Raw genomic sequence first — 66,924 nt, 5'->3', positions numbered from 1 at the left:
TTGAAAAGAGTTTTAAATTTTATTCAAAGAATTATTGACTATGGTGTTGAGAACAAACATGATTTGACATAGTGGACAATGCATTATTTGTTTTTTCCATATTTGGCCACCATTGTAGCTGAAAAAATAGGGTTGGCTTATTTTTGGTCTTGAAACCCAATTTTCAATCCATTATTTTTTACTCAAAACACCCCAAAAACACTCTAGACACCTTAATAAACCCTTGAATGACCTTAAAAAAAACCTAAAAACCCACATTAAAAACTAAAACCAAATCAAAACCAAAACTCTTCCCGAACTTAGATTTGGTTTTTTAGGCAGCTTGAATGTTTAAAAACACCTAAAAGGAACTTCTATCATGAAATGCAATCTATTAACAACAAAATCGACCATTATAATAGTCAGAATCGGTGTCAACACTGATTTTCTCTTTCTATCATTGAAATCTAGCGACTCTCTCTCCTCTCTAAAACCAGGAACTTAAAAATAAAAAAAATAAAGTTTTGGACTAAAATTGATTTTTTTTTTTGCATTCTAAAATATGGAGGGATACAATATCTATAATTTGAAAATTATGAGGACTGCAATGTACATTTTGCCCAAAGTTAAAAAAAAAAAACCATTAATTTCCTCAGTGTTTTTTACTTTAATCTTCAATCTTTCAATCTCACCCTCTCCTAGCAAATTAGTCTAAATTGACGTACAATTTGGTCTTAAATCAAATGAAAATGGACGGAAAAAAAAACATTATGAATAGTAAGTCCACGGTGTTTTATGAGGGGATTCACAATACATTTTGCACAATGAATTACTTACAACATTTAGATTTTTCTACTAACTATTTGACTCATGCTACACCATGAATTAGATATATTTTTTTTCAATAAAGAAAATTGTATATGCATGTTTTTTCAACACATATTTGTTTATAAAAAAATTATAAGCGCAAATCAAAAACTTTATACATAAATATAATCAAGTAAATCAAGAAATGTGTGTGTTAAAAAATGAAAAAAAAAGATCATTAACAATAAATGAAGATGAAAAAAAAATAAAATTGATAGGCATATAAAGATCAAGATATTTTACATAGCAATACGGGCTTTTGACTTCATTGTGTTGAATGATTTTGTTTAATGTGTTGTTTAACAAGAAGAAAAACTATAAGATGATTAATCTAATGTGACCTAGTCAGCTTGAAAAATTTAAAGACAACTCGGATGACCAATAAAAATATAATTTGACTAAAAAATTCAAGATAATATTTAAAAGATATATTGAAACACCAATAAATTAGATCAACTTAGATAAACTAAGGTTAACTTGTCAAATCTACTGTCCAGATCATGAGATTATAACAACCCTATAAAAAACAAATAAAAAACAAATAAATTCAATTATCAATCAATCCAATATTGAAGGATAAAATTGAAAAAAAAATTCAACTAAAAAAGGATATAAATCCTTATTCAACCAACCTAACCCACAACTTGGGTCATAAGATCGTGATATCCCTATAAAAAAATAATTAAAAGAAAATCATGAAACTCAATTCTCAATCAATCCAATCTTAAATGATTAAATTGAAAAAATCAAATAAAAAAAATAACCAAAAAACTAACTCGAATAAACTCGTGTTAACTTTTAAAACCTGGGTTAGGAAACCAAGATAGATAGAAAGCAAATAAAAAAATTATAAATTTTAATTCTCAATCAATCTAATATTGAAAGATAAAATTAAAAAAAATCAGTTGAGAAAAAGAAATAAGTCAACCTGGCTAACATGCAAAACTCGCGACTCGGGTCATGAGACTTTGATAACCTCATAGAAAACAAATTAAAGAAATAATTATGAAGTTCAATTCTCAATCAATCCAATATTGAAGGATGAAGTAAAAAAAAACTAATTAAGAAAAATAACAAGAAAATAATCCGAGTCAACACATCTAACTCACAAAACTGCGACTTAGGTCATGAGATCAGGATAACTTTATAAAAAAAAATTTAACAAATTATAAAGTATAATATCCAATAAACTCAATATTAAATGATAAAATTAAAAAAAATATATTAAAAAATTTTAAAAATATTAAAAAAATTAAATATCAAATTGAAAAATGCATTGACATTTCACTTCTAATAGTTACTTTGAAATGTCAAGGTCGTATATGTTAATTAATAACAATAATAATTCAAAGAGGCACCATCAATTTTTTTTTCCTGGCTGGTCAACCAAGATTAATGTATAAGAAGGTTTTTTCTAGGCATTTCTTCGTATAGATATAATAAAGTTGATAAAAATAGTTTTTTTATTTGTTTCCATGAAATATTTAAGTTTTTAATTAAGAATCATATTTTTATTAAAGAAAATAATTAATTATTAATTATCAACAAAAACTAAAAGAGGTGTTACTTGTATTCATTATAATAGTTTCGTTTTACATCTATGTTTTTCCTCTAATTTTGTTATAACCCAATTTTTGACCCTTTTTATTTTATTATTATTATTACTATTATTTTATTTACTGAAAAATGATAATAAAAAAATGAAAAAATGATGATGAAAAAACAAATAAAAAATGAAGAATAAATTAAAATTTGGGTTAAGAGCAACATAATTGGAAGTTTTGGGGTTTAATTAATCAAATCAAGGATTTAATTGGAGAATTGATAAGTTTTGAGACTTAATTGAGCTTGGAATTAATTTAATTAATGAAATCAGGGACTTAGTTCAAGAAATATTAAAGTTTAGGGTCGATTGGGAGCAAAATTGCAACAGATTAGAGTCCAAGGACTAGCTTGAAAATGGTGCGGAAATACTGGGGGCCAATTACAGTTTAAACCAGGGGCTTAATTACAAAACTTTCAAAACTTCACCGGTCAAAACGCAAATGGCCACCTCATATCCCAAAACAGCGTTGTTTGAAAGAACGTTGTTCATCTTCTTCTTTTTTAACCAGAGACCGTTTCCAGCAGTAAAGGGTAGTTATCATCCGCTCACCTCAATTATTGTCCCTTTGCATGTCGTTCGTTATCACCGATCGGACTCTATAAAACAGAGGAACAATGGAGGAAAAAAGGGGGAAAAAAACCCAGGAGGGAGACGGAGAGAAAAAGAGAGGAAGAGGAAGGACAAAAAAAAAAGCCATGAATGACAGAGAACAAAAAACACAAACGAAAAAAGAAAACAGAGAAAGGGAGAGCGTAAGGAAAGAAAAGGGAGAAGGGAGAGTAAAAGAAAAACAAAACAGAGGAGAGAAGGCAGTGGCAGTGTTGGTGGGACAACCTTTCTACACTGTCATCGTCGTCTGCAACTGTAAGCAACAGGTTCCAGAAACCAGAGCGCGTTTCTTTCTTTCTTTGAGAACAGAGGCAGAGAGGAGGACAGGGAAATAAGAAACCCACAGATGAAAACACAGCATCACCATTGACTTCCTCTTCTCCAGCACCAGCTTCCAAAACCAGAGGAAGAAGCTAAAAAAAGAGAGAGAGAGGAACGAGCAGCTGACAGCAAGAACACATAACACGAAGGAACGAACAACAAAAGGGAGACCTGGAAACGCAAATAGAGGTGAACGAACAAAAGCAAACCAGGAGAAAAAGAGCAAAACCAGAGGAGTAGACAAAAAGCAGTAACTGAGAGGAGTACGCTGGTCAGTTGCCATCCTCGTCTTCAAGTGCAGCAACAGGTAAGTTGCGTTTTCCCTCCCTGCATTTGAATTGCATGTTTCTGTGCGGGTAAAACTGCGACCAGTCCATATGGGCTGAGCTGAACCAGCCTCAAAAAAATAAAAAAATATATATAAAAAAATAAAAAAAATAATGCATATATTTAAATTTATTTTTATTTGTTTATTTAAAGAGCTAAAGTCAACAGCACCTTTCATTTTTGTTGTGCGTTACATAATACTTGTCAACGCCAGAGTTGAAAGTATCCATAGTCGAATATTCACTAGTGTTAGAGTTAGGAATATTATAAACAAATCATCATAGTATAAACGAATAAATGTTTAGTAATTTAAGACAAAACCAGCAATGCAGTCTGCCTCAGGCAGAACGTTTAAGGTGTGATAATATCTTTCCTTTTACGTAACCAGTCTCGTACCATAGAATCTCTGTTGACCAGTTAGGGTTCCTAGTAACCATAATACTAGGTGGCGACTTCTTAAACGAGACCTTTTCCCTAAAAGAACAAGATGCCATATATCTTTTTTTTTTCATTTAATCGAGATTATTTTTAGGGCCGCTGCGATGTCCGGGTGTGACAGAATGGAGACTCTACTGGGGATTTTTTAGGATTAAGCTTTGCCTTTTGTCTTATTATTGCTATCTTGTTTGTTGCGTTTATTTGTTTATTTTTCTTGCATTTACTACTTTAGCATGCATCCTTGTTTATATTTTTTTATTTTTTCTGCATTTACTACTTTAGCATGCATCCTTGTTTATATTATCATGCATCACTCACTTTGAGAGCACACACTTTACACTTGAGAGCACACACTTTGCTATCTTGTTGGTTGCATTTATTTCCCTATAGAAAGCAAATTGAAATAAATTATGAAACTTAATTATCAATTAACTTATTGTTGAATAATGAAATTAGAAAATATTTAATTTAAAATAGTAAAACAAACTGAGTCTACCCTGGTTAATTTACAAAACCTATGACCCAAGTCATGAGACCAAGATAACCTCATAGAAAGTAAATCAAAATAAATTAGAAAACCTAATTCCTAATCAACCAAATATTGAAGGATGAAATTAAAAAAATACTAATTAAAAAAACTTGAGTTAACTGGGTTAACCTGTCAAACCCGCGACATGGATAATGAGACTAGAATAATCACATGAAAAGCAAACCATAATAAATCATAAAATCCAATCTCCATTAAACAAAATGTAAATGGTGAAATTTGTCACACCCGGACATCGCGGCGGCCCTAAAAATAATCTCGATTAAATGAAAAAAAAACAAGATATCTGACATTTTGTTCTTTTAGAGAAAAAGTCTTGTTTAAAGAGTCGTCACCTAGTATTATGGTCACTAAGAACCCTAACTGGTCAACAGAGATTCTATGATATGGAACTGATTAATACAATTACCACTGGAAACGATCTCTGGTTAAAGAAGAAGAAGATGAACAATGTTATTTCAAACAACACCGTTTTGGGATATGAGGTGGCCATATGCATGCATATCATCTAAACTTTGAGACATTGGACAATGAGTTTTGCAAATTTCATAAGAGAAAATTCTAGTGGAATCCATCAAGTGGAAGACCAACTTAAAATGGCCAAAGATTGAAATTGCTTTTGAAAATTTTTCATTTTTGAGAATTTTTCAACCTGGGCAGGCCGCCCATGAGAATTAGGCCACCTGAAAAATCTCTGTGTTTTTCCACCTCCTTTGAATGCGCATTCGAGCCTTTGATCATCATTTTTAGGGCGCATTTGAGCCCTCATTTCCTTTCAAGTGTGCCTTCGAGCCCTTGACGATCCAAGGTAGTGCATTTCCTAACCCTACCTCCCTTTTCGAAAGCGCTTTCAAGCCCTTATCTCCTTTCAAGTGTGCCTTTGAGCCTTTATCTCCTTTTGAGTGCGCCTTTAAGCACTTGACCATTCAAGGTAGTGCGTTTTCTAACCCTACCTCCTTTTCGAGAGCATCTTCAAGCCTCTATCTCCTTTAGAGTGCACCTTTGACTCATTGATCATGTAAGGTAGTGCGTTTCCTAGCCCTATCTCTCTTTTTAGTGTGTTTCCTAACCCTACCTCCCTTTTCGAGTGTGCCTCCGAGCCCTCACCTCTTTTTTAGGATTAAGCTTTGCCTTTTGTCTTATTATTGCTATCTTGTTTGTTGCGTTTATTTGTTTATTTTTCTTGCATTTACTACTTTAGCATGCATCCTTGTTTATATTTTTTTATTTTTTCTGCATTTACTACTTTAGCATGCATCCTTGTTTATATTATCATGCATCACTCACTTTGAGAGCACACACTTTACACTTGAGAGCACACACTTTGCTATCTTGTTGGTTGCATTTATTTCCCTATAGAAAGCAAATTGAAATAAATTATGAAACTTAATTATCAATTAACTTATTGTTGAATAATGAAATTAGAAAATATTTAATTTAAAATAGTAAAACAAACTGAGTCTACCCTGGTTAATTTACAAAACCTATGACCCAAGTCATGAGACCAAGATAACCTCATAGAAAGTAAATCAAAATAAATTAGAAAACCTAATTCCTAATCAACCAAATATTGAAGGATGAAATTAAAAAAATACTAATTAAAAAAACTTGAGTTAACTGGGTTAACCTGTCAAACCCGCGACATGGATAATGAGACTAGAATAATCACATGAAAAGCAAACCATAATAAATCATAAAATCCAATCTCCATTAAACAAAATGTAAATGGTGAAATTTGTCACACCCGGACATCGCGGCGGCCCTAAAAATAATCTCGATTAAATGAAAAAAAAACAAGATATCTGACATTTTGTTCTTTTAGAGAAAAAGTCTTGTTTAAAGAGTCGTCACCTAGTATTATGGTCACTAAGAACCCTAACTGGTCAACAGAGATTCTATGATATGGAACTGGTTATGTAAAAGGAAAGATATTATCACCCCTTAAACGTTTTGCCTGAGGTTGCTAAGCATTTACTTGTTTATGCTATGATGATTTGTTTATAATATTCCTGACTTTAGCGCCAGTGAATATTCGACTACGGATACTTTCAACTCTAGCACTGGTAAGTATTACGTAACCCACCACAAAAATAAATGGTGTTGTTGACTCTAGCTCTTTAAATAAACCAATAAAAATAAATTTAAATATATGCATGCATATTTTTTTATATATAGTTTTTCATTTTTTTGGGACTGGGCCCAGCTCAGCCCACATGGATTGGGCTTGACCCAACCAGCCCGGCCAGGTCACTGGCCCAAGCTAGTGACCGGGCAGTTTTACCCGCAGGCGTGCATGAACTGCTCATACACGCCTGTTACAAAAACATGCAATTAAAATGCAGGGAGAGAAAACGCAACTTACCTGTCGCTGCACTTGAAGAGGATGATGACACTAACCAGCAGTACTCCTCTCTATTACTGCTTTTTATCTACTCCTCTGGTTTTGCTCTTTTTCTCTTGATTTACTTCTGTTTGTTCACCTCTATTTGCATTTCCAGGTCTCCCTTTTATTGTTTGTTCCTTCGTGTTGTATGTTCTTGCTGTCAGCTGCTCGTTCCTCTCCTCTCTTTTCTTTTTAGCTTCTTCCTCTTGTTTTGGAAGCTGGTGTTGGAGAAGAGGAAGTTAGTGGTGATGCTGGTGTTTTCATCTGTGGGTTTCTTATTTCCCTGTCCTCCTCTCTACCTCTGTTCTTAAAGAAAGAAAGAAACGCTCTGGTTCCTGGAACATGTTGCTTGCAGTTGCAGACGACGATGACAGTGTAGAAGGGCTGTCACATCAACACTGCCACTGCCTTCTCTCATCTGTTTTGTTTTTTTTTTACTTTCTCTTTTCCCTTTTCTTCCCTTATACTCTCCCTTTCTTTATTTTCTTTTTTTGTCTCTGTGTTTTTTGTTCTCTGCCATTCATGGCTTTTTTTTTTGTCCTTCTCCTTCCTCCATTTTTCTCTCCATCTCCCTCCTGGGTTTTTTTCCCGCCTTTTTTCCTCCATTGTTCCTTTGTTTTATAGAGTTCGATCGGTGGTAACGGACGGCATACAAAGGGACGATAACATTAAAACGTCCATAACTGAGGTGAGCGGATGATTAATACAATTACCACTGGAAACGATCTCTGGTTAAAGAAGAAGAAGATGAACAATGTTATTTCAAACAACACCGTTTTGGGATATGAGGTGGCCATATGCATGCATATCATCTAAACTTTGAGACATTGGACAATGAGTTTTGCAAATTTCATAAGAGAAAATTCTAGTGGAATCCATCAAGTGGAAGACCAACTTAAAATGGCCAAAGATTGAAATTGCTTTTGAAAATTTTTCATTTTTGAGAATTTTTCAACCTGGGCAGGCCGCCCATGAGAATTAGGCCACCTGAAAAATCTCTGTGTTTTTCCACCTCCTTTGAATGCGCATTCGAGCCTTTGATCATCATTTTTAGGGCGCATTTGAGCCCTCATTTCCTTTCAAGTGTGCCTTCGAGCCCTTGACGATCCAAGGTAGTGCATTTCCTAACCCTACCTCCCTTTTCGAAAGCGCTTTCAAGCCCTTATCTCCTTTCAAGTGTGCCTTTGAGCCTTTATCTCCTTTTGAGTGCGCCTTTAAGCACTTGACCATTCAAGGTAGTGCGTTTTCTAACCCTACCTCCTTTTCGAGAGCATCTTCAAGCCTCTATCTCCTTTAGAGTGCACCTTTGACTCATTGATCATGTAAGGTAGTGCGTTTCCTAGCCCTATCTCTCTTTTTAGTGTGTTTCCTAACCCTACCTCCCTTTTCGAGTGTGCCTCCGAGCCCTCACCTCTTTTTAAGTGCGCCTTCGAGCCCTTATTTCCTTTCAAGTGCGCCTTCGAGCCGTTGACCATCAAAGGTAGTGCGTTTTCTAACCCTACCTCCCTTTTCGAGAGCGCCTTTAAGCCTTTAAAGCCTTTTCAAGTGCATCTTTGAGCCTTCATCTCCTTTCGAGTGTACCTTTAAGCACTTGACCATCTAAGGTAGTGCGTTTCCTAACCCTACCTCCCTTTCGAGAGCATCTTCAAGCCTCTACCTCTTTTCAAGCGCGCCTTTGAGCCCTCGACCATTCTTTTGAGTGCGCTTTCAAGCCCTCACCTCCTTTTAAGTGCGCCTTTGAGCCCTCGTTTCTTTTCAAGTGCACCTTTGAGCCCTCGCTTCCTTTACGAGTGCGCCTTTGAGCCCTCGCCTCTTTTCGAGCGCGCCTTCGAGCCTTCGAGCCCTTGACCATTCTTTTGATTGTGCCTTCGAGCCCTCACCTCCTTTTGAGTGCGCCTTTGAGCCCTCAAGCCCTCATTTTCCTTTCTTTTTTTACTTAGGTAGGTCACCCATTACAATGAGACCCTTTCTTTGTATTTTCCCACTTGGATAGATCACTCATTACAATGAGACCACTTCTAAGAAACAAAAATCTCTCTCTGTATTTTTACCATCAGGCAGGTTGCCTGGAACAATTAGACTACTCGTGAAATCCTTCGCATTTCTTCTTCCTATCGGGCCGGTCGCCTGGAATAATTAGACCATTCGCGAAACCCTTCTCGCGTTTTATTCTTCATCAGGCAAGTCGCTTGGAACAATTAGACCACTCGCGAAATTCTTCGCGTTCTTTTATCATCGGACAGGTTGCCCAAATTTGATCAATTTAAAAAAAAACAAAACAAAACAAAACAAAAAAAAACAAAAACAAAAAACAAAAAACAAAACAAAAAAATATGGGTCGTCTTCCAAATGACTTGTTTCTTGATTTCTACATCTCCCTATAAAAGTCATATGTCAATCTACTGTTTTCAAAGTTTTTAAGACTCTAAAAAAACAAAAAAAAAAGAGCAAAAGTTCTTTTAGTATCTACTTTTCTTTATAAATTTACTACACAAAGCTAAAAGAAAATGAAATTTTCCAATATCTTTGCATAGTAAATATTATAAAGAGGGGGGCAACTATCATAACCCAAATTTTGACCCTTTTTATTTTATTATTATTATTATTTTATTTACTGAAAAATGATGATGAAAAAATGATGATGAAAAAACAAATTAAAATGAAGAATAAATTAAAATTTGAGTTAAGAGCAACATGATTGGAAGTTTTGGGGTTTAATTAAACTTTGGAATTAATTTAATTAATCAAATCAAGGGTTTAATTAGAGAATTGATAAGTTTTGAGACTTAATTGAGCTTGGAATTAATTTAATTAATGAAATCAGGGACTTAATTGAAGAAATATCAAAGTTTGGGGTCAATTGGGGGCAAAATTGCAACAGATTAGAGTCCAAGGACTAGCTTGAAAATGGCGCGGAAATACTGGGGGCCAATTACAGTTTAAACCAGGGGATTAATTACAAAACTTTCAAAACTTCACGGGTCAAAACGCAAATGGCCACCTCATATCCCGAAACGGCGTTGTTTGAAAGAACGTTGTTCATCTTCTTCTTCTTTAACCAGAGACCGTTTCCAGCAGTAAAGGGCAGTAATCATCCGCTCACCTCAGTTATGGACGTTTTAATGTTATCGTCCCTTTGCATGACGTCCGTTACCACCGATCGGACTCTATAAAATAGAGGAACAATGGAGGAAAAAAGGCGGGAAAAAAACCCAGGAAGGAGACGGAGAGAAAAATGAAGGAAGGAGAAGGACAAAAAAAAAGCCATGAATGGCAGAGAACAAAAAACACAGAGATGGAAAAAGAAAACAGAGAGAGGGAGAGCGTAAGGAAAGAAAAGGGAGAAAGGAGAGTAAAAGAAAAACAAAAGAGATGAGAGAAGGCAGTGGCAGTGTTGATGAGACATCCCTTCTACACTGTCATCGTCGTCTGCAACTGCAAGCAACAGGTTCCAGGAACCAGAGCGTGTTTCTTTCTTTCTTTGAGAACAGAGGTAAAGAGGAGGACAGGGAAATAAGAAACCTACAGACGAAAACACCAGCATCACTACTGACCTCCTCTTCTCCAGCACCAACTTCCAAAACCAGAGGAAGAAGCTAAAAAGAAAAGGAGAGCAGAGGAACGAGCAGCTGACAGTAAGAACACAGAACAGGAAGGAACAAACAATAAAAGGGAGACTTGGAAATGCAAATAGAGCTGAACAAACAGAAGCAAACCAGGAGAAAAAGAGCAAAACCAGAGGAGTAGATAAAAAGCAGTAATGGAGAGGAGTAACGCTGGTTAGTGTCATCCTAGTCTTCAAGTGCAGCGACAGGTACGTTGCGTTTTCCCTCCCTGCATTTTAATTGCATGTTTTTATAACAGGCGTGTGTGAGTAGTTCACGCATGCCTGCGAGTAAAACTACCCGGTCACTGGCTTGGGCCAGTGACCTGGCCGGGCTGGTTGGGTCAAGCCCAATCCATGTGGGCTGAGCTGGGCCGAGTCCCAAAAAAATGAAAAACTATATATAAAAAAATATGCATGCATATATTTAAATTTATTTTTATTGGTTTATTTAAAGAGCTAGAGTCAGCAACACCATTTATTTTTGTGGTGGGTTACGTAATACTTACCAGTGCTAGAGTTGAAAGTATCCGTAGTCGAATATTCACTGGCGCCAGAGTCAGGAATATTATAAACAAATCATCATAGCATAAACAAGTAAATGTTTAGCAATTTAAGACAAAACCAGCAATGCAGTCTGCCTCAGGTAAAACATTTAAGGGGTGATAATATCTTCTCTTTTACATAACCAGTCCTGTACCATAGAATCTCTATTGACTAGTTAGGGTTCCTAGTGACCATAATACTAGATGACGACTCTTTAAATGAGACATTTTCCCTAAAAGAACAAGATGTCAAATATCTTGTTTTTTTTCATTTAATCGAGATTATTTTTAGGGCCGCCGCGATGTCCGGGTGTGACAAATTTCACCATTTACATTTTGTTTAATGGAGATTGGATTTTATGATTTATTATTGTTTGCTTTTCATGTGATTATTCTAGTCTCATTATCCATGTCGCGGGTTTGACAGGTTAACCCAGTTAACTCAAGTTTTTTTTAATTTCATCCTTCAATATTTGGTTAATTAGGAATTAGGTTTTCTAATTTATTTTGATTTACTTTCTATGAGGTTATCTTGGTCCCATGACTTGGGTCATAGGTTTTGTAAATTAACCAGGGTAGACTCAGTTTGTTTTACTATTTTAAATTAAATATTTTCTAATTTCATTATTCAACAATGAGTTAATTGATAATTAAGTTTCATAATTTATTTCAATTTGTTTTCTATAGGGTTATCTTGGTTTCAAGACCTTGGTTGCGGCTTTGGCAGATTAATAAGGGTTGGCTGGAGTTTTTTTTCAGTTTATTTTGTATGAGATTATCTTAGTCTCATGACGTAGATCATGGGTATGGCCCGGTTGACTCGATTCTTTTTTATTGATGTTTTTTTTTTCAATTTCATCATTTAATATTGAATTGATTGAAAATTAGGCTTTATAATTTATTTTGATTTACTTTCTATAGTGTTACTTGGTCTCATGACGCGGGTCGTAAGTTTGACAAATTAACTTGGGTAATTTTTTGTTGTTTTCTATTGATTTTTTTTTATCAATTTCATCATTTAATATTGATTTGATTGAGAGTTGAGCTTCATAATTTGTTTTGATTTGTTTTAAATAAAGTTATCATAGTTTTATGACCTAAGTTGTGGATTTAGCAGGTTAATATTGGTTGATTCAAGTTGATCCAATATATTGTCGTCTCAATATTAAAAAGAAGAAGATGTTTTCTTGATTTTTTGAACCAAACTATATTTTTACTAATTGTCTAGGTTGTCTTTAGATCTGCTAAGTCAATCGGGTCATGTTAAAATAACTCTGATATGGTTTAAATTTTTTTCTTACTAGAAAAACATTAGCAACATCTATTTAAAAAATGATTTGACCAATAGAATAGCACAAACCAATAATCTAGTTCAAACTAAACCACTCTAGTATTTATCAATAAGCTATATGAAAACTCCTGTAATATTTTTCAAAGAGAAAAAGAAAAAGAAAAAGAAAAACTAGTTTAGACTCGAGTCTTGATGATAAGTGTTTCATCGAGGTATTCTTTCACCTTCAAATTGCTTGAAAAAATAGATGTGACCTTGAGAAGTTTTTGAATTTGAGGTTGATTTTTCTTGGATCGTTTTTTTGGTTATTTAAAGTCATAAACAAGTTTATTTAGGTCTCTAAGGAGTTTTTTTAGATTCTTTGGATAAAAAAAATAGTTGAAAATAGATTTTTGCGTTTGAAACACTCCTGGCCTGACTTTCCAGTGACATTTAATCGCTAAAATCTAGGTGGAGCAGTGACACGTCACTTGCTATTTTTTTTCAAAAACATCAAGGTCGCACGATGATGTACTCATATTACTCTATATTTTTAATACTTTATTATTAGTGTTTTATACATGTTTTTATGTCTTACAATAACTTACTTATTTGTACTTAACGATATTGTGGAGACACAAAATGTAAAAGGAAGTTAAATGAAGCATTTTTAGCATAATTTCAAGAAAAATGACTAGAAATAGCACATATGTATCAATAATTGAACTAAGAAAATTCTAATTGCATTAGAAATGCAACTTGAACATCAAATCCTAATAGGATTAGGATTAGTCAAAGCAGATTATCAAGCTAGACCAACATGTACTCTTTGGATCATATCTAAAAATACAGATGTAATTTGTCTACAATTCAAGTTGTGATGAAAATTAGACATCTCAAATTTCATACCTATATACGGTAGACCCAATACCTTATCCAGGTGAGAGATAATGACATCTTTGAAATGAGATATAAAATCTGTCAGCAAACTATCGTGGGTCCAACCTAATCTTTTTCATCTTGGGATGATGACATAACTCATTAATGATGTGGCAAGAGTCTTATATGACCAAAAAACCTTTCTAGAAGGTCAAAGTCAATACACAAGTTATTAGAATCAAATTAGTATAAGAAAACCTTAAAGTAATCTTATTAGGAATTAGTTATTAATTAGGAGACTTATCCACCTCCTGAATTAGTTATTAGGAATTAGTTATTAAAAAGAAGGGATTTTATTGTTTTCAGAACTATTATTTTTTATCTTTTTCTTCCTTGAATTTGTGACAAGCTTAGTTTTTAATTTTGAGAGGTTAGTACTCTTGAGTTTAAAATTATCATAAGGATTTTTGCTTAAGATTATTTCATATTTGATTGTGATATATGGATATCTGTTTTTTTCTATGATTAAATTTAATGATTTATAACTTAAATTTTACATAATGCACAACATATGTTTTTGGTTTTAAATCTATTGATGGTGATTAGTTTATGACGGATTTATGACTAATTAACTAAAATAGCAAAAATATCTAATTTTCAAACCCATGTTTGATTATTTTTACTTAAAAAACATAAGTCTTGATTAAATTAACTTCTCATATGTGTTTAATTATCATGAATCAATTGCACTAATCTTGATTTTAATGTTTTCATGTAATTAAATCTTGCATGCATAATAAAGGTTATTATATGATTAAGGTTAATTGATGCACAAGTGTTAGATTAACAAAAAAGTAAAGATAGGTAGAAAAGCTTGTTATTTTTCATAGTTGATTTATTTATTATCATAAATAAAATTAGAAAATATATTTAAATTCAATTATTGATATTTAATTATCATTGATGAATACTTCTTATTAAAAAAGTTTTCTTTCTATTTTTTATATTATGTTGATTTGCCTTTTTTTTTCATAATTTATTTATTTTGTTTGCTTAGCTTTCTAAGTTGTTTTTAGTTAGTTTAAATCATAATTACTTATAGTTTAAATTGTATATTAGTTGAGTCCATCATATTTGCATAATAATTAGTGTATCTTTATTTGGTTTGCTTCAATCTAAACTTAAATAGTTTGAGTAATTAAGTTCTAATACATGTATTCATGTAGGGTGAAACCCTTACTTTCTATGCTACAAATCATTAATTTTAAGGGTTTAAATTTGCTCGAATTCAACACTCATCACACGAGAAGTCATCCACCCTATAATAATAAAGAAAAAAAAATTCAAAGTAGGGCTCAAGTTCATGGGTTGCCCATGGCTCGTGTGCCTGAGCCTTTTTTTTTCTTTTTTCATTGATTTTTTTCCAATTTGATCATTCACAATTGAATATTTATTGATTTTTCTTGTTATTTTTTTAATTTTATCCTTTAATATTTTATTGATTTTTAATTAGACAACGTAATTTGTGTCGGTTTGATAGTTGTAAGTTTATCACTATCTCAAACAAATATCTTAATATTTAATTGGTTCTCAATTTTGCGAGTATCTATTTTTGTCATCATATAATCAAATAAAAAGTTTTAATTTTTTTAACCTGATTGAATTCATAACCCGGGTCACATGTTTGGTTGGTTAACTTTGGTTGATTAGGAATCAAGCTTTATAATGTATTTCGATTTGCTTTCTATGAAATTATCAAAGTTTTATACAAATATCCCGACATAGAGTTGATGGTCAATTTTACGAGGTAATATTTTTTTATCATGTGATTAAATTAAAAATATTCTCAGAAATTTAAATGTAGAGTTCATGATCCAATTCGCAGGTTCAATGGGTTAAACCACAAAATCCGAAACAATCTAATAGGTTGTAGTGGCAATATTTTTTTTTTAAAAAAATATATCATATTAAAATTTATATTTAATCTCAAACCATGTTTTTGCCTATCATCGACTTGTTTTTGAAATTACTAAGTTGAAAACAATTTAATTTGAAATATGGACCAGGCAAGGAGACAAGTTAGGAAGTTTTGTTATTTAAACCATTTCACATAGACCAACTTTTTTTTTAAGTGTAATTTTTTAAAAATACAACATGTGGCATAGCACAAGCCACATAACTATTTTTATTTTAATATTAGTAAGTGTTTTTTTTTAAAGTAACCTTGCATTATATTTTTCATTTTATTGTTTTTGTATTCTTAAATAAAAAATTAATTATAAGAAACAAAGTAACTAAACACAATAAACATGTAATTAAAGGCATAAGAATATATTTTTTTAGAGCGGCCATGAAGGAGTTGAATAAATTTTTTTTATTCATATATTTGTAAAATACTTTTTAAAATTTATTTTTTAAAAAACACAAAGTTAAATAAAAATACCAATTGAAATTTTTTATTTATTAATTATTTATCAATTATTATTATTATAAATTATAGACTACACAAAAAAACATATAAGTTTTTTATTGAAAGTTTTTTAATTATAATAAATATATTTGATAATATTATAATTATGAATCAGCGCTAGATAAGTAATAAATACTAAAGGTATGATGAAGATAATATCTCATGATAGAAAAAAAAAGTTGTGTTGGTGATTAAAAACTTAGAGACTGAACAAAATGATTTGTAGCAATCCACAGTGTTTTGTGAAGAAAGATACAGTGCTTTCACCATATTATTTATCTTTTCTGTTAATAAAAAGCAAAAAATATTACAAAGCTAAATTCACTACCAATTTAATATTAAAAAACCAACAAAGATAATTTTGGAAGGAAAAAAACCCATGAGGTAAAACGTTGTAGCAATTGATAATGTTTTGTGAGGAAAACTACAGTGTTTTCTTCAATAAAATCGACAAATATAATTTTAGAAAAAATCATAAAAAAATCATTTAGACAAATATTGTAGCAATTCACAGCGTTTTGTGAGAAAAGATAGAATGCTTTCCCCATATGATTTACTTTATTGTAATTATAATTTTTAATTAACTCAATATTAAAAAAAAATCGACAAAGATAATTTTAGAAAAAATCATATGGGAAAACACTGCAACAATTCACAATGTTTTAAAGAAAAAAAATTATAAAGCTAAATTCTCAACAAGCTCAATATTAAAAAAATAAAATCGACAGAGACAATTTAAAAAAAAATAACAAAAAAATACAAAAAAGGAAAAAAAAACCATGTTGGAAACACTGTAGCAATTCACAGTGTTTTGTGATGAAAGCTACAGTGCTTCCCCACATGATTTAGCCTTATTTGTAATGACTTGTAATTGTAATTCTCAACCAGCTCAATATTAAAAAAATAAAATTGATAAAGATAATTTTTTAAAAATCATAAGAAGAAAAAACCATGTTGAGAGACACTCTAGCAATCCATAGTGTTTTGTGAGGAAATTTACAATGTTTTCCTGACCTGATTAAGCTTTATTACAAACTTAAATTCTAACCAGCTTAATATTAAAAAAATAAAATCGACAAAGATAATTTTGAAAACAAATATTACAAAAAAAGAAAACACAAAAGAAATTGGAAAAAAATCATGTGGGAGAAAACACTATGGCAATTCACGGTAATTTGCGAGGAAATTTATAGTGCTTTTCTCACATATTGTAACTGTAATTTTTAACTAGCTCAATATTAAAAAATAAAATTGAAAAAGAGAATTTCAGAGAAAATCATAAAAAAAAACTATATGGAGAAATACTGTAGCAATCAACAATGTTTTTTTAAAAAATTACAAAACTAAATTCTCAATCAGCTCAATATTAAAAAAATAAAATTAACAAAAATAATTTTGAAAAATAAAAAAATAAAATAGAAAAACCATGTGAGAAAACACCGCAGTAATCCATAGTATTTTAAAGGAAAAAAATTACAAAGCAAAATTTTGAACCAACTCAATATTAAAAAAGTAAAATTGACAAAGATAATTTTTTAAAAAAATAAACAAAAAAAAGAGGAAAAGTTGGAAAAAAAGAAAAGTAATTTTAGAAAAAAAAATAAAAAATAAACAAAAAGAAGGGGGAAAGTTGGAAAAAAAATGAAAAAATAAAAAAAGTTAAAAAAAAATGCAATGTGGATTACTGTTGTAAATATACAGTGCATTGGGTGTGGGTGAACAGTGAATCACCCATACCCTTTAGCTTATTACTTAATTATATGTAATAACATTTAATATTTTACAAGTTATATTTTTTTTAGATTTAAGCGGTTGGATATATTGGGTTAAATTAATTTTTTTTAAATATTATAGATAGTCATAAGTTATATGTATATTATTAATTTTCACATGTCCACGTAGATATTTATGAATATAATTGAATCGAGTTTGAACCTATAATTATATCTAACTCATTTTATGATATTATAAAAATTATAAATTCAATCCATTTATTTTTTTATGAATTAAAGTAAGTTGAATATATAATGGAGGACTAAATTTTTTTTTGTTGAAATTATAGATATCTCGAGCTAGATGTATATTACTAATTTTTTTAAGTTTGTATTTATAGGTGAATCTACAACATGAATAGTAAATGCCATGACACCTCGAATATCATATTTATTTTTCATACATGCTCCACCATTCAATTCTAGCAATCTCTCCATCCCTTCTAGTGAAGAAATATTTTTTATTATTATGTTAAAGAAATCTAATAATAAACAAACTAACAAGAACTTTAGAGTCTAAACATTTTTAAATAATATAAAAATAAATATTTAATCTATAAATTATTAGATATAAAGATAAAAAAAATATTGGATATACAAATTGAGTCTCATTAATTAAGTTTCAAAATTCTGTCATGTTACCAACCTGTGATATTTATTTTTAGATTTTTTGACTAACTATTATCTATAATATTTATATTATTAATTTTTTACAGATCGAATGAAGTAAAATAATACAAATATTATAAATGAAACTATTTTTTAACACTAGAGTGTAAATATAATTTTTTGAAATTATTAAAGCATTTTAGATTAGGTTCGGATATAACTAACCATATCAATCTAAAACTTTTTGACTTTAGTTTTGTCGGAATCCGATCAAATAAAATTTTTTTCTAGCCATTCCGATGCTGAACTGATTTGGGCAGAAATTACCATCCCTAAAACCCATAGTCTCAAGCGTCAAGAGTTACCAAGTTTTGTTGACAGGTCTGGTATCCATCTCTGTCTCTCTCACACGCACACATTTGGTGTTGGTACGTGTGGTAGGTCTAGGACTGCCATCTTTCCACTGCAGTATATATTTATTTAATTGTATACATAAACACAGACAACCAAACCCAAACTCCAAAACAAAAGAAAATCACATTTCTTCCCTCCAAAAAGAATCAAACTTTTTTGAATACGATGAAGGGAAAGAGGAAGGCAACTGCAAATCCTGTGTTGACTGATGCTGCAGAGGGCAGTAGTAGCAACTTATTTGAGACCCAAGTGAGGGAAGGGAATGTTGATGAAGAGGAGGAGAGAATTTGGGCTTATAATGGGGAGAATCGAGAGCAAACCGAAGGAGAAGAAGAAGAAGATGATGATGACGAAGAAGAAGAAGAGGAAGAGGACTCCAAAGGAGAACAAGAGAGAGACAATTTATTTGATGAAGAAAGGACAAAACTTGATGAGGGTTTCTTCGAAATCGAGGCTATTCGTCGAAAACGAGTTCGTAAGGTCTGATTCACATTTTTTTATAGGAAATTTCTGTGCCCCCATTTTTTAGAATCTTGTATTTAATTCTTTTGCCGGGACTTTTTGCTTCTTGGTGGGGAGGTTTAGAATACGGGACCAAGGAATACAACAAGGGGTTTATTTGGTGAATTGAAGTGAATTGTGTTTTTTCTTTGTTGTTAATGATTTTTTCCTGATTATTTGAGTGTGTTTGTCCTGCTAATTGTGGCTGATGATGATGGCAAATGACTCCCCAATTGTTGCAAAAATAGGGCCAGTTGCAGTATCTTATTAAATGGTAAGTGTATCTCTTATATCCTGTCAAGGCTTTACATTTTTCTGCTTCCGAATTGGTATTCAATTAGTTCTTATCTTATATGTCATTATGGTAGGGCTAATGTAAGGAGCTATTAATCCACTTTATTGATTCCAGGTAATTTCTTGACTGATATGCTCTATTTGTTTTAAAGGCGAGGATGGCCTGAAACAGCCAACACCTGGGAGCCTCTGGAGAATTTGCAGTCATGTGCTGATGTCATTGATGCATTTGAAGAGAGGTAGATTTCTATTCTTCTTCTTATTTACACAAGCTTCTTTGGTTGCTGACGACATCAATGCCAAAGAAAATTATGTTTTCAAACTTTCAGTTAGAGTTTTCTCAAGGTAACCCGAGTGATAAATGAGTTGTTTGCTTGGTTAGCTTCTTCTTTTTTTTGGTAGCAAATAAGAAGCAGAAAGAATAAATTTACAAACTTGATTTTCAAGTTAATTTATTTTCAGTATTCTTTTTTTTTGGCAATCAAAATGAAGTTTAAAGTATATATTAACTCAATGGAGTTATCTATTTACTAACAATCACTGAATTTTCTTTCTTCTGTCCCTCTTTTCTCTTGTTTTCTGTCGAGTTTCAAGCTTGCAATCTGGCAAATCTTTCCGAAAACGGAAACGCAAGCATGGGGGTCCTCATACTCAGTCAAAGAAGAAGCAATCACGTTCCTCTACTTCCTACAATGTATTGGATGTTGAAATAAGTATTGCGGATAAACATCTCCCTTCTGCTCCTCTTAGTAGCTCATTGCTTGGTGATCTACCTTCACCCCTTCAATTCATCAGATCAGATCCTGGAGGAGAGAGTAATGGAGAAGCGAACAATGTCAAAACTTTCAAGCAAATCGATGAGAATGGATCCATGAATGGTTCAAAGCATATTTTTCCAAGGAAAGAGGATAATGAATATGATCCAAAGCTTAGCGAACTTAGAGGAACAATTCCTAACATTGATGTAAACATGAATAATCTCGCAATACATTTCCAAGAAGAAAAGACTTTAGAAGGTAATGGTCTGGCAAATGGGCTTCCCAAGGTTGATTATGATCCTGTTCAGAACAGTCAACGCACCGGTGCTAGGAAAAGAAAGTCTGGTTCTGTGAAGAGGTTCAAAAAGGACTCTGTCAAGCCAGCTTTTTTACATAATTCATCTGCAAATTTCTCAGTTGGCTCTACTGGTGGAGTTGCACAACTAGGGATTGAAAATCCTAGCTTAACTTGGGGTAATTCAAGTCACATGCCCACGGCAGAAAATACCATTAATGCATTAGCTATCACCAAGATCCTCAAGCCTACAGGCTTTTCAGCTTCTGTGTTTGACAATGTCCAGGATGTGCTTATAACCTTTCGCGCATTAAGGTTTGTTTATCTTTTAACTTCAATTTCTTGCATCTATCTTGTATGATATTTAATGATTTCTATTTCTTGCATGCTTCTGTTTGTGGAACCAACATGTTGAGAGTAGCTGGATTTCATCGTGTATTCTAACCATCATTCACAAAGAATACACATCTTCCAAGATGTACCAAGCCATTTATCTATAGTAATATTTCTTCATGTTAAGTAATACCCTAGTTTTCATGTTGAGTAATTCCCTAGTTTTATTTTGGCTAGTTTGCATGGAATGGATTTGAAAGGAGAGGAGTGAAGTAGCTTGTTGAGACACTATTACATGTTTAACAAATAATGTTGGGCAACTTTGGATTTTGTCCCACAAAGGGTACATGTGAGCTAGGTTTAGAGAATTAGGGATTATAGAATAGAAATAAGCTGAGGGGCGTTTGGTATTAGGACATTCAGGATTACCTGGGGAAAGCAATTCAGATGTCAAGCATGCTTGCATTTGGTATGTCAATAAATCTTGAACTCTTAGGAATCTTGAATGTCCTATGATATTAGATTGCTCATAAATATGGGAATGCGATTCGTTTCTAAAATAAGGGGAATTGGAGATGCCAAGACATTCAATATTTTTTTTGACTTGAATACCTCCATTTTATAATTAGATTGACTGGCATATCTTTTACTAATAACAACACAAATACTGTAGGTAACTAGTTTATACATATTTGCTAGGTATTGAATTTGGACACCTAATATATATTTTGTTGAGTTTAATCTAATAACAAAATTATTAATATAATATACATGTTATATAAGTTTTTACTAGATCGATAAATTTATTTGATAGCTATAGCCACCAAAAGCTCTTCTATTTCTAAACTAAGAAGGAAACAAAAAATCTAACAGAAAAATCCTAATTAATGTTCTAGTTCCTAAATAAGGTAAGATTTCTAAATAGTATTAATATTACTTAGACTAATTTTACATATAACATCAAAATATATAAAATTAAAGATTAAATAATTGTACTTTCTAAACTTGTCTCTCGTTGATGCATTACAAAGTCTCTGTTTGGACTGCAACAAGAGGGCTTTTGAGAAAAAAAATGTTTTCTTGGCCATCCATGACCTTTATGTTGTCAGTCTTTAATTTGTGTATTTGGAATGGTTATATGGTTTAAACTTTTTTTTTTCTTTTGGTTCCATGGTCAACTTGTACAGTATCTAGGGTTGGCTACCAATGCTTTTATTTTATTTACCTACTATAAGAAATTATTTAACAATAGGGATGCATTTGTGCTAGAGATTAGTGAAATGAATTATTGTAAACAAGAAGAGAGGAAATTAATAAAACAGATGGAACGGGGTTAAAAAAGAGAGCAAAGAGCAGATGAAAAAGGAGCAGCCAATGTCAATGGGACTTTAGGTAATGTTGAAGAGTAAAGAGTTTTATTGGTGTGATGCAGCCAATCAAGGAGAATTTTAGCTCGTTACTTTAGTTATAATGTTAGTTGCAGTTAATTAAGGTTATCTGTCATTCTTTATCTAAATAAGGTTTGTATGCTAACAGAGCACCAATTCTGTCTACAGCTGGGGCTTTGATAATAGAATATGAGTATTGCATGTTCTCATCATCAAACCTATATAAACCTATCTCTGTATTTTTCAACTCTTTCTCCCCTAATTAAATCAGTTACGCAGACCATTGAATTCATTCTTAACTCACTGTCCAAATATTGCTGGATTCCTGACTTTGCAAAGATTATTTTTCTCTCAAACTATATTCCCAACTAGATTCTAACTGCTTTGAGAATTCTTCTTCTTTCTAGAGGTGAAGTTTCGTACCTCTAGAATTGGCTCTTTTTTTTTTATTTGTTCTTTTCCCATTTTGTGCTTTATATTTCTATCTTAGTTAATACTTCATTAAAGGGTATCACTTTCTTCGTAAAAAATAGTAATAATAACCTTCCATTAAAAAGACATAAAAACCTTTCTGTTCAAAATTGCCCCTCTCTCTCACACACTCAGACACGTGTATGTGTGCTCTTCCTCCTCTTGCCAACCTCACTACTACCCATCACCCATTTCATCTCCATTGCCTTCTTTTAATTTCTCCTACAATGTCTTAACCCACTCAAATACCAGGCACAATATCATCTATTTGGTCTTTGATTCTGTCCACAAACTAATCGAAGACTCAAACTGGTGAAGTTTGGGAAATTGGTGCTTGTTAGAATGAATTGATTTCAAATGAGTTCATGATTTATTTTATGTTTAATTCAAAGGTGATGTTATTCATACTCTACCAATTCTTAATTCTATGTGACATCATTAATGAGTGACTAAACTAGCCTCACTCCATAGTTTTTTTATTCACAATTGAAATTCAATAACATCAAATATAAAAATGCTCTTAAACCTAATGCAAAATGCTGTAAAAGAAGGTAAATCTTGAAATTTAAAATTTATAAATAAAATTTTGATATTGTAGAATATTATGAAAATTAAATTGTTATATTATGACAAATACATTTTACATCCCCAAATTTGATTTTAAAATTAACCCGTGGTTTTAGCAATAATTTTCTAGCAATGAGGTGCTATATTTTAGTTGGATAAAAAAGATGCTAACCCAACATAGTATTGTAAAAATGATGACAAAGTGAGCAAGCAGAATTCTTATGAATTGGTCCAAATGATGCATCCAAGGAAAAAGGAATTAGGAGCTGTTTTTTTGTCCAATTCTTAATTTTGACAATTTTCCAATGATGGGTAAATTTGATGTTCAATTGAGGCACTCTTTGTGTCATGTGATTTGTCAAGTTTAGCTCTTCAATTTAAGATATTTAAGTTTATTAACTTTTGACAATCAGTCCATCTCTTGCTGTTTATTAGACATTTTAAGATATTTTAGACTTTTGATTACAGAATTCCTAAATGCATACCACATAAACCCCATTCATTCCCCTGCAATAGCATCTTAAGTTGAGAAATCCCTTGGGTCACTGTTTACAGCATTCAAACAGCCTTCTATTTCCTCCTTTTCTCATTAACAATGTTGCTGCCAAAGCGCTAATAAATTTTCAAACCTCTGCCTTTTCTCTAAATGATTAAATAATAGTCTAAAATTCTAAATACTGTCCTTAGCTGCCTTTGAAATCATCCTCGTACAGCTTTACCAAACAAATCTTGCTTCAGCATGTCTTTATGCTTTCTCTCGTATAAATAGAGTTTAGAAGTCTGGAGCACGAGTTCTCTTATTATGTATGGATTGTGTTTCATGCAATTTCAGATTTATGTATGTCTTCTGGTTGTGAAGTGTCATCTTTTTAAGTGGTTTCCCACATTGCAGGTCTGATGGACAAGAAGTAACAGTGGATAACAGGTTTCTCAAGGCTAATAATCCACATCTGGTAACTGATTATTATGTTGCTGATTATGTTTAGAGTTTATTCCCCATCCACACTGCACTGTCTTCAGCCTTCAAACTGCTCATGATTTTTTCAAAATATCTTTCATGATTTTTATTATTGTGTTGACTGTCTTTTCTTTTTCCTTCCATTTCAGTTAATCAACTTTTATGAGCAACATCTCAAATACAGTACATGATTGGATGGCAGTTTGTATATGGGGGATCTGCACCATTGTATGCTTGTCTGTGTACAGTGCTGTAATTCTGTAGTTGCAGGAGATAGTGCAGGACAATTAGTGTTGTCTTAGTTCTGAAATGCAAAACTGATTGATATAGCTTTAGTGCATCGGTATTTCAAACTTTTCCCCACATATGATTAGGTTTTTGGTATTTCATCTAACTACGGTTATCTAAATATTTTACATGACAAAGACTAGAACTATAGAAGTTCACTTAGTTTGTAATCGTGCTGTCATCTCTCTTTCTCTATCTACATGTCTGTTCCTTCCACAACAAACTCTCTCTGTTGCTTTTGGATATGATTCTGTTGAATGATGTTTCTGAACCTCAAATTACTCCCTTTCTTACCATTATCAGTTTACTTGATCTCATTGGAAGCATCGAAGATAACCAATTGTCATTTTCAAAAGCCATTTTATTTATGGTCAATGAAGTAAACAAATGGTCCATAATTTGTTTTCATGTGGGATGACACTATGATGTCCTTGAAGAAGTTTAATTAATTTGTATTGGGATTATTAGTTGGTTTGGTCGACCTTGGATAGAATCACTGTTAAACCAAAAAGTACAAAAAAATAAAATAAAAAATTCAGAGGTATATTTACGCAAGGAAGTTGCCATAGTTCAACTAATCATACTGGACCAAAGAAAAGAATCAGATTGTCATCTCTAACTACAACAAAACCTCCAAGACGGAAGTCCTTGTGTATCCACTGAAACAGGAGAATCCAAAAGATTAGAGAGGAATGGAGATTCGAGGACCGTGCCAATAGTACCTTCTCCAATGATGGGAGTTCCGGGACTGATCATCCTTGGCCCTTCGATATTGTCACTTGCAGACTATGTACTGCCACTATTTCAAGCAGGTGATGAAGATGTTGCGTTCAACTACTGGGAGCTTCCTCTTTTACCGTTACTGCTTGTACACTTGCTTTCTTCATGCTTTCCCTCCCGTGACAACAGGTATTTTGGTACAAAACAGGGAAGTAGTAGCTCTAGCTATGATGCTGATGGATACGGTTTGAGATCCTTACCTTTTCTTGTGCTCTTTTTTGTTCTGTATAATGTTTTGCTAACATGATTACAAAGTCTTTTGCTCGTTGTTCTCACAAGAATTGGAGTTCTGTTTGGCTCATGAAGATGACTGTTACACTAAGATTGTGCATGCGCCAGTGCTCTCCTTATCTTTTCTGCAAGTTTTTAAGAGACCAAAGAACTGTAAAATAGGAAAGGAAAAAGAAGAAACTCATGAAGCTACTGCGTTCTGCTAGTTGGTGCTTTAGTTTGTGGCCCTGTATAATGTTTTGGTGTCAAGATTAATCCTACCTGGATGTGCTATGTTTATTATATTTCGTCCAACCAAGAGCAGAAGCTAGCAACAAGAAAATAGCTAGAACGATATTCCGCCATATACTTGCCTTTTGCAATTTGTACACTTACATACAAGACCAAAGTTTCATTGACTTTTTCTCATTCGGAGATATAAAATTCTTTTCTTATTTAGTTTATTTAATTATGTAATTAAAAAATACAAAAATTTAAATTAAAAAAATTATTTTATAATCCAAGGTGAAAAAAGAACAACGAAAACAAAATACAAATATTATGCTTTCAAAGACTTATGAAGATTAGCAGCTACTTAGATTTTGATCATTTAATTACCTTTGATGATCTTAGAAAATTAGTTTAGATATATCCATAATCATCCAATTCGAATGACATCGTGCTAAGGGTGTTTATATTTGTTATGTATGAAATATCACTCATGCCATGGAATCAAATCTAATTAATATAACAAATATCTCACAAATATATTAAGTACATGTTGAGAATATGGTATTCAAACGGAGAAGACAATTTCAGGCATATCACAATAAAATGGTGTTATTGAGTGCAGGAATAGAACTATTAATGAATTATTTAGAAGCATGAGGTTACATGTTGTGTTACCATTAATATTTTGGTTAGAAGCAGATAACAACTTGATCAACTAAGGACTTTCTAATACTTTGAATTTCAAAATTCTAAAAGAGGTATATACAAGAAAAAAGGTGATTTTTTCACATTTGAAAGTACTTGGTTTGGTTATGTTGCTTATGTGCATACATAGACTTGGAATATAGACTTTGAAGCTAGAAGTAAGCTTGATATGAAGTATAGAAAAGTTACCTTTATTGGATATAACACTAATGAGTTTGGATATTGATTTTGGGATAAGTAAAATAAAAAAATCATCAGAAGTAAAGATGCCATATTCAATAAGAAAATGATGTACAAGGACAAGGAGATAGCAAATTCTGGTAGGTCCGTACAAAAATAAAGATTACCAAGGTAGCTAATATGAATGATGTTGCAGAAAGCATTGTGCAAACCAATGTTCATGGCGAAGAAAATATTGATCCAAGTGGAGCTAAGTGCATTAGCAATAATTGTTAGAAGGTCTTTCAGGAATATTAGACCTTCATAATATTTCTCTCCATCACTAAATTATATTTTGTTGACATATAATAGTAAGCCAGAAAGTTTTGATAAAGCTATGCAAGCAGAAGAATCAAGTGAGTAGGAGTTAGCTATTAAAGATGAGATGAATTTCTTATCTAGGAATCAGACATTAAAGCTAACCGAGCTACTTGTCGGAAAGACATCCTTGCATAATACTACTTAGGGAATGATGAATCAATCATTAATGTACTTATCATCACTTGTAATATTATTTTGGGCAAATTTTTAATTATGTAAAAAGATTTGAGTAATATGTAATCAAGGTAAAAAGTTCTGTTATTTAACCTGCAGAATAAAGATTTTAACTATTTATTAGTGTAATGTGATGTGTGTATTAAATTTTGAAGTCTTTACCATTTATTTTTTTGTTAGTTTTATATATATGGAAAGTTGTAGGAGTATATTCTTGAATGTATATTGATGTCCCGGATGATTGGCTATGATTTGAAGACTAGAATAATATCTAAGGGGTTTTGGACCTATCCTAGCAATCTTATACCATTTCGAACAACATTTGAAGTAAAAATTATAAATTTTAAGTTAGGGTTTATGGAAAATTTTAAGGGAAATGCAAATTGATTATGAATTGACTCAATTGGGTAAATTAGTAGAAATTGATGAAGAAAACATGGTAATCCTAAAGGCATTCATGGCTGGCCATCAGATACAAATTGATGTGTGATAAAAATATGTTTATTCAAGTGAATTGTGATTTATCAACTTATAATCTTGTGTGTAAAATGATTTTAGATAAATTTAGTTACTTTGTCTAACTCGATTGAATTAATTACGTCATTGTGAATCGAAACCTTGAGAATAGTTACAAAAATTAGAGATGAGAGTCGTTGTAATTGGTTGATTTTGTGTTAAAGGGGGAATTAATGAAAAATATAAATTTTTATCTCATTATGTTATTGTTAGTGTGAATCATAATAAATATTTGTTATAAATTAAAAGTGTATGTAACTATGCTAATATCATGAAAGCTAAAATAAATAGGTATTTCTACGATGAAAATGTTTTTCCTTAAAATAGTTTTGAATATTTTAAATAGATCCAAGTCAGGTAATAAGTTTTAGAAAGTTATATTTAATGATATTCTAATGTAAATGACATAGTAAGGATTATTTTGAAAGGTGAGAAATTGAATAAAAATGTTCGGCTTATTATAAAACTACAAAAAGGAAAACTAGATAGTTTTATCTCTTGAAGTCTGAAGGAGATTAAGGCAAGAAAAGAAAAAAATTGGAGATAAGTTTCTTCATAAAAGTCATAGCTCGAGGTGTTAGCTTTCCAACAGGACTAACCTTGCTTAATTTGGAGTACTAATACACTAGATATGGGTCAAAATCTAAGAGGAGGTCAAGCTAAAAAATTTATTAAATAGTTTTGACAAATCATGATAACAAGAGGTTTGGGCGCATTAATGGAAAATTGGACCTTCATTTCTTCATTAAAAATTTAGCTTGAAATCATAACTTTCACAAGAAACAAGCCACCCCAAAACTAAATTTTTATAACTTTAGATATAATCAAAATAAGAAACTGTGTTTTAAAATGGTCAAAATGGATTGATCGAGGTTGGTTAATGATTAGTACTTAAAAGTGTATTTTTATCAAGGTTTTATATCATCATTTTGTACTTGAAGTATCAATAACTCCTTAACTAGAACATGTTTTATAATAACAAGTTTGATAATATAAGAAACCTTTAATTTATGGTAAATGTTCATCTTAAATGCAGGCCTATCACATAAATCAAAGGATTGATTGATGAGTTTTACTACTGAAATTGAGAAGATAAAGAGAGGGCTAAGCTTAGAAAAGAGATGTTGGTTCAGTCCAAACTGGAATACTATTCGGTTATTGAATTATAATTGGAGCTATAGAACTTGGATTTAGGTCTGGTTTATATGTATGGAAAGCTAAGATATAGGCCTAAAACTTTCATGAAGAGTCCAAGATTCAAAAGGATCGTTTTCAAGTTCAAATTGTAGCAACAACAGAGATGCCAGAATTTGGATTTAGGTCTGGTTTATAATTGGAGCTATAGAACTTGGATTTAGGTCTGGTTTATATGTATGGCAAGCTAAGATATAGGCCTAAAACTTTCATGAAGAGTCCAAGATTCAAAAGGATCGTTTTCAAGTTCAAATTGTAGCAATAACAGAGAAGTCAGAATTTGTCGTACAACCCAGATACTATTCAGTGTTCAGCCCATATCTCAAGTTCTAAAAGTCTAAATGAGCTCATTTATGTTTTGTTGAAAAGATGAGACAATTTACCAGAACTTTCATGAAGACTATCTATTCAAATTATGATGTTAGCAATGACGTTTTCTGTAGACAAGAAAATAAGGATTGTTACCAAGTCAAGAGGTGGCCACCCACTCGATAATTAGTCATCAAATCAATAGTTTTGAATTTTGGCATATAAAAGGAGGCATTTGCCATGCATTTAGGCATCTTGGTTTTCAAATCAAGATCATTTTCTTTCTTTGTATTTGTAATGTTCAAGTTTTATTTTATGTTATATTAATCTCTTGTTTATACTTTTCATTTCCTTTACTATACTTAGTAAATTTTCATCATAACTATGTTCTTATCTTGTTTATTTATGTTTCTCTCTTTCATTATGTTTAGTTAAGTTTATTATGTCAAGGTGAAAAGGTTACACTAATGGTGTAAGAATAAGTGTAGTGTAAACTCAACATGGACTTTAATGTTTCATACTAACATGTTTTGTATTTGTTATCTTATTCACTCTCAATACTTTGCTTGTTAAATGGTTAATCTAGATTTATGTTATATAACCCTTGGTACAATAAATGCTTGACCCTTTCATAGCTTACTATATGGTTTAACCGACACTTGTGCTATGAAAGGAACTTGATTTGTTGTTAACATAAATTAACATCATGAATACTTGACAACATTTACAAGTATTAGCATTATTCGAATAAGATAACTAATGTAATCATGTTAACAATTTATAATCCGATTGGAACCTCCTTTGTGTGTGGTTTCCAGTTGAGTAATAAAAAGAGTTTATACTATATTTATTTGAAATACCATTAGTGGATCCTCTAACCTTGACAATTTTTTTTATCTTTGTTTAATCCTTACATCAATATCTCATTTTAAAAGTTCTCTTCAACTCCCTTTCATTTATTGTTTATAATTTTATATAGTTCACCTCCCTGTGGTTCGACCCCGGTCTTGCCGGGTTAATTATTACTTCAACACTCCTACACTTGAGATAAAACATCAATCTTTTGATCGTGTCAGTTAACGTTTATTTTACTTAAGAGTTGTTATAATGTAATAACTAAATTGTTGTGATGATAAAAGTGAATCGGGATATAATGGTGTATACCTGTTGTTATAGGAGAGGTCTTGGGAGCTGTGCAGTAATAGAGGGACACGATGAAAGCTTCGACAGCAGGTAAGTGTCTAACATTGATTCTTTTGTTTATTAAGTTTTTTTAACTACCAATGTAGGATTTTAATTCATGAAATTTTTATTAAAGAGAAAGGAATTAGCTTCTCAATAATGGGACTGGTGCTTGGTGATGAGCGAAGAAATTAACTTCTTGGTAAAGGGACTAATGCTCGGAAATGAGCAAAAGAAACTAGTTTCTTTGTATTAGGACTAGTGCTTGGTGATGAGCAAAGAAATTAGCTTTCCAGTGATGGAAGTAGTGTTTGGAAAATGGACATGGAGACTTAATTGCTCGGTGATGGGTTATCTCCTGGATATAAAGGATGAAAATAAATACCCGATTGGGTGAATAAATTCTCGAATAGGGGTCAGTAATTCAAAGTTGAAGGAGACTTTACTCGTATTATGTAATTATTAATATGGACACAATATATTTAAAATGAAAGTGAAATTTTAAGGTTGGTTTTTTTATTTAAATTTTATTTATTAAGTAACTTCACCTTACTTTATATTGAATTAATTTCAAGTACTTCAGATCATTGAGTAGACAAATATAAGAACTTTTTTTTTGGTTAAATTTAATGATTATGTAATTCTATATTTATTTTGTAGTGCCTACTTACATGTAAGGAAAGAGAAATTCCCTTTTGTCTATTAAACTATTTAAATTAGAATATGTTAATCAACCTTTATGAATTATAAACTCTTTGTTGTGACAAAATTATTAATGTATACAAATGACTCATGATGTTTAATGATAACCTGTACACTTGTTTATATATTTATATAATAAATAAACTATAATGATGAAAGTATTGGAATATAGGGTAAAAGTTAATCTAATTCATTTGATATGAGAATGTCTCGGATGAATATAGGGTAAAAGTTAATCTAATTCATTTGATATGAGAATGTCTAGGATGATTGGATGAAGTTCACGTTGCATTTTGATAATTGTTGATTTGAGAACAAGTTCTAGTCGATAACTTTGGATCTTTTGGTATAAGAGAGATTTTTCTGAAAATTTGGACACAATATATTTAAAATGAAAGTGAAATTTTAAGGTTGGTTTTTTTATTTAAATTTCATTTATTAAGTAACTTCACCTTACTTTATATTGAATTAATTTCAAGTACTTCAGATCATTGAGTAGACAAATATAAGAACTTTTTTTTTGTTAAATTTAATGATTATGTAATTCTACATTTCTTTTGTAGTGTCTACTTACATGTAAGGAAAGAGAAATTCTCTTTTGTCTATTAAACTATTTAAATTAGAATATGTTAATCAACCTTTATGAATTATAAACTCTTTGTTGTAACAAAATTATTAATGTATACAAATGACTCATGATGTTTAATGATAACCTGTACACTTGTTTATATATTTATATAATAAATAAACTATAATGATGATAGTATTGGAATATAGGGTAAAAGTTAATCTAATTCATTTGATATGAGAATGTCTAGGATGATTGGATGAAGTTCACGTTGCATTTTGATAATTGTTGATTTGAGAACAAGTTCTAGTCGATAACTTTGGATCTTTTGGTATAAGAGAGATTTTGCTGAAAATTTGGTAAATTTTATTTGCAGTTGCGATTGTAAAAAAAAAATCATCCAAGAAACGGATTAATCATAAGAAAATTTTGTTTAAATGGCGTGTGAAAATTTGGATTTTTACAACTAGTACATTGATGATATTGTTGCATTAATTGAGTATGTTAGTTATTTTATTGGATCTTATTTTAATTTAGTCTTGAGTATGTCTTTCAAATTTAGCTTTATTCATGTACTAGTTTCTTTAATTTCAATAAAAGTCCAGAAATAAAAGTGTAAATTATTTATAGCTATTAATCCTCTTGAAATTATCATACAATTTTGTTTTGGTTTATTACAAATTGGTATTAAAGCACTATTCCTTGGCAATCATGGCTAATGGAACTTGGATTTCTCATTTATTGGATACAATGGTGAGTATGAAGACGTAATATGAAGAACATTAGCAGTAGCAACATTCACGACAAAGTGTTCTAGAGGAGCTGATTCAATAACTACAAAATATTTCATTTAAGGTTGATCAGTTAATCAAAGTGTAAGGTAAAATACCGAAATCACCACTAAACACTCTGATAACCTCTATCAATGCACATCACTAGGGGCCATTAACAGTTAATTCAGGTAAGACTTTTCAAATTGGATTTTCCTAACTTTAATAGAAAGATCCTTTAGGATTGGTTTACAAAGTGAGCCATTTCTTTAATTTTCATAACACTGAAACCTAACACAAATTATTCATTAGTAGTTTTCATATGGAAAGGAAAGATGTCTCCGGGTTTTAAGAGATGGAAGAAATTGGATTATTAACTAGTTGAGATTCTTTTGTTAAGGCATTACAGGTGCAACTTGGAGCTTCTTCATATGATGATACCATAAAGGCTCTCATTAGCTTAAAACAATAATAAAAAATGGAAGACTACAAAACCTAATCTAAGTTAATTTCAAATCAGGTTAGAGCTTATCCAATACACAACAACTTGACTGTTTTTTAAAAGGTCTGAGGGATGAAATTAAATTTGGCGTATATACGTTTAACCCTCCAAAATATTTGGCAGCATATTGCTTAACTTGTATATAGGACGATAAATTGAGAAACATGAAGAGAAGCTGGAGATCTAGCACTACTACTGTATTTGAGAAGCCTAGTTTATCTAGACAATCTAAGAATAGAAACAAGTTGAGAGTGACTATTTAAAGGTTTACACCAGCCCATATGAAAGAGTTATGTTTTATGTGGAACAACAACTGGGGATTGGGGAAAAAGTGTGGTGACCCCAAGTTATTTTTAATTGAAGAAGCTAAAGATGTGGTATCTATGGAATCATCAAAGGAGTTAGGTGACTTAATTGATTTAAGGGTAGTTACAGAGTTGAAAGATAAAGTGGAGACTTCATTGCATACAATGGTGGAAAGTCCAAATACTCGAAACCCTAAAACCATATAGTTAAAAGCAAAGATTAATAACTAGATTTTGGTGTCATTAATCATTAAGCATATATAATTTTATTCATCTTATGGTGGCTAAGAAGGTTGGACTATAAATGTTAGCTGAAGATTTTATTGGTATTAAAATAATGGATAGTACTATGCTACAAAGTGAAATAAGGTGAGCTGATTTTAGTCTTGAAATTCAAGGATAACAGTTCACAACTCAAGCCTTGATAATTCAATTGGTTGGTTATGAAATGGTGTTGGGTATATAATGGCTTAAGGGCTTAGGGCCTATTTTGTGGGATTTCTCTAAATTAATTATGGACTATAAGTTTAATAGGTTATTGGTTGAATGGTTTTGAGCTGTGGGAGAAGTGTTTTGGGTTGTGGTCAAATCTGATGGTCTTTTTCATCTTATTTCTCACTTTGATTTCTTTACTCATGTCATCATATTTCCTTTCTAACTTTATTTGATTATGATATACTTGTTTGTATGTAAGAGGTATAAGAGGGATGATTTTATCATCTTTTACAATAATATATTGATTTCTAACCCTACCATGTGTTTCTTTCCTACCGAACTGTCATGGTCTTCCCAATAACATATGACTTGCATACATTAGAACTACATCACATAGAACATCATTAACATACTTCCCAATAAAAAAATGAAACCAAGACTTGCTTAGTCACTTTCACCTCACCACAATTATTTAACCATTACAATCTATAAGGTCTATGATGCGTAATAGTACACAAGTTCAATTTAATAATAATGGTAGTACTAGCTATATTAGTATAACTTCCAGTATCTATAATCAAACTGCATATCTTGTTTTGTACATGGCAACATGTATGGAAGATGTTCTTTCTTTGTTTATCAATATCATCTTTATTGACTTGAACCTGGAGGTACGCCTTATAACCAAGGCCTCATTTTTAATCGTGTATGCAACATCCTCATTAATACAATCCTTCAATGATGACATGTCTTTATAATTAGATCTTTGTCACTTTTAGACTCTATGACTCCATTGTCTCTGATAACTATTATTCTCTTGTTTAGATACTCTGAAGCGTAATGCCTAAGCCATTAAAACCTAAAACATTTAACATCATGAGTACATTTAGGCTAAGTATCATATATACCTTTAGAACCTACAAAGACATCAACCTTGGCTTTGGGTGGTTTGGTTTTGGAGCTAGTGAAATTTTTTAGTTAGGTACCCCCCTCTCTCTTGAAATCCAACTTCTATGACGATGAAGAACCTGAATTGTAAGTTAGCCATACATTTCCTTTCCTTTTGAGTTGTCTTTCCACTTTAGTAACCATATGAATCATGTCCTCTAACTCCACTTAGTGTTGTAGCTGAACAACACTGTCTAACTCTCTTTTCAGCCCATTAAGAAACCTAACCTGTTAACTTCCCTATCTTCAACCACATCAATCCTGATCATTGCAATTTTTATCTCCTTGTGGTAATCTTCCACATGTCTTGGCCCTTGATGCAAACTGTATAATTTTAAAGAGCTCTCTGTAATAGAAGTTAGAAACAAATTGTTTCCTCATTATGGTTTTCATGTCATCTCATGAATTAATAAGCCTTTCTCTATTCCTTTTATTGTTCAAAACAAGTTGATCCCACCATATTAATGCATAACATGTAAACTTAATGACAACAAGTTTTACCTTTATTTGTTCTATGTAATGATGACAATCAAAGATCCATTCAACCTTCTTTTTCCACTCTGGATATGCCTTTAGATCATTCTTTCTTTGGAAAACATGTATTTTCAACTTAATGATGACTAACTCTCCAACTAAATCATCGCGATGCCTAAAGTCCTAGTAATTCTCTATCTGGCTGAATGTTCGATCCTGTTGAAACTAACATGCCTTCCAGCCCTGTTCGGCCCTACTCTATTCCCTTATCCCACAGATGCAAAGTTATAATCATCATCATCCACAACTTAATGATGACTAACTCTCCAACTAAATCATCGCAAGGCCTAAGGTCCTAGCAACTCTCCATCTGACTGAATGTTCGACCTTGTTGAAACTAACATGTCTCATAGCCCTGTTTGGCCCAACTCTATTCCCTTATTCCATTGATGCAAAGTCATAATCATCATCATCTACATATGTGTTTTCATCAACAAAGTCAATTTTAACATCATAAATTTCTTTTCGAACAATGTTTCCTCTTTGATAAGCCCCCATCCTTAAACCATCCATCCCACTATTTTATTATCTCATCAAAGCCAATTCATCTTTTAGATCCTTCATCACCCTAATCAATAAATCAAGTTGTTGAGTGAAAGCTTGAATCTAGAAAGTGGTATCCGTTTCTAGTGTTGCAGACTCTTGTGTTTCACACAATTCAAGGGGTTTTTCACTTAATTGTTCTCACTATACCTTTTACCTCTTGACTCACCTTCTTACGATTCTTTCAAAACTCAAAATAAATGAACCAAAGTCAATGGTTGTCGTAACATAATCTAAATATATATAAAGTGACTCAATAATCAATAAGATATTAAAAACAAGTAAAACAAAATTACGATTATGATTTCACAAGTAGTAAACGAATTCGTACAAAATATGGACAATATGAAGACTTGAAATAAAACAAAAGTAAAAATTTATGAAAACACTTATTTGAATCCTCAATAACCCAAATATAACCAAAGTAAATTGATTAGGTCAAAATAGATAGTAGTAAATATGTTTTTTAACCTTGATGTAAATTTGACCTGTTACACAATTTAAAACATCATAATTGAAGCCTAGACCAAATCATATCGGAATAACCTCAAATTTAATACATAATATCCTTATGACCAATAAATAACATATCTCAGTTTATAGGTCATTCTCTTATTTCAAGACATTGAAACTCGTGTATGATCAGTTTAAGATATAATTTAACTTAGAATTGAAACCCCAATCAAATGATATCAAAAGAGACCAATTTAATACATAGTGCAATTTCAACCCAAATAACCAGTATATTAATTTTAAGGTGATTTCAAGATGGTTTGATTTGGTTTTTCTATTGTTTATGTTTTTGCGACAGAATTGAAACAAGCTTAAATAACATCTATTCTTTCTTTTATTTTTTATTTTTTTATTTTTTTACTTTTTATGCTATTGATATGTTTAAGGACAATAACAAAATGAAATAACAATTTTTTTTTGTACTAAGATGCCAAAAATACAAAGAGAAAAAGAAGACTAAAAACACAACTAAACTTATGGAACAAAAAAGAAAATGAAATTAGAAAGATATGACCTAATTTCGAAGCATAGCTCTGATACCAATTGATGTGAATCTTTTGATCACATGGTCATGCAACCCATAAAAAGATTGACAACAAATCTTGTAAAATAAAAACAGGTCTGATAGAAATGCGATACAATGAAAAATTATCTTAAGGCATCAACACTATTAGAATAAGAACCCCTACCTTATGAATACTAATTCATGAATGAGAAGTATAAAAAAGATATCACAAAACTAGTTAATCTTCGATAAGTCAATTTAGTTTGTTAAATAACTAAAGAATGTGAGAAATCCTTTCAACATTCAAGAACAATAGATCATAAATTGAATAAAAAGTGTTTTTTACAAGGAGTTTTTATACTCCAAACAAAAATACCTTAATGGATCTATCCTAGTTGACTGTTTTGAACTCACTTATAAAATTGATCCAAAATAGATGATTAACCTGAAATCCTAAAGAAATTATTAGGTTCAAACAGGTCTTGGATTGTAGATAAAACTAATTAAAACCAAATATAAGTTAAGCCCAAACAATCCTGGATTGTAGCTAAAACAATTAAGACCAACTAAGCCCATAAAATAACAAAATCAATGTTTAAATCAAGGTTGTCAATTCCGTTCTGTTTCACCCGAAATGGTTGAAACATTCTATACCAATTCAAAAAACAGAACAAAACGGAACAATTTTCATCTCATTTTAAATCTCGGTCCGTTCTGGATTTTTCGGCTAAATTTCGACCGAACATTCCGGTTTCATTCCAGTTCCGCTCCTGAAAAGCCATTGAATCAAATTGAACCTTGTTCAATTTAATTAATTAAACCACCCAAGTATAAAAAGCTATTTTTCATTACTATTTTCAATAACAATGATATTAATAATAATATTGAAAATTATTATTACTATTTTCATTAACAATGATATTAATTTTTTTAAATTAGATTTATCACTAATATATATGGTTTATAATCATGTTGTTTTTTTTTCATATTTATACTTTGTAGGAATTTGAGCAAAATCAGGTATGCTTTAGATTCCATTAGCCTTGATAATATGGACCTAACTTTATATTTAAAATATTTGTGTTAAAACATTTTACTTTCATAATATTTTGATATTTTGTTTAAGTTTAGCATTGTGTTTGTATTGCATAATTTATAATTAATTTATCTTGAATTTGAATTATGTTTGTTGAATATATATATATATATATATATATATATATATATATATATATATAAACAATACAATCCTGAAACGGCACTCTGAAACACTCCGAAACTGAAACATTCTATTCTAATTGAAAAAATAAAACACCTATCGAAATGGAATTGACAACCTTGATTTAAACAACTAAATATATCAAGACAAAAACCAAGGCCATTATGACTTAATTTACCCAAAAAAATAAATTAAATCCCATATAATAAGTTTATATAGGCTGTGAAATTTTAAAGAACCAAAAAGAAGCAAGAACAAGTAGATCCCTTGCTTAAATAATGAGCAGTAGTCTCCTTTATTTCCTTCGAATCAAGAAAAAATTGTTACCTATAGTCTTCTTGGAATTGAGGGAGAATCTACCACCAATGCACCTCTTTTTCTCTGCCCTTACTTATCCCCTAAGCACTAGGAAACTTGTTTGTAGCTAAACAATCATTATAGAATAAGGATTGATGTTGACCTTTTTTCCTGACAACTTGAGAATTCTTGCTAATCTTATTCCTTTTAGCATGTGGAATCATTTCAAAAATTTATAAGTAATATGTTGTCATATATATATATATATATATATATATATATATATATATCCAAATAAAATAAAGAATCCTTACACAGCATAAAATCCCAAAATTATAAGGAAAGATAATCTCAGATAAATTAAGAAAATCATGCAATTTACATCTTGTAACTTCTGACCAATATCAAACTATCTTATCAAATTTTAATTGATTTAAAATTTTACCCTAATATAGAATAATATCTTTAAAATTATCTGATAAAATTTCAGCTCAATCCAACAATTATTTTAAATTTATATTTAATATCATAAAACCAAATAGATAATAAAAAATATTAAACTCAAAACAACTTTAGTTATTTTAGTTCTTGAACTTGTAATGGACTTGATGAGCCCTCAATCGGATTTGTTGATGTCATAAACTGATATGCATTAATATTTCTGCACTGCGGCACATAAATGGGTCATCATGGTGGTTCACTGGGGCAGGACAGATTGTGTTTGACATAAAACCGAAATCAAGAGTGCCTACCTCCCTTTAAAGTTCCAGGAAAAGCCAACTGAGCTTCGGAATCTTATAAAGGAAGCAATCGCTAAGAGTTGTTGCAGGCATCAACAGATAAAGATGACCAGCTTGAGATATTTTCCCTGCATCGTACAAATGTTGCCTAGCTGGCTACTAAGCACATATAAAACCCTAGCTGTAGAAAGTCAGCAGCGTTGCTGATGGCAAATTTGATCGATAATTCACATCCTCAGCCCAACCAACACATACATGCAACAAAACCATCACCATGGACTAACAGTGCTATATACAATGACATGCTGCATTTCTCGGAGCAGCCAAACTGCGCAGCTACACTATAAAAAAGTCTGAAACAATTATGTTGCAACAGGTCCGCAGAGAGATGACAAGCTGCATATCACACTTGCCGGTCTGCTAGAAAAAGCTCTTAAAAGATTAATAAATGACCACATGAAAGATGGGAAAAAAAAGGTGGGGAGAAATTTGAAACGAAACAATATACATCTGGAATTGATCAAATTCATTCTACAGATTGTAATTTACAACATGCAAGGATTTCAAAAAATCTCTCCCAAAGTACTCACTCTTTGAACTAAAAATAACCAAAAATAAATAAAATTTCAAGAAATCAAACCAAAAACTCATTCTTGAAGAAATCAGATCAATAAATTAGAAAGCAATCGAAACCCATCTACTAGTAGTAAACCAAGATGGCAGACAAAAAAAAAAAAAAACCATTTTCACACAACTAGACCAATAAGGAGAACTCAAACCACAAAACTTCCTTTCCCTTTTCTCTTCTACAATGCTTATCCTCCATCTGAATCACTTGAGCTCAAGCTTGAGATGGAACTAGCGCTTGAACTATGAGATTTTTCCTTCCAGCCCTTGGCATCCAATATGCTCGAACTTGAATTTCAAGATGCTTCATCAAATCCATGCTCGGGTTCATGAGGAGCAATTGTACTGGTTTCTCCAACACCAAACTCAGTGGTGCTCGGTTCACTCTCCTTGATGGAGGCCACTTAAGTTACTTGTACAGAGCTTGATTCCACAGCATTGGTGGAATTCACTCCATTTACTTCTACAGCACTTGATTCAATATCCTCAGTGGTATCCTCTTCATTTATCTGTGAATCCCTAGAATCAATCTCCTTGATAGAAGCCACTTCATGTCCTGGTTTATCATTCGGATCCAACAACTTTGGCAGCTCCTCAGTGTTTCCCTCTGAAACCAGCTTCATGGCGATATGAATATCCTTCAAAGATCTTGCTTCAACAACTGGCAAGCCTGAACAGGTTTGCCCAAGATCTTTGGTATCATCCACCACTAGTAGCTGCTCAATTGCACTGGGAAGGATGACCTCCTCAACTTCTACTCCTTCATGAAGTTGCCTGAAAGCCAAGTCAATGTCTTCAATCGTTTTAGCTTCAAGGACCAGGATCTCCTTGGTAGATGCCAAGTCATTTACTTCTGCTGTTGCATCCCTTGAATCCACCAGTTCCTCAAAATTCTCTTCTGAGACTTCATTGCAATATGAATATCTTCTAAGGATTTTGCTTCAACAACTTGCAAATCTGAATTAGTTTGAAGTTTAGGTTCATCCTCAGCTAACTGCTCCTCAACCATACTTGGAAGGATGACCTCCTCAACATTTACTCCTTCATGAATTTGCTTGAAAGCCAAGTCAATATCTTCAACTGATCTAACTTCAAGGACTGGAAGCTCTGGCTTGACCTCCGTCTGGCTTGAATTTTTTGGCAAGAAACTAAATTCAGGACTAACACTAGTATTTTCAGGTACTTGTTCGTCATGGAGTGACTCGCCAACAACTTCTTTTACACTCAAGTCCCCAACTGTATCCAATTCTGACAACAATTCTTCATCAATCTCCTTCATCTCATCTTCCTCTTCGTTCACATTATCCTCAGAAATGGGTGGCCCATATGTTTCTCCTGGGTAATTATCGTGTTCTAAGACTTGATCCTGCTCAAGCTCAAGACTTTTTTCAGTAACAAGTCCACGGTCCTTGACAGGTTTAGCCTCTGAAGCAGATAATTCAGTGTCTGCTGAAACCTGCTCAACTACCAGTAGAGGATAATCTTTTTCCAGTACAGGCAAATTGCACTCTTCGGAAGTCATCTTATAACTAGAATAGGCAGAATCCAACTGCTTACTGCCATCAACAATGATTTCTGTAACAAGACTCAATGAGTGCAGTTGATCCTGTTTGTGATGAGAGCTTTCTTCCTTATAGGCTACAACCTCCCCTGCTGATCCATCCTCTGACAAAGATGCAGGAGAATCAACAGAAACATTCTCAACAGCTAATTCAGGCTTCATGACCCCATTTTGACCATAAAAATTTGAATCCACTCCAGACAGCCCAAGCTCTGTAATCTCATCCCCCAGTATTTTCTGTAACTCCTGATCTTATTTCACTTTCATCTGGTGATTGTGCTTGTGAAGAGCCTTCAAGCATCTCTTTGTAACCAGAAGTACCCTTCTCGAAGCTCTCAACATGTGCTTCAGATACTTTATCTTCAACCATTGCCAGAGGTGAACCCATTTCTGATCTGTGTGTGTCAGAAGAAAGAGAGGAAAAAGAGAGAAAAGTCTCAATTGATGGGGGGCTTGAATCATAAACAGTATCACTATGTTGACTGTCATCCACCACTGCAGTTGTCAAATGGAAATCTGAATTATGAGAAGTCTCTGATGAAATGCCAGATTCCACAATATGATGGCCTCTTGGCTCCAAAACATGTTCTTGATTGTCATCTGCCAGTCCACTCATTACATGTAAATCAAACTCTGGTGAACTTTCCTTCAAAATACCAGAATCCGCAATTTGATAGCCTGTTGACTCCACAGCAGGCTCCCTATGTGAACTTTCATCCATCATCCGACTTGTAAAATGAAAATCTGAATCAAGAGAAGATTGTGTTGAGATGTCACATTCGTCAATATGATCATTTCTGGACTCCAAAATAGGCTCCCTGTATTCATTATCATCTACCAACCCACTCACAAAATGAAAATCAGAATCAAGTGAAGTTTGGGTTGAAATGTGAGAACCCTCAATCTGAAAGTTTGCTGGCTCAAGACACATTGATCCTCTTTTCACATGAGATATTTTTTCATCTATCTCTGACAATGAGGATAGGCTTGATCTACTGCTGTAATCCTCCTCACCAGGTCCCATACGCAGAAGAATTTCACTTGGGTTAAGCTCCTTAGGAGTTGGCCCTTCTGATTCCGACAAGCCAGAATCTACTTCATGATGGTTTTCAAAGACCCCTGGTGTGATTTCAGCCCCATCAAGGTGAAAATCACCCTCCCCAACCTGTTCATCATCCACAGAATCAACCTCTTCAGATGATAAACTTCCTGGTTCAACAAGGAGAGAGGCATGGTCAACATTGGAAATCATTTCGGTTTCATGAGAAACATCTACTTCATTGATCCTCTTGTCCTCCTCCTCCAGAGCTGAACTAACAGACTCACTATCAGGAACTGAGCTCACCTTTGAGTCACTAGTCTCACTTAATTGCTGCTGGAAAGTGTGATAACTAGTTCCTTTAGTAGTAAATCGTTCAGGAACAAAATAAGGCTTCCACTGAAGGTCTTGCCTCTCTTGCCAGGCACCCCCCAAAGTTGATGGCCTGACACTGAAACTTTCAGGCCTTCGAAAAAATGATTCCCTATGCTGAATTGTTGAGAATCCCTGTTGAAAACTATCCCCCTGAAGATCAGGCTTTTCCTCATGTGAGTTGTAGGGAAGGTCAAAAGGATTTTGTCTTGGCAACAATACAGATGGAGCGGACCCAGGAACATCATTGTAAGGAAAATCAAAGGGGTTCTGCCTAGCTGTTGAAATGGATGGAACATTAATGGGAAGATCAGCAGCATCCAAGTCTATAAGATTCTTCTCAGCCATCAATCTCATGTTTCTGCAAGCCCTTCTCCTTGAAATAAGACTCTCCAAACACAGATTTCTTTCGAGTTCTAAAGTCCCCAAATCCATGAGATTTTTCTGGTCATCCTCTGTCCATTTGATAGCAGATTTACTTTCATCCTCTTTACTTCCCTGTGCTTCTTCTTCGTTATCATTATCATCATCGCCATCTTCGTCCTCATCTGCCTGGTTTACCACATCCTCCTCTGACTCAATACTGCTCTCATCACTCTTATGAGACCCCTCTGAACCAGCATCAGATCCATCATGAGATATATGAGCTGGTCGAGGAGCTTCCTCATCTAAAAGTGGGTGAAGCTCATCAAGCATTAGAAGAATTTCTGCCATTGAAGCATCTGGAGAGGAATTTTCCGCCCCATCAGATCCAAAATCAGAAGCCTCATCATCTTCTTCTTCATCATCATGATTTGCAGGTTTCCAAGATGATTCCTGCGAAAATTCTAGGTAACCATTTTGAGTTTCATTAAACTCTACCGCTGATTTATCTTCAAGGTTCTCATCTCTAAAGTTTTGGAGCAAAGAATATTGATCCTCAGTGCCCTCCTCATGACTTGTCCCTTCCATGACCTCAAGATTCTCCTCTTGAATTTCCCTCTTCTTTCCTGACTCTAAATTATCAAAATCACTCTTCACTTCCTCAATAACTTGCTTCTCAAATTGAACTTCCCACAAAGTTTCATAAATCAGCGGCACATAATCTCCTAAATAACCATGACCCTCAATCATTTTATTGTTGCTCTCTACCAAGCTCTCTTCTTCAATGTCTATGTTCCCTACATATCTCTCTAATCTAAAGCTCTCATCTTTCTGAACAACAAAAGTGGCATCCTCTACAACCCCTTCCTTTTTCAAAGACAAAATCTCATGGCTAACTTCTTCTTCTTCCTTTTCCGTTTCAATATCAGGAGCATTTGGCTCCCCAAAACACAAAAGGGTCCCAAGCAAAATTGCAGTACAAATCAAAACAGGGGATGCAGTGACTAAAAGGGAAAACAAGACAGGAAATGAACTATACAACAATAACAAGTAACAAACCATGCCCCCAAGAAAAGGGTGTTTACAAACTGATCTGTAACATAATCTAAATAAAATCACCAAAAATTTCCTAATTTGAACTCTAATTTTCATTGCATCAATACCCATTCTCGCTCTCTCTCTCTCTCCCTGTCCTTCTCCTATCACAACCATCTTTTTAGCAAAAAAATTAAAAAGAAATTAACTAAAATGCACTAGATGCATGAAACTCAATTACTAAACATGACATAAGAAAACCTACAAAAGGAGCTGACAATTGGCAATATGAGCAAAAACCCACCTTAAAAATCCAATCAAATGAAATACAGAGCCATCAGATGATGATCAAATTCAACACCTGAAATCCCATAAAATAATTCACAAAATCTAAGTGACGGCTTTCGGTCAGAGCTCAGAAAAGAGACAAGAAAGATAGAGAAGCAAATCAATCAAGTTGAAAATCAGACCAATCAAATTATGATCAACTTAGTGATAACAGCAATACCTGAGAAGCAGAACACAATAGAAAGGCAAGAGATTGATGTCAAAGTTTGAAACTCATAGAAGGAACAGATAGAAATAAAATGAATGACTTGCCAGATTGACATACAGATCAGAGGATTCAAAAAAAAAAAAAAAAGGAAATGGAAATTATGGAATCCTCTGCTTTTGCTCTTTTCTTTTCCTTTCTGTCTGTATCTTTCTTTTAACAAAGATTTTTCTTTTCTTTTTGGGTCAGCTTTTATTTGAAAGAGATGATCAAAAGGGGGAGTGGCTTCGTAACTGCACAGAAAGCAGAGAAAGAGAAGCTTGAACGTGAAAGGAAAAGAATACTTTTTACAAAAAAAAAAAAGTTGATGCCATCAAATTGTTTTTATGTTTCATGGAGTTATTTATGTTTCAATTTACAGTGATGCAATAGGTATCAATCATTTTCTTACTGTTGCAATAGGTATTAGTAAAGTTGATTAGGATAAGTATCGTTTAACTGTTAATGTTGTTCAGTTTTAGCCAATGAGTGAGATTCGAATGACTGCATAACAGCATTTGATTAGAACACCATAAGCCCACGCTGCATAGAATCAACTAGACTGGTGACCGTTTTATGCTGTTGATTCATATTTTTTTTTAGTAAAATATTTAAATATTATAAGTGTGTTTTTATAAAAGTGCAATTACCTAAGCTATAGTAATAACCAACTACATAAATTGATTTCATTTGAAATCATATTGAAAAAAAAACGTCATATATATATATATATATAGCAAACAAATATATATATATATAAAAGTCATCATGATAACATAGAAAAAAAAACTTTATACGTGAGAAAAAAATAATATTGTTTAATTTTTAATCAATTAAATATAAAATGACAAAATAAAAAAAAAGATAAAAAAAACTTGTGTAAGCCAATTTAATTCAGCGCGGTAAACTTGTAATATAAACATTAAAGAGTAAGCTAGTCCGAATTATCCTAAAAAACTTGTATCCTAGGTCATCAATTCAAAATAATTTGATAGAAAAGGAAATTGAAGATAACCAAAGCATGTTTATTTTAAATGTCAAATGATGATATTGGAAAAGAAAATAATAAAAAAGATGCTAACTTTTATTAACATTTCAAACCTATGACCTCGATCATAAGACTGAAAGTACTATATATGAAAAAATCAAGAAGCTTAATATATAGAAAATGAAATGTTAAAGGATGATTTGAAAAGAAAAAAGACAAAGAAAAATCCTAAAAAATAGCAATTAAAACAATGAGAACTAAAATCAAAATAAAAAATAAATTAAAGGCCAATAAAAAATTTTTATTTTCAAAGTTAAATTGAAAATAATAAAAACATTAACAAAAAAAGTCAAAAGAATGAGGACAAAAAAAAATACACAATTAACTTGATTTAAATGGTGAAATTAAAAACAACAAAACTTTTAAAAAAGGATCAAGGAAAAAAATAAGTAATAAAAAGAAAAATGATCAAATTATAAACATATGTGATAAAATAATTGAATATGTAGAATTTTTCAACGTGTTTTTTTACCAAAAAAAATTAAATGCAAATTAAAAAACTTATGCACACATTTAATTAAATCATTCACAAACTATTTTGTAAATGAATAAAAACAATTCATCAATGATACATAGAAAACATAATTAGAAAAACTAAGAGATAAATATAGACATAGATATTTAATGTCACAACACGGGTTATTTACCTGGTTATATTTAATCAATTTATTTATTAAAATCAATTTGTAACGGAAATCAACACAAATATAAAATTTATTGAATAAAATAAAAGAAAAAATTTGTTATGCAAGGTTGCACATATTAAAAATATTATAAAAAATAAATGTAATTTTATACATGAATCAAACTAACCTAAAAAAAAATTAAACACACCCACTATAATTAAAAAATGGTTTTTATTTAAAGAAAAGCTAAATAAGCCAAACAAAATCGCAGAGAAAAGGTACAAATCAAAATTGTAAACCCCTAGTCAAAAATAGATAAATTTGGGTTAAATAGGGTAATTATTAATTAAAAAATGATAAATTAGAAAGAAAATCTTATGAATTGGGATGAACATTTCTGGGAGATTAATTTAAAATTAGAGAAGCTAAAGTAATAAAATAGTATGCGAAATATTAGTTAACGATAAATCGTGAAAATTTTCTGAAAAATAATAATTTGAAGGAGAAAATTTTGTGAATTGGGTGATATTATGTGTAAAATAGAAGGAAATGTCAAATAAATCAATGTATAATCCTTTGCGCGAGAAACATCAAATTTCAGTATAATCCTCACGCACAATCGTGCTATTAGGACTAAAAATATTAAGAAACTAAAAAAAAAGATCATTATGAATAGGAATCTCTAAAAAATTAGTCTAAGATCCAAGATGGTTTAAGTAAATTATATGGTATGCGAAATTTGAATTTTTGACGTGAAATTTTCAATTGTCCAGTTTTACAATATTGAACATATCTTCTAATCCAAGTGTTTGATTGAGTTGAAATTTTACGTGAGGTCATAAGACATAATGTTTTATATTGGGTTAAAATTTGAGTTTGATCAGAGTTTGGCAAGGTCCTGAAAATAAAAACACAGTGTCAAGCCAGTGCAATAAACCGAAATTTAGGGGAAATAAGTTGGAGTATAATAGTAATTGACTCATAAAACCTAATGTGACTATGCTTACTGCTACTATTCATGTGGAATAGTAGCTAAAAAGAGAGAAAGAGGCTTCTCTCTTGCCTCTCTTCAAAAATCACTTAAAAAAATCTTTCTAAATTGTGAGAATGAAGCTTGCAAATAAATTTGTGATGAAAGAAATAATTTTAGGCTGAAATTAAAAAGCTTGGTTGGAGGAAAGGAACTTGAAGGACAAGTATGGGTAATGAAAAGGAAGAACAATTGAATAAGAAATTGGTAAGAACTCTTTAATTTGAACTCAAAATTGTTGATAAAAGTGTTCTTCCTTAGTTTTCCTCCTTGATTTCATAGTTAGTAAAGGATATTTGAAAAACCTTCAATGTTCTGATTCTAGGATTCTTGAAAATGTGTAGGAAATGAGAGTTTCTTTAAACATGGAGTAATGATAATGGATATTGGTGTGCTTGCCAAATATATCTCTCGTGTAATTAAAATTCTGACAGTCTTACTAGCCAACTTTTAGTCAAAATTACAACTTTAAAACAATGTAATTTGGAGTTGGTGTCTTTATAAAAGTTGTAGGTATGGATGTTATCTTTTACATAGAATTAGTCTCAACTTAGTTGGAGTTGTATAACTCTAGATATGAGAAAAAAAACTAAATAAGGGTTTGGACTATATAGTACTGGATAGATTTCTTATCCTACTGTAATGAGTGAGTTTACACATGTAGATGACAAACCTAGGTGTCGTGTCCTTCATAAAAGTTGTAGCCCTATGCATTAGCTTTCTATAGAGACAAACCACGCTCTAAAAAGAGTTTTAAAACTTTAGTTACGATTAAAACACCAAACAGTGCTTGGGGTTGGGTGGACTAAACCAACTAGGACTAATCAAGCTCTAATCTTTACTTGGAATTTGTTGTTGATTAAAGGTTCTAACACTTGGAAAGATGTATTAAAAAATTGATGAAATAAACACTTAATGTTAATACCCATTTTTTGGCCTATAGAAATTTAGATGGTAGAATCCTTGAGAATGTACATGTCGAACTTGATTGTGTATTACTTGGCAACATTGTGATAAAGATGATGAGGTTATGGAAAAGAATATGATCCTTGAACATATTTAGTAGTAATTCTTAATTGGAATACGTAGAACACCATATGTCACACGATAATGAATGAGAATTTGATGTTGCCACATGAAGAATACAAAAATATGCTTGTTAGGGGAATGACATAGGCTACAACCACCTTAAGAGAAGATAGCAAATAAAGACCTTTGCAATGTTTGATGGTTCCTCTTTAACAATGTTTGATGAATGTGTGATATTGTCATGGAATAGAAACATTACATGTTTCCTTTGCTTCATAAACTTTGAAAGTGAATTTGGTTGTGGTTTATGTCCAAAACTAGGTTGATGTATGGTCTTTATGAGTAAAACTTGGTATTGACCATACATATGTGTTAATTTAGGGAAAAGAAATTTCAGAATAACTTAGTTTTCATTGGCGATTTTTAGTGTCAAAATAATTTAGTTTTTTCATTGATGATTTTTAGTGTTACAATAACATAATTTTCGTTGATGATTTTCAGTGTTAGAATAACTTAGTTTTTCGTTGATGATTTCCAATGTCAACATGACTTAGTTTTTCTTTGACAATTTTCAGTATCAGAATGACTTAGCTTTCACTAATGATTTTCAATGTCAAAATGACTCAGTTTTGTTGATAATTTTAGAGTTATAATGATTTAATTTCTATAGATGACCTTCATTAAAATTAGAGACGAATGTCTTGTTACAATATTATCATAGTACAATTATATAAATATGGGAGATGTTTGAATGAATGTATGTGTGTTCTGGTATATGTGTGGAAATGGTCTTTGGCATTACCTAAATAAAAATATACTGAGTAATGGTCATTTTATGTATCAGGAGGCGCGATTAGGATTAGATCTTCGACCAGGTGAGGACACACTACAAGAGTGGCAGGTAGGTGGTTTTTACCTTTAACTAATTATTATTAAATCATTGAAGTATTTATACATAATGTTGCTACCTGATTTCAATCAATTAAAATTAATCATGAAAAGCAATGAATAATGATGTGATTAGCTTCAACTAATGGTATTCATATTGGATAATTAGGATTAATTGATGAGATTAGCTTCGACTAATGATATTCATATTGGATAACCAGGATTAAATGATGTGATTAGCTTTGGTTAATGGTTTCTATATTGGATAACCAAGATAAAATAATATGATTAGCTTCGGCTAATGGTATCTATGCCGAATGCTTGACCGTTTTTTATGTTCGGCTTGTTTTAACTCGCAAGTGCACGAGTGTGCGATGTAGCAATTAACTCGGTAAGATCGAGGTCATATCCACAAAGAGCTAGATCTGGAAATTAAGCTAGGTAACAAAACAAAACTCAAGAGAAATTAAATTAACAATAACTTGGTTGAAAATGATTGATGGATTTGTTTTCAAAGATGAAAAAGTGTAAACAGATTTTAAATAACAAGAAAAAGTAAGTCTTGGTCCAAATCAATTTTAATGGTGATGTATTGGTGATTCCTTCAACATATATAAGATAACTCAACCTAATATCAACGATGGTGATATTAGATCGGAAGATATTACAATGAAGTTTAAAAAGATGAAGATTGATTATTGCTTAAGAATCAATAAGTATTTTCATATTAAGTAAGACATTGAATCAAGTAATCTCTATACCAAAACTAAGGTTTGTGCATAAAAATTCAAGATTATAACATTACCTAAATGATTTCTAAAATTTCTTTGCAATAATAAACATTCATGAAGAAAATGAAAAGATAGACATTAAGATTCATTTATATCTTAAAGAACTCACCTCAACCACCATCATCCTTGATTTGGATCCAAGAAGGAGATTAGCCAACCATGATTATATGTAATAACACTTTAATAAATATGAAATAACTTAAATCAAACTGAAATAATAAGTTTTACAATTTAAAGAACTGAAATCTATAAAGAAGAACACAACACAATTGCAGTAAAAATTCGGACACAAATCTGACTCTAACTTTGGACAGCAATTCAACCCTCTTAGAAGCCTCCTCTGGAGATGGCTATTAGAGACATATTTATAGGCCATTCTGTTAGCTTTCCAGATCATTAAAAAACAGCGCATTTGGACATCTGAGTCAAAGGTTATGGACAAAACACCGAAAGGTGTTCTGGAAAATCAAACCAGGCCAGCTTGGAGAACACTTTGGTGCACGTTTTTCTTCCTCCTTTATGAGTTGTCTCTTTCTTCTTTTGACCCAAAATAATATCACAATGTCCCCTCCAGCTTTCCATCCATGTGCTTGCCCTCTTGGATCAATAAATTACCCAAATAAATCAAATGTTATTTATTGTGTGGACATGTAGGATCATGGATTGTGTTTGGGCTGATTTGGAGGGTGATTTGGGGCTGATTTGGGGCTGAATTTAAGCATCAAATAAGGATAAAAATGTACCTATTATTTGGGCTAAGATTGACATTGAAACCTTGAGTGTTTGATGGTTGAAGTTTGCACACAACATAAGGCAAGTTTGGGCTTGAAATAGATCATATGATATTCTTTTCTAGAATTGGAATAGAATTGATTTTGGGGGCAAATTTGGAGCACTTATTTGAACCAAGATTTTCTTCAATCTTCAACTAAATTTCTCTTCAATTCTTTGTTTCGAATTCCGATGTTGAATTTTCTGAAATAATTCATTTAAGCTCCAAAAACCTATCGAAACATTAAAAGAAATTTCATTACTAAAAAGCACATCAATTATTATAAAAAAAACCCAAATAAAAACAATAAATACATATGTAAAATAAGAGACTTAATGATACTTTTGATGCACAATCACCGGATAAACAAAAATGAATGATGAGATTAGTTTTGGCTAATGGTATCCATGTTGGGTAGTCGGGAATGAATAATAAGATTCACTTTGGCTAATGACATTCATGTTGGATTGCTAGGAATAAGCAATGAAGATTAGCTTTGGCTAATGATATTCATATTGAATAGCCGGGAGTAAAGGATAAGGTTAACTCCAGTTAATGGGGTCCATACTAAGATTACCGGTAAGGAGTGTTGTGAACCATCTCATTTGAAAGCGTTTACTAATACGATAAAATGAAGATTATGATGTGTTATTTACAATCCAAATTAATGTTTAAAAAACCATATACAAAATTGATCATAGTTAGGAATGAATAGTTATGCATGGAAGAATCCTATATGTACAAGGATTCCTAGACCATAATATATGTCATTAGTTGTTTGTTGAACATAACTCAAATAAAATAATATGGTATAAGATGTGGTGTAAAATATTAAAGATAGCTCGATAAGAAGATATTAATAGTCGAATTTGTTGGCAATCAAATGGATTGGCTAGAATTATTAGCATCCACGAGGGGATGACCGGATTATACTTAGTGGTCATAGTATCGGCGACTAAGGATGAGATAAGAATGAATGATACTTAGTGGCCGCAGTATCAAAGACCAATGACAAGATATAAATTGATAGTTGATGATTAATTAGTAATATCTATGAATATGACAACTTTTGATATTTAGTTGCCCAAAAGAATGATGACCAAGGAAGCAAAGTACGATTTGGTTAATTATAAGATGATAATGTAGGTTTTCATTTCCCTATGCTTCTATTTAAGTTGACAAGTTCTTCAAATTAAATTATGGGCAATAAAAGTTACTTTCTAATTGTCCCAATAAAAAGGGAATTCATGTGGTTGTCTTTGTTTTGAATGGAGACTATTTTGTTGTTGTTTCTAATGAGTAGAAACCTTGGTGTTATTTCCAAATAATGGAAACCATTGAGACTATCATCGATTGTATAATGGAAACCATTGTGTTGCCCAAGAGAATAAAAAAGGAACTAAGGAAATATATAAGTTATAGGGGAAATTCTGTTGTAAATTTGGTAAATCAAAGAATCAATAATGGGATGTATTGTTAGTTAGATTGCATAAAAAAAAAATACCCCATTATACTCAAACATGATGATTAGAAATATGAAAGTTACATGGAAATTTTAGGTAATTACAAAAACATATATTCCAAAAAAATATTTTTAAAAAATACATATAAAAAAGTAGTATTTTAAAAAAAATGAGATCAATCCAAGCGTCTAGCCCACCTAGAAAAGGCTCGTGCATTCTTTATTTATTTTTTTAAGATAATAGGGCGGATGGCATGTCATCCGTCCTGTTTTTTGATGTTATTAGTTTAATATGCTCTGTAGCCAATTGATTGGTTACATGTAACATTATTATATTCATATAAATACATGTTTATTATTAATAAAAACTTAATTTATCTTTAATATTCATATAATATTAAATTAATTAATCTAATATTTGATTTATGAATTTAGACTAAAGATAAAGTTAATGAGACAAAAATACTTTGCAAAGAAAATTATAAAGTTATTATAATTATGGAATTCCTATTGCATCAAAACATTGTTCCTAAAGTATTTTTAGTCGATGCTCTCTTAAATACTGGATATTTATCAGAGCCGTAGATAATGATACATATTATGTTCTTTCTTTTATGAAAGGAAGCAACAATTTTCATAAGATGAGGTATAAGAGATATATAAAACTAATATGTAGGTGTTTGTCATAAGACATGTATACTAAACTGACCCGCATGAGAATTTTATATAGAGAAATCATTTATATCTATGGAAAGGCTCATGAGACGGTTATGTAAATGATCTTTAGACTTGAGATCACTAAGTTATCTTATATAGAGAATGTTATACTTTGATCCTACTATATGTTATCTTAATCGAAGTAATGAAGGGGTAAACATTGTGCATAGCATAAACTATATGAATTTATTTAAGTGATCAAGAGAGGATTCATCACTCTAGGTGATTTAGAGAAAATGTTCTATCTATTCTCAAGTAATATTGACTGAAACATTCTTGGCTAAGGTGGAATGACTTTGAAAAGAGTTTCAAATCTTATTCAAACGATCAATGACTATTATGTAGATAACAAACATGATTTAACATGACAAACATACTTCAGGCTTTAATGTTAAATCGGAACATTATTGATAAAATGATATTAATTAGACTAAGAAACCAGTCAGTGAAAGGTTAAGTCAAATCACTAATGACTTTTCTAATATTTAGGGGATTATGACATGTTGCTTGATGATGTACTTGATCTTCAAACATAAATTAATCAATTGATGAATTGATAATAAATTAATTTTTTTTAATTTATTTAATTCTATTATAATTATAATTTATATTTGGGCCAACAAATTAGGAACCTAATAGGTTATACACATTAAGAACCATTAGTCAGAAATTAAACTGAGATAATTTAATTAAGTATGACTTGATTAAAATAGATTTTAGAAATTAAGTACTATAATATAATTAATACAATGATTATATTTCTAGACCTAGAAAAATCAAGTAAGAACTTGATTGAGTTAATTTCTAAAATTATTCTGATTTAATATATGGATATTATTCAAGGGGAAATTGATATTCTGCTAATTTATAGAGTTTTTAAGATTTTCTTATAAATAGTAAGTTATGCCTCTTTATTTTAAGTGTAGTTATCTATTAGATAGAAAAACTATGCAAGTCACAAAATAGAGAGCTAACACTCTAGGCATATTAATCCCTTTCTCCTAAATAGCGATTCAAAAATTTGTCACTAATGGTTCGTATGGATTATCATTGGAAGCTGAATAATTGGATGACTTATGGTTTGTAACAACCCATCCTTTAAAGAATTATTCAAAACTAAAGAAGATTAGATCTTCAGTTATAGCGGAGCCTTTGTTAGAATAATTAGAATTGTTTTATTGCATGTTATATTGTTATTAGTGCTAAATAGAAATTATTTTTACTGGTGAAATAAATTTTTTCCAAATTTTTTTTTTTCTCTCATGATTTTTGAAATCAAACAAAAAGAAATTGTTTCAAGCCTCGGTTGTTATTCTGATCATGGATAGCTGACGCTTGGAAGATCAGGCCGGAATTTGGAATTCCAGCCAAATTCCGGTCAGTTTATTAAAAAAAAGGTTTTGCAGCAGGGTAGGTTGCCACTAATGGCAGAGGCAGCAGCCATGGCTGTTGTCCCCACTATAGAAGCGCCAATGTGGTTGGTGCTGTTACCTTCCAGCGTGAGTTGCCTCGCGTTGGAGGTGACACCCTAAGCCACTAAGTGCTAGGCTTCTACCTCGCGCTGGATGTGGTGCAATATAAGGTCAACCCCTTAAAATGGGCCAAACCTAGCGGTAGCCTTTGCTGCCGTTGTTAAGATGGCCAAAGCATGAGGCAATAGCCTCGCCCTAGAGGTGACGAAGCGCGAGGGTTTGCCCTCGCGCTGCTACAAACCAGCGGCAACCGTTGCTGCCACCGATAAGGTGGAAGCCGACTATGGGTAGTGTGCCCACTGCCAACTTATATCTAATTAATTTTAGATATATTCGGGGCAGAAATTATGACTTTAACCTTTCATGTATAAAATAATAATTTTATATTAAAATTGAAATTCTAAATTAAATTAACTATAAAATTAATTTTTCTAAATAGATTAGGATTGAGTTAAAATGTTTAATTTTAAATTTTTAAATTTGGTCATATCCTAATAGGATTATGATTTAATTAAAATGTTTAATTAAATAATGTTTAGAAAAATGGTTTTTCTAAAGTAAATAGAGTTTTTAAATCAAAATATTTTTATTTAATTGATCCTAAAATAGTTTAAGATATTAATAATAATTTTAATATGATTAATTTTCTTATTAATGTTTTGAAAAAAATGGTTTTTCAATAAAATAATTTATGTTAAATAAAATTTGTTTTGTTCAAGAAATTATTAAATTAAATTTGACTGAATATTTCTTAAGAGTTAAAAATATTATTTTATAATGGCACAGAAAGCCAATAACTAGAATTAAAGCATACAATGCAATTTATCATGAAATTAAAATGTTTTTATGCTTGATGGATGATTATTAACATTAAAGATCATTGTGATTGTGTTTTTATTCAATGGTTGAATTGTTGTAATTTTTATTAAATAGGGCTTGTGTGTCCTATTTTATCTCTATTTTTCTTATGTGTTGTAAATTCTTTTCTCATCTAATTTCTCTCAAATATAACTCAAGGTTTCTTAATTAATTATGTAAATGTTATGTAATTTAGAAATGCAAGAATTCAAATAAAAAATTATTTTGCGATCGAAGACAAAGAAAAGAATGACGATGAAGGCTACAACTGAGGTGCTTGCAAACGACTTATGAAGATTTGCAACAATTATCTAGAATTTGACCATCTAATAAGAAAAAAAAAACCTGAGTCAACTTGGCTAACGTGTAAAACTCGCAATTCGGGTTATAAGACCATGATAACCTGATATAAAGCAAATAAGAAATATAATTATGATTATGAAGCTACAATCAACTCAATATTAAAATATAAATTTGAGAAAAAAAGAAATTTTAAAAAAGAAGAAAATGACTTGAGTTAACACAACTAACCAACAAAACTCGTGACTTGGTTCATAAAACTAAGATAACTCCACAGGATCAAAATAAATTATGAAATTCAATATCTGTTAAACCCAATATTAAAAGATAAAATTTTTAAAAAAAATCTCAAGAATTTTGATTTTTGAGGACAAAAGTGTGAAATGCCAACAAGTACATTGATAACTAGTACATTGAATAAAGAAAAATTATTGAGATGATAGTTTCAATAACTTTGTTCCTTAAAATTATTTATTTTAATTATATGATAAAAAATGATCTCAAAATCAAACACCAACACAATGTTAGGATATTGTTTTAAGATTGTAATAACCCTACAGAAAGTATATCAAAATAAATCATGAAATCTATTTTCCAATCAATCCAATATTAAAGAATAGAATCGAGAAAAAAATAAATTAAAAAAATTAAAATCTCTCAACCTAGCTCCTTGCTTAGCTCGCGTTTCAAATTCAATTGTGTGAGATTTGTCCCAATGTGAATCAGTCAACTTCACAAGTCCAACAATCACCTTAACAACCAATAAAAATATGACTTAGCTTTTAAATAAATTCAAAATGATAAAAAGAAAAAACATATTGATACGAAGACATATTGAGTCGATCATAATCATGGACTCTACTAGGTTTAATAACTTTATTTTTTTAAAAAACTATTTTTTAATTAAATGATGAAAAATAGATGCTCTCAAATTAAATTGAACCCCAACACAATATTAAGATATTTGTTTGATATCATAATAACTCTATGGAAAACATACCAAAATAAATCATGAAATCTATTTCTCAATCAATCCAATATTAAAAGATAAAATCAAGAAAAAAAAGTATATTAAAAAAAAACAAAAAAAAAAACAAATAACACAAGCGTATTGATTTTGGTTGGTAAACCGTCAAACAAATAAACCGGGTTATGCATAATCTAGTTTACAATAATGGGAAAGCATATGGGGTCCTCAACAATTGGAAGTTCTGAAGTTTTAGTGCTCTTACGTGACTTTCTCAACCTTTTTTCACAGGAATTCATACCAAAAATGACTTTCCCAACAATTGGAAGTTCTGAAGTTTTATGCCACTCCAGGGAGAAAAAAAATAGAAAAAGAACGTGTTTTGTTAAAAAAAAATTCTTGAGAATAGGCATTTTGGGCATCAATGCGTGTATACTGAATGAAAACTTGGGGGAATGACAAACCATCATTGATTTACCATGTGCTAAGACTTCATGGTTGTTAATTCAGTGTAGCTAAAACTTCACTGGCAACCAAAGAACTTGGCTAATAGTGTCGGTTTATTGAGAAAGACGAATCTTTTCAAAAATACCTCTAGAAAGATTTGATAACAAAAGAAAAACTAGGAACTAAAAACCACCTTCTAAGCTAAGACATGAATAGTGATGTCAGCTTTCTTGTTGGAATTTGGTCAAAGCTTCTTGGGGTTTTGTTTTTGGTTCAAGAGGATGTCGTAGGCTGCTCTGTCTTTTGAATATTATCATTACATGTAAGATGCCTGTGTTCCTTCTCTGTGTAGTCAGACAGTGGCAATTTGCTATGTTTGTTGTTTTGCTTCGCAATTGATGTCAATACATCAATGTAGTTTCAATTGTTATTTACAGGAAGAATTGGACACCCTTGCTGAGAGGAACTCTAGTCGCTTCACTGTCTACAATGTTTTGAATCAGGTTAGTTGCCTTATGCAAAACATTTTTGTTGTTTGTTTCTCCTTTTCATTTCCTTAAATACTTTTGCTTTCATGTCCCCCTTATATGGTGCTTGAAACTCGTATTCTCTGGATCTTGGTGTAGAAAAGTTAATAAAGATAGCAATTTGCAGATTGTTTTTATATTTTATTACTTTTTTTCCTGGTCAAGCTACGTTTCCAAATACAATGAATGGTCAAGGAAGTTCTTGCTAAACCTGGATATATACTGAAAATTATAATCCGCCCCCAGCCCCACCCAACCCAAAATGGAATCTGTTCACAATGTGATGGGCAGAAAGATCGTAGTGGAATATCTATGCGTCCCCGTGATGGGTTTGGGAGATCGGTTCCTTGTCCAACATAGCTGCTTGAAGCAAATTCCTGTGATCCAGCCTTGAAAATCTGATTGAATCTATTGAATGTGTTAACAAAAGTGGATGAGTCTTCTATTCTGTATGACGGCATGATCATGGTTGCGTAAACTTGTGCGTGGCTACTGTTCTGCTGGCAGGTCCTTCTTCATAGCGCCACCTAACTGAAACAGGTTTCCCATGCTCGCTGGGCCATTGATGTCTGTTGTATATGGTATGGTCGATGATGACTGTGTGATTGATCAAATTGCCTTGTTGGATGGTATTTTCTCGTCAGCCTCCTGAGGTTTGGGATGGTGGTGTTGGCTTTGTATCCAAGGAAATGATTCAAACCTACTGCCCTGCACCAGCATCAGATATCTACAAGGAGTGCTACTAATTTCCATCATGCAATCTGCAGATTCTAATAAAGGGACCACCACCTATGAACAAGGCCATGACTGCTCACCTTGAAGCTCTTGGATACGCAGCTGAGATGCTGTTCCCTCTATTTGGATGATGGGTATGCATCATGGGTTCAGTAAAAAGACTAAATTGGTATTTTGGTTCCCCATGTCTGATATCAACTGCTAAGCTTGGAGGTGGGGAAATGGAACATTAGTTTTTCCTTTTAACTTGGAGATAAATTTTCCTTGAGTTGCTTTAATCCGTATTGGTGTCCACTCTCCAGTTGATCCTTAGATTTGAGGATTTCTGTTGAACAGATTTTGCGTGACTTAAAAGTACAGTACCTAGTAGTTGAATGATAAAGCCAAGTTTATAATGATATTAACTTTTAATAATTATTTTTTAATTTTTTTTTTAGAATTATATTAAAATAATATTTTTTATTTTTTAAAATTTATTTTTAATATCAACTTATCAAAATAATTTAAAAACACAAAAAAATATTTAAAATAAAAAAAATATTTTAAAAAAACATGACTAAACTATAAAAACAAATATCCATTTTGTTTCGTTATGTTGTAAGGTTTATGTTTTGTTTTAACTACAAATTTTAAAGTGTGTTGTTAATAAACATATTATAGTTTTTTAGGAGTTATAATGAAAACTTTATCTTGTAATTTTAGTTAAAAATAACTATAATTTATAGTTTTTTAAAATGAAAATTTATTTTTTTAAACAGGCTACGAGGGCATAATATCCTAACCTAAAAGCTGAAGTTGACCCCAAAAGAGTATATTTGAATTTATTACCCAGTACTTCTAAGAGGTTTTAGGTGGTAACTCGCCTTTGTCATTGTTCATATAACAACGAATTTAGTGGGGTTTTTTTATAAAAAAAATTTAATATTTAATTGATTTTAAATTTATTTTTATAAATTATTTAAATTTATTTAATACTCAATTTTACGAGCTTTTAATTTTATTATCGTATAATTAAGTAAAAATAGTATTTTAAAAAAACAAAATTCTTAAATCTAGTAGAGTTCATCATCCGAATCCCATATTTGATGTGTTAAACCACAAAACTTGAATCAATTTAATATATTGACGTCTAATTAATATTAAAAAAAATCATCTTGAATTTTTTGAAAATCAAACCATATTTTTATCGATTTTCCGAGTTGTTTTTAGATTCATCAAGTTGATTAGATCACATCAGAATAATTTCTATATAATTACTAGATGACATAAAGAGTCAAATAAAGAGATTTTAAAGTTAACTTGTTAAATCAAGCTTAATATTAATAATAAATAATTTCTTTTATACCTGAACATATTTTTTATTTGAGACATAACATGACACATTAAATTATAAATAACTCAACATGTCTAAGAGATCACTCTTTCTTGTATTCAGAATAACTTGAAGTTATAGTAGCAGTTAGCAAACATCAATCCTATGAGATTTAAGAGAATGTTTAAGAATATCATAGTAATTATTTTTTAAAATATTTTTTATTTTAAAAAATTATTTTTAACATCAGTATATCAAAACGATCCAAAAATATTTTTTAAAAATAATAATTTAAAAAAAAAATCAAATTTTAACAAAAAAAACAAATTAAAACTCACTTCCAAAATGGTGTGTACTCCACATGCTCCTTGTCCTACCATACCACTAGATTTTACCACCTCTTTGCTTTAAAATAAAAGTGATGAAGGAGACTCCTTTCAATTTCAAAGGTACTAGTATATTGACTCGCGCTCCGCCGCAGGTTAATATTAATTTAAAAAATAAAATGTAAAAAAAGTTTTAAGAGTACAGAGATTTTTTTAATAATGTTATTAAATCTAATCAAGTGAGTTAATTTTAAAATCTCCCGACTCAACTCTTTGACTAACTCAAATTTTTAATTAAACCGTGTGAAAGTTAGTTTGATGATCGATAAAAACATGATTTAGCTTTTAAAAAAATTTCAAGATTATAATTTTTTTAAAAAAATATTAAGACGATGACATATTGGATTGACCTCGCCCCCCTAACCCGGGTCGTAGACTCTATTGAGTTTAATAATGTTTTTTAATTTTTTTATTTAATTAAATGATGAAAGCATATGCTCACAAAATTGATCACCAATCTAAAAATAAACACTTATTTGTGTCAATTATTCCTAGAAAGCAAACAAAAATCAATAATGCAGTCCATTTCTCAACCATTCTAATATTAAATGATGAAATCGAAAAGTAATAAATTAGAAATAATTAAAAGGTCAAAAGAAAAAAAAACATATTATATTGGTGGGTAAACTTGTCAAACCTATGAATAAGGTAAACTGAGCTATTGCGCGAAACTTGTGAACTGGGTCATGGACTCCACTAAGATTATACTTTGTTTTTTTAATCTATTTTTTATTTAACTACATGATAACAAAAATAGATGATTGTGAAATCAAATATCAACTCAATATCGAGATTTGTTTTAGATCACGATAACCTCATAGAAGGTGAAACAAAACCAATTATGAAACTGAATTATCAATTAACCTGGTATCTAAGGATGAAAAAAAATTAATTTATAAAAGTTAAACTTTCCAAATCCGCAAACCAAGTCAACCAGCACGTAAACTATAAAGTTTAATAACATAACTTTTTACTGAAACTATTTTTTAACCATATGAGAAAAAAATAGATGATAAAAGAGTCAAGTTCAATTAAAAAATGAAAAAAACACCCCACCAAACACATAAACTAGGGCACCCGAGAAAACCCGCAAACCATGCTAACCTTATAGAAATGTAAAATAATAAAAAAAAATTATTAAGCCAAATTCTCAACTATCATAATATTAAAAAATGAAATTGAAAAAAATAAATTTAAAAAACAAATCATGAAAAAAATTCAAAAACATAAAGAAAAAATAAAAGAAAGCAAAACATTGTATGTTACTATTGTCATTCACAGTGCAATGTGTGTGTGGGTGAATAATAGTTTCCTCACACCCTTTAATTTTTGTTACTTTATAAAGTTTAACATGACTTTTTTCTAAAATTATTTTTTTAACTATATGAGAAAAAATAGATTATAAAAAAGGTAAGTTCAATAAAAAAAAAACCACCCATCAAACTCGTAAACCGGAGTAACCTGAGTTATTTTGGCATACTCGTAAACCACATTAACCTCATATAAAAGAAAAATAAAAGGAAGCAAATTACAAAGCTAAATTCTTAACGATATCTATTTTAAAAGATGAAATCGACAAAATACATTTCAAAAAAAAATCATAACAAAAATTCAAAAATTCAAAAAGAAGAAAGCAAAACACTGTGAATTACTATTGTAATCCATAATGTGTTGGGTGAACAGTGGTTTCTCTCATATCCTTTAATTTTTGTTATTTCATAAAGTTTAATTACATGTTTTTTTTCTAAAACTATTTTTTTTAACAATATGTAAAGTTCAATTAATAAAAATAACCTACAAAATCCATAAATAATGGCAACCTACAAATCTACAAACCATGCTAACCTCATAGGAATACAAAATAAAAAGATTATAAAGCTAAATTCTCAACCATCTTAATATTAAAAAATAAAATTATTAAAAATAATTTTGAAAAAAAATCATAACAAAAAAAAATCATGTGTAAAAAATAATAATATAGGAAAACACTATAGAAATTCATAATATTTATAAGAATAAAAAATTATAATGCCTTCCCTACATAAGTTAATATTTTTGTATAATAATAAACAAGATCAAGATACGAAAATTTGTTTACACCTGCTTCTACCAAACCCACCGAACCCTCCCCCTTTTTTCTTTTAACATAAAGTACAAAATTTTTAAAAAACCCGACTAGACTGTAAAAACAAATATCCATTTGGTTTCTGTAATATTGCGAGGTTTATGTTTTGTTTTAACTACAAATTTTAAAGTGTGCTGTTAATAAACATATTATAGTTTTTTATGAGTTATAATGAAAACTTTATCTTGTAATTTTAGTTAAAAATAACTATAATTTATAGTTTTTTAAAATGAAAATTTATTTTTTTAAACAGGCTAGAGGGCATAATATCCTAACCTAAAAGCTGAAGTTGACCCCAAAAGAGTAGATTTGAATTTATTACCCAATACTTCTAAGAGGTTTTAGGTGGTAACTTGCCTTTGTCATTGTTCATATAACAACGAATTTAGTGGGTTTTTTTTTATTTTTTTTTAATATTTAATTGATTTTAAATTTGTTTTTATAAATTATTTAAATTTATTTTAAATGAAGTTATTATAATCTCAAACAAATATTCTAATATTTAATTTATACTCAATTTTACGATCATCTAATTTTATTATCATATAATTAAGTAAAAATAGTATTTTAAAAAAAAAATTTAAATCTAATAGAGTTCATCATCCGTATCCCGTATTTGATGAATTAAACCACAAAACTTGGACCAATCTAATATGTTGACGTCTTAATATTAAAAAAAATCGTCTTGAATGTTTTAAAAGTCAAACTATATTTTTTACTGGTTTTCCGAGTTGTTTTTAGATTTATCAAGTCGATTGGGTCATATCAGAACAATTTCTATATAATTATTAGACTAGATAAAGAGTCCAATCAGGAGATTTTAAAGTTAACTTGTTAAGTAAAGCTTAATAATAATGATAAATAATTTTTTATACTTGGACTTTTTTTTTTCCTGAGACATAATGTGACACAATAAACTATAAGAATAACTTGAAGTTATAGTAGCAGTTAACAAACATCAATCCTATCAGATCAAAAGAGTGCTTAAGAATATGATAGTGATTATTTTTTAAAGTGTTATTTATTTAAAAAAATATTAAAATAATATTTTTTTTATTTTAAAAAAATTATTTTTGATATCAACATATCAAAATAATCCAAAAATATTTTTTAAAAATAATAATTTGAAGAAAAAAAATTAAATTTTAACAAAAAAAAAAAAGTTGAAACTCATTTTCAAATGTGTGCGTAATCCACATGTTATTTGTCCTACAAGACCACTGAATTTTACCACCTTTTTGCTTTAGAATAAAAGTGATGAAGGAGACTCCTTTCAATTTCAAAGGTACTAGTATATTAACTCGCGCTTCGGTATAGGTTAATATTAACTTTTTTAAAAAAAATATAAAAAAAGTTTTAAGAGCATGGAGGATTTTTTAATAGTGTTATTAAACCTAATCAAGTGGGTTAATTTTGAAATCTTCCGACTTAATTCTTTACATAACTCAAGTTCTTAATTAAACCGTGTGAAAGTTAACTCGACTTAAATCAATCGATTTTATAAGTCCAAATGCAACCTTAATGATTGATAAAAACATGATTTAGCTTTTAAAAAAACTTCAAGATGATAATTTTTTTAAATTGTTTTTAAATGATGATAGATTGGATTGACCTCTCCTCCCCTCAACCCGGGTCATGGACTTTATGGAGTTTAATAATGTTTTTTATTTAATTAAATGATAAAAACAGATGCTCACAAAATTGAGCACTAATCTAAAAATAAACACTTATTTGCGACAATTATTCCTAGAAAGCAAACAAAAATCAATAATGCAGTCTATTTCCCTACCAATTCAAAAATGATGAAATCAAAAAGGAATAAATTAGAAATAATTAAAAGATCAAAAAACAAAAAAACATATTATATTGGTGAGTAAACTTCTCAAACATGTGAATCGGGTAAACTGAGCTAGTATGTCAAACATGTGAACTGGGTCATGAACTCCACTAAGATTATACTTTGTTTTTTTAATCTATTTTTTATTTAACTACTTGATAACAAAAATAGATGATTGCAAAATTAAACACCAACCCAATATCGAGATATTTTTTTAGATTACGATAATCTCATAAAAGGCGAAATAAAACCAATTATGAAACTGAATTATCAATTAACCTAGTATTTAAGGATGAAAAAATTATTAATTTATAAAAGTTAAACTTTCCAAACCCGCAAACCAAGTCAACCATCACGTAAACTATAACGTTTAATAACATAACTTTTTTCTGAAACTATTTTTTAACAATATGAGAAAAAAATAAACTATAAAATAGTCGAGTTCAATTAAAAAATAAAAAGAACCCCACCAAACACGAAAACTAGGGCAACCTAGGTTACCTTAGCTAACCCGTAAATTAAACCATGCTAATCTTATAGAAATGTAAAATAAAAAGAAATAAATTATGAAGCCAAATTATCAACTATCACAATATTAAAAGATAAAATTGACAAAAATAAAATTTTTAAAAAATCATGAAAAAAAATAAAAAACATAAAGAAAAAAAGAAAAGAAAGCAAAACACTGTAGGTTACTATTGCCATTCACAGTGCAATGTGTATGGGTGAACAATGATTTCCTCACACTCTTTAATTTTTGTTATTTTATAAAGTTTAATAACATGAGTTTTTTCTAAACTTTTTTTTTAACTATATGAAAAAAAATAAACTATAAAAAACTATTTTTTAATAATATAAGAAAAAATAGACTATAAAAAATTCAAGTTCAATTAATAAAAAAAAACTACAAGAAAAAATAGACTATAAAAAATTCAAGTTCAATTAATATAAAAAAACTATAAGAAAAAATAGACTATAAAAAAAATAGACTATAAAAAATTTGAGTTATCTCGACAAATTTGCAAACCATGTTAACTTCATAAGAAGACAAAATAAAAAGATTATAAAGCTAAATTCTCAACCATCTTAATATTAAAAAATAAAATTATTAAAAACAATTTTGAAAAAAAATCATAATAAAAAAAAGAAAAAAAATCATGTATAAAGAATAATAATACAGGAAACACTATAAAAATTTACATTATTTATAAGAATAAAAACATTATAATGCTTTCCCAACATAATTTAATATTTTTTTTTTATAATATTCTACAAAACCCACCGAACCCCCCCCCCCCCCCACACACACACACACACACACACCTTTTTTTTTTTTTAACATAAAGTACCAAATTATAGAATATTTCAAGCTATTCTGTAGCAATAAAAAAAATAAAATAGAAAAATATACCTCATTTTTTCTTTTTATTCTCTCAACTCATGGAGAAAAAGGAAGGTTGTTTCATAGATCTTTGTGGTACGCTGCAACTATTTCTAATTACATTAGTGGGATGGATTTATATATATATATATATTAAATTTACTTACACATGTAGATCCATATAAATTTTATATTATTTTTAAAATAGATACAGATGAATTCAGGAGAAACCTCACAGGCTCTCCACATTCTACGAAACCGAGCAAGACATGTGAGCTGGACTTTGTATTTGAATTTATGCTTGGGCTTTGTGCAATCCTAAAAAAGAAATCTCTTATGGAATGAGGGTCTCCACAATTGCCAATGGCAGGAGAGAAATAATAAAAGAGAGAATTGTCTTGCAATATGAGAGGAAATGCTAGTAAGTATTTATCATAGATCCAATTCAATTTCCATGATTAAATTATTAGACGAGGTTTCAAGATATAATTTATATTATTTTTTAATATATATTTTTTAAGTGAAAGTTTTTTGAACTTAAAACATGCATAAATTCATATTATTTTATGTTTAATTTTTATCAAATAAATAAGGGTGGTGAGATTCAAATTCTTGATCGCTTGATCATCAACATTCTGATACCATGTTAAAGAATCAATTTAATCAAAAAAACTTAAATTGTTAAATGAAATCTCAATATATAATTTATATTATTATGTAACAGTAAAGCATATCATAGCTAAATAAACTTATGAAAATTACATCATTTTATATGATTTAATTAGATTTAACCTTTGATAACAGATAAGAAAGCACTAGACCAACCCCTTAGATTATTAAGTCAATCTATAAATTCAAAGTTCAGTAACATGTTAGTTAGTTAGTTTCTTACAAGTTAAATCCACCTTCATTGCATCTCTCATCATTTGAGTGGGATCGGTGAAGTAAAATACTATATATATATATATATATATATGTTTTTGAAAATTGACAAGGGGCAGTTGGCCTCGTTGCTGTACCTTTGTCCCTATGAAATTTGATCGAAGGTGACTGACTACTCTTGTCCTATACGTATCATTGACAAATTAATAATGGTCACTCTATGACTATCCTTTCAACTTTTATTTTTATTGTTATATATCTAGGAAGGGGTAATAATTATTTTTTAAAATATTTTTTATTTTAAAATATATTAAAATAATATTTTTTTTTATATTTTAAAAATTATTTTTGATATTAATATATTAAAATGATCTGAAAATATAAAAAAAATATTAATTTAAAGTAAAGAAAAAAATAAAAAAATTTCAAGTTTTTTATAAGAATCAAAATGAGAAGGAGGGGTGTGTATATATATATATATATATATATAGTTGATATTTATATAAAAACTATAGAAAATGACAGGTCCATTTACTTTTTGTTGGGATTTGGTTGCGGTAGCTGAAAACTTATATCGTCGAGAATGCAACTGCTTAGCTAATAATTTGACTAGTTATATATATATATATGTGGCATAGTTTTTTGTTCAAATATACGATCCAGCATATTCACCTGCTATTTTTGTCTTGATACTATAAACATGTATTATTTTACATGGCCTCGCTAAAGATTAGGTTTGAACTTAAACTTGCTTTAATATAAAAAAATATTGGGGTTAAAAAAATCAGATTTAATATATTTATTAAATCTGATTTAACGGAAGAATCTTAAAATATTCTAATTTAATTTCTTATCAAGTTAGAGTTTAAACTTGAATTGTGTATGAAT

The 66,924-nt window shown here is 30.8% G+C and overlaps 2 protein-coding genes and 1 long non-coding RNA gene across 5 annotated transcripts; 1 reads left to right on the top strand and 2 right to left on the bottom strand.

Annotated features, from left to right (window-relative positions):
* Positions 1-18,529: 18,529 nt before the first annotated feature.
* LOC133667951 (chromo domain-containing protein LHP1-like) lies at positions 18,530-24,771 on the top strand. 2 transcript variants are annotated; one of them, XM_062087665.1, is made up of 6 exons: positions 18,530-19,120; positions 19,390-19,415; positions 19,588-19,674; positions 20,030-20,803; positions 24,140-24,200; positions 24,355-24,771. In XM_062087665.1, exons 1-6 carry the CDS (start codon positions 18,806-18,808, stop codon positions 24,394-24,396), a joined length of 1,305 nt encoding a protein of 434 aa, XP_061943649.1. In that variant the 5' UTR covers positions 18,530-18,805; the 3' UTR covers positions 24,397-24,771. The 2 variants fall into 2 exon arrangements, with proteins under 2 accessions (XP_061943649.1, XP_061943650.1); XM_062087666.1 differs by having other exon boundaries at positions 18,937-19,120; positions 20,023-20,803.
* Positions 24,772-38,714: 13,943 nt separating this feature from the next.
* Positions 38,715-44,421, bottom strand: LOC133668483 (uncharacterized). 2 transcript variants are annotated; one of them, XR_009833715.1, is made up of 2 exons: positions 44,217-44,421; positions 38,715-39,335 (listed from the first exon to the last, which is right to left on the bottom strand). It is a non-coding gene; the product is annotated as an uncharacterized LOC133668483 (long non-coding RNA). The 2 variants fall into 2 exon arrangements; XR_009833714.1 differs by having other exon boundaries at positions 38,715-39,332.
* Positions 39,404-44,555, bottom strand: LOC133668482 (uncharacterized). The gene is made up of 2 exons (XM_062088357.1): positions 44,421-44,555; positions 39,404-44,273 (listed from the first exon to the last, which is right to left on the bottom strand). Exon 2 carries the CDS (start codon positions 44,087-44,089, stop codon positions 41,324-41,326), a length of 2,766 nt encoding a protein of 921 aa, XP_061944341.1. The 5' UTR covers positions 44,090-44,273; positions 44,421-44,555; the 3' UTR covers positions 39,404-41,323.
* Positions 44,556-66,924: the final 22,369 nt, after the last annotated feature.

The sequence above is a fragment of the Populus nigra genome, chromosome 11 (genome assembly GCF_951802175.1).
Source record: "Populus nigra chromosome 11, ddPopNigr1.1, whole genome shotgun sequence".
In the NCBI taxonomy this organism is placed as follows: domain Eukaryota; kingdom Viridiplantae; phylum Streptophyta; class Magnoliopsida; order Malpighiales; family Salicaceae; genus Populus; species Populus nigra.
Note: the sequence above shows the minus strand (reverse complement) of the source record. Positions and strands in the feature narration are given on the sequence as shown.

Bases quoted from the DNA above. Each gene is read 5' to 3' on its own strand.
- LOC133667951 (XM_062087665.1), top strand. From the start codon at position 18,806: ATGAAGGGAAAGAGGAAGGCAACTGCAAATCCTGTGTTGACTGATGCT. The intron at 19,121-19,389 runs GTCTGATTCACA...TTGCAAAAATAG, and splicing joins GTCGAAAACGAGTTCGTAAG to GGCCAGTTGCAGTATCTTAT. The intron at 19,675-20,029 runs GTAGATTTCTAT...TCGAGTTTCAAG, and splicing joins ATTGATGCATTTGAAGAGAG to CTTGCAATCTGGCAAATCTT.
- LOC133668482 (XM_062088357.1), bottom strand. From the start codon at position 44,089: ATGGTTGTGATAGGAGAAGGACAGGGAGAGAGAGAGAGAGCGAGAATG.